The 72,089-nt window shown below is 38.5% G+C and overlaps 1 long non-coding RNA gene across 1 annotated transcript; it reads left to right on the top strand.

Annotated features, from left to right (window-relative positions):
- Positions 1-7,604: 7,604 nt before the first annotated feature.
- On the top strand, positions 7,605-44,452 carry LOC120755620 (uncharacterized). The gene is made up of 4 exons (XR_005701839.2): positions 7,605-7,739; positions 36,594-37,220; positions 37,401-37,503; positions 44,130-44,452. It is a non-coding gene; the product is annotated as an uncharacterized LOC120755620 (long non-coding RNA).
- Positions 44,453-72,089: the final 27,637 nt, after the last annotated feature.

A 72,089-nucleotide genomic window follows, 5' to 3' on the forward strand; every position in this document is an offset into this window, starting at 1 on the left:
TTAATGAAGAGGGAAATTTGGTCATATCTGCCTGGGTCAACAGCAGGGTGTGTAAGGAAGGAATCTCCTGTACTTTGGCAGCTATGTTTTCTTCACATGTAGGTGTAAAGGACATAAGACAAGAAGAATTCAAAAATACTCAACTTCTTATGTAAAAAAGCTCACAGCAGGGTTTTGTTTCAGGCAAGCCAGCTATATAGTCAGAGTGCTTTTAGGAAAAAAAAAAAAAATCCCAAATGGTATGAAAACATACTAAAAAAGCTCATGTTAATGGAAGAGAATGATTTTTTTTTAATGTTTTTCCCTCCCTGTGGAAGTGAATATGCATAAAAAACATTAATACTTGCTAATGGTGTAAAAAGATGCAAAGTCTTTCCTATTAAGTATTCATGAACGCTGACACTGAAAAAAGAAGGAAATGCTTCATTCCAAGTGTATCACATTTTGTATCTGATCAAAGGGCAGAGCCCCATGAGAACGGGAGCAAAGTCTGTCATGGTTGTTGCCTAGCTGCTTGTGTCCCTGAAGTAGAGCTGCTGTGATGTGGACTCTCCTAACCTACTTCAACACATAGTCCTTCCGCCTTGATTTGAATCATGGCTGGAGAGCGTGGATGGGATGTGAGGAGCAATCACAGGATTATTTTGAGGCACAGCTATAATGGAAGTGACAAACTGTTTCCAAAGTCCACACATAACCCTGACCTGTTAATATCGGTGACATAAAACTGATTTTCAGGTAGTCTTTCTACCTGAAGAATTCTGAAAGTCTCTAAAAGTGGGGGGGGGGGGGGGGGGGGGGGGGGGCGCGGGGGGGGTTTGCCTCTGGTGTTTTAAGGGAGGTGCAGGGATGTTAAACGATTTGTACAAGGTTATTTAAGTTTAGAAGCTAAGAACAGAATTTAGCTATTTCACTAAATCTACTTAGATAAAACTCTCTCATCTACCAAAACTGATTTTTGCATAAAACATGAACCAAGCAAGGCATTATTATTTTTGTCTCAAAGTGATGTATTCATATTTAGTGAGGGGAAAATATAAAAATCTGTCTTTTCCAGCTATTTGACTGACAGGCTTCTGTCAGGCTGTGCTTTTAAGAAGTTTTATAACCTTCATGTTTGATAAATTATAGTCGATGCATGTGTACACACACACACACATATATCTATATATACATATATCTATATATCTATATCTATATCTATATCTCTATATATCTCTATCTATATACACACACAGCTTTCTCTACATGCAGATTTTCTGCATATGGAGATACCTTAAAACCAAACAATTGAAATGCTGTAATAATGATAGTTAAATAATCCTGATGGGTCCCTCTCCCTGCCCAGGGAATAGAATGTCATTCAATGAAGAAATATTACAACAGGTATAGATTATATAAGATATATAAGATATTATATTCAGTCTTGAATTTATTATTGTCAGAAAGATCAGACCTTCTGCATCCCACTGGTGGCTTTTTTCCTGATGGCTTTGTGGTTTTGATTCAAGTTGGCAAGGAGAGTCCAAGACTAGGGCCATAAATTAGCTACAAATACCAAAATCTCATTGGTGACACTGGGGAAACACAAAGAAGACAGAGGCAATTTTTATACTGATTCTTTTAGTACCCCAATAACATTTTCCTTAATACTCTAGATCCATATGTAATGGTGACAACCTTACCTTTAAGAATAGTAGCAAAAGATATTCCACCCTCAAATCTATAGGAAAAAACTTCAGTAGTGTTAGTGCATTAAAGGATCAGGAGATGAATGAAAGGAATACTATTTTTCTGTGATAGAAGAATACAATTTTTAATCCTTGTACAGGGATCAGCATTGGAAATACTTTCCTAGGATATGATACTGATTCAGATGTTTTGCAAGGGGTTGTGGCAGGGGAGAAACATCTCTTATGTATGAGAACAGCAACAACATTACGGTCCAGGGAGAAACTACACTGTGAGCATGAATAGGTGAAAAGTTACCTAAAATGTGTAAATGCAGTGTCCTCCCTACATTACCAGAATAGACCACTAGTTTTAAAGCAAGATCTCAGCAGCTGGTATACATAGATCTAAATATTTCAAGAAATCAGACTTGGGTTGATTCCACAATATAAGTGATCAGAAACAGAGCCTCCTGTACTCTAAAAACCCATTAGTTTCACTTGGGTTTTAATGGGTGAAATGCACATGCACATAAAGTCCCCAAGCCCCAGGCTCAGAGATTAAACTGAATGATCAGAGTATAGTCTCTAAATAATAAAGATCAATTCAAGTAAATGTTCAGGCTCTATAAATAAAGGTGACAGGAAGGGGAGTGCACAATCTCCCTAGAGATCAGGACTTGTCAAGGTATGGAAAAGGTGACTGTCAGTTTTATGCAGTCTGTTTTTTCCCACCATCTTGCTGAATGAAATGATGCCCAAGTTTTTTCTGCAAGGTCTTTCTAGAGCAGCAAGCCCATCTTGCCTTGGTGCCTGCTGGCTGATGATTGCTGCACCTGTGTTTCCTTACATTACTCGCAGGTTGCCTGGTAGTGGTCTAATGGCATCCAGTTGAGAAGAAATAGTTTAGGGACTCATTCTCTGTCACAGAAATAAACTGGGATTATTGAACTATTATTTTTTTCCCCCAAGGTGATCACTTTCTTCATGGGCAGCAAGAGAAAAGATGAAAAAGCTAAACTAGATTAAGGGATTTCCTCTTATTCCCAGCTCTTATTTTCATTTGTTCTTGCTGTTTTCCCCCCTGCAGTGCTGTGGAACTGCAGCTGTACTTTACCTTGCAGTTAACCTTTGAAAGAGAAACACAGGAATGTGACTCCCTTCTCTTGCTCTGAGGGGAGACTGGAAATGCAAGGTTACAGAAATTAGAGGGAAATTAGGATGTTAAGGGATATTGTTAAGGAGTTTGCTACGTAGGTAATGGGCACAGAGGATACACAACTCTGGGTGTGTATAAACACATATTGCAGTGTGCCAGAATGCCATTCATATTCCTACATCTCAATCCCTCTATAAAAACCAGTGTGCTGGGTGAAGGGCTGCTTTAGAGGAGACAGCAGGAAAATGCAAATAAGGAAGTACCTTGGTTTGTCTTTCTTCTAACGTGTGGAAAATGAGGGAAAGATGCTGGTCATTGTCTGTACAAAGAATTTGAATATTTTGTCAAGGTGTAAAATATGTCAATTTGGTTTTCTTTCCTGTCTGAGAAAGCTGAAAACTACTTGTCTTGCTGAGCATGGCACTCCTCAGTTCTTTCAGTGCTCTGGTTATGTTGTTTTTATTAGAGTGGTGTTTCCAATCAGAAAAGATCCATGAGACTGAATAGAACGAAGGGAGGAGGCACCCTATGCCCTAGCAGCTAAGATATTTCCCTGGATGTGTTGGTATTCAGTTCCCACAAAAGATTAACTAATTTATCTTATGATTCATCATATCATAAAATGCAAGATTGTAATTTCATGATGGTGTAAGTAACCAAGGCAGAGATGAGCAGGGTTCTTCCTTTATCCTGAGTTGCAATTTTAGTGGAATATATCTGTTCTCTACTGAGGTCTTGCTTGCTGTAAAACCTATTCTGAGCCTGGTCCCAGATGATTTTTCTAGTCTAGAATGTGATGGCTTTGATGAAAAACTTGTATTTGTATGAAGTTTACACATAAAAATTAAAACCTGTATTCTCAGTCATTTGAAAGGGGCGAATGCTTCTTTTCCATTCCTGGAGGGAATGTGGTCTTGGATGACGAGATCTGCATGGAGTTTTCTGCATGTAGCTGAACTTGGCTTGTGTGAAGGCAGTACCCATCTGCTGGAAGAAGGAAAGGGAAAGAAAAGGATCCCTTATTTATCCTGCTGTCAGATAGTGAAACACAAGTCAGCAAAGGTGCCTGTGGTCATCACCTGTGGAAAAAGTGACCACTGAAATTGCTGCCAGAACATGGTTTCCAAAATATGCTTAGCTACCTCATTTAAATATAGTTCAACCTGTCGACATGTCAGCAGTCCCTGTACACATTAGCTGCAGAGCTGAGCTGTGGGACTTGTATTCTTAGAGGATTCCCATGCTTGCAGGAACTTTGTGGCTTTACTTTCACTAAATTCTGGTTGCCAAATTTAGTGTTTATTCTTTTTTCTGAGGGAGAGAGATTAGGAGAAAAAGGAAAGCAGGCTCAAGCTTAAAAATGAGCAAAATAGTTTTATTAACACACACTAAAAGAATGAGAGAAAAAAAGAAAGTTGGGAAAAAGAAAACCTAAATTAAAACAGAATGAAACTTCAAAACACTCTTCCCTCCCCCTACAAACTATTAACTTTCTTATAAAACAACATAGAAAGACACAACTTGTGGTTTTCAGTCAGTTTCACTATTTAAACATAATCATTCATTACTTTAGAAGAAGAGTTTCTCTAGAGTTTCATGGAGACATTTGCTACAAGACAAAATAGTCCAGTGTCTCCCAGTGTCACACATCTGCTGCTGCCCAGAGTTTTTGCAGATTGTGATGTTCTATCAGCAGCCTCTTTTCTTTGGCCACTTATAGGCCTCTCAGTGTATCTGGAGTACTGTTTACAAATACTTCTTCTAGTCTAAAATCATCTTTATGTCAAAGGCTGAGACCTCCTTTTAACCCAGGAATGGGGGCTTCAAAGTTCTCAATTAAATCTCAATTACATCAGTCCTCAATTTTAATCAGAATTAGCATTCTCCCTGTAATGGTCTTAATTTAATAAAACCGGGCAGAAACACTAATTAATGTAGAGGTTTTAGTTTTTATTATTTTTTTGTGGGAGGCAGAGATTAGGAGAAAAAAAGGCAAAACAAGTTTAAGCTTAAAAATTAACAAAAATAGTTTTATTAACATACACTAAAAGAATGAAAAAAAAAAAAGTCAAGAAAAAGAACACTTAAACTAAAACAGAATGACATTTTAAAATACTTTTCTCTTTCCTTACAAACTATTAACTTTCTCATTGAACAACATAGAAAGACACAACTTGTGATTTTCAGTCTGTTTCACTATTTAGACATAATCACTCATTACTTTAGGAGAAGAGTCTTTCTAAGGTTTTTTTTTCATGAAGATGTTTACCACAAGACAAAATAGTCCAGTGCTCCCAATGTCACACATCTGCTGCCGCCCGGAGTTTTTGCAGACTGTGATGTTCTATCAGCAAGGCCTCTCAGTGTATCTAGGGTATTATTTACGAATATTTCTTCTAGTCTAAAATCATCTTTGTCTCAAAAGGTTGAGACTTCTTTTTAACCCAGGAGTGGGGGCTCTAAAGTTCTCAAATCGCAGTTACATCAGCTCTCGATTTTGATTAGAATTAGCATTCTCCTTAACAACACTAAGATGCTACAAAGAACAGTCCATTTCTTCATAGTTTACCCTAGAGAGGTCCGGTTAAAAATGTCCACTTCTTCAATCCTATTCTAATATTAGTTCTTTTGCTTCTAATCCACTGACTTCATACAGTGTCTGTTCTACGTACCCTCAGTTTTCTTTCTTCTTTCTCTTAAGGAGTAGTTATGCTTTAAAAGCTCCATGTTGCTAGGAAAGGGTTAAATCCACCCAGGCCTGCAAGGCCCACGCACGCCTTGGGCTGCAGGGGCTGAAGGAAATGCAAAGCTGTGCTGATGGAGGAAGCTGGTAGATGCCCTTTTTTCCACCCCTCGGTCTCATCCAGGGCAGCCCGGTTCAGAGCTACCACAAAGCTGCAGAAGGGCTCAACCCGGGCTGCTCCCATGCGGGCAACCATTCTCGGAGGCCCAGCCAGGCCTGGCTCAGCCACCCAGAGGGCACTGGGGCCCGACGCGGGCTCCTCCCGCTCCCCACGTGGGCAGAAGCTTCCGGAGGCCTGGCTGGGCCCAGCCCGGCCACCCAGAGGGGCAGCAGGGCCCGACCCAGGCCCGCCCGCCGCCTACGATGTTACCTCATGGCTGATTCCGAAGTGAGAGAGCATGATCTGCTGCAGATTAGTTTTAAGTGTCCTTTCCAAAGTCACATTGACATACTTACTGGTCAAACTAGCTGCTAATATCTTGGCTAGCTTTCTGATAAGTCCTTGTCCTCCCCCCCTCCACAACCACTCTATGGTCCTGGCAGGGAAAAACATTCCACATTTCTCTAAAACTAGAAACAAAACTGTGCCAACCCATGATACCCGTGCATTCTTTTTCTGGCACCTAAATTTACATTTTGTTTTATGAAAGACAATAGATAGTCACTCCCTTAAAATATTAATTTCGTTACTCCTTTTTCTTCTGTTTCAGTATTTCAAAATTCCATCCAGGCTAATTTCCTCTTGTCCCTGCAAAAGCAAGTTGATATCTGTACTCTGTTATAGAATATACAAGAGATCAGCTGCCAGGCTCTTCCTGGTTTAAGGAATTTCTAGAGGAGTCTGAGAGGTTTGTGATACTGTTCTGTGGGGCAGTATTAGGTCCCAGCTGTTGTCAGATTTAAGATTTCCAGCCTTCCAAGAAGATCTAATGAAAAAACAGTAAATAAAGAGTTTTACAATGCAAGATGAGTCTATAAGCTTAAGAGTGGTCTATTAAAGAAAATTATTCTGAATGTGCATGTCCAGGTGGAGCACCACAAATTATGACGTTCCACTCTGGAAATAAATAGCAAAACAATAGGGAACTGAGAAAGCTTTACTGTCTCACAAAGCTTGGCATTTTTCATCTATCTTCCCACCTCCATTAGATGCAGCATTTAAAAAGTGGGCCATGGAACTGTTCAGATATAGAAAATCAAACAGAGCTTTAAAGCTCTAAGTGTCTGTGAACTGTCTGTTTTTTCTAACTAAAAGAAAATAAAATTGAAGGTGGCCATTTGGTATCTGGCCGCAGAGCAGGCAGAAGGTTCCTAGGGGGTGTGTTCCACCCTCCTGGGACCAAGTACTTTAATTTCTGTGCACTTTTCCTGTGCATTTAACCCTTTGACTGCTATGCTGCCAAGCATTTCCCACATAACTGCAGTACAGGTTCTCAACTCTCTTGTTCTGTATCCCAATCAGCACGAAGGCTGATGGGGCTTCAGGGCAAAACTAGCCTTAATCAGCAGACCTATGGCTGTAGCTACTGAACTGCTGCTTATTCTTTACTATATTCACTCAAATAGAAAAAGACTTTTCTGAGTCACTGTCACTAGGTTTTTTTCATAGTTAAAATGAACTCCCAAAATCTTCTTTTGTTCTGCCAGGCTCTTTTCATGCTGGGCTGTGGGTCTGAAGCATGTTTGGACTGCAAAGAAGGTTTGTGTTCACAAGGGCTGCAGACAAACCCTTCATCCTTCATGTAGTGGTGTCGGACTCAATGTGCATGCTCCAGTATTAGGCACTGGAGACCCTGAGTTTCTTTGCTGGAGTCAACTGTATCTTAATTTTACTGACTGACCAACATATGCCCAAGGCCTTTCTCTGAGCTGTGTGTTTACAGCTACTTTGGCCTTTTGTCCCATCATTGAGAGATCTGCCCAACACTTACAAGGCTATTGATTAATTTTATTTATCCCAAGCTTACTTGTCTCCACCAGTTCCTGGTTCTAATGGTCAGGCTGTGGCTGATGCAAGTACACCCTCCCCCAGGTTGAAATTAATTGGTCTGATTTAAAATCCTAACAGGTGGCTTTAAGCCATTGCCTGAAGCAGCTGGGGGAGTGTCTGGGTGCCTGACCTGCTAGCCAGGTCTGAGGGAACAGGGACTCCTTCAGCCTGGCAGAGGTGAGTTTGGCCACTTTCAGCTGAGGGATACCTCAATACACTGTCTTGTTTATGGCTCTCCTCTGGAAACCTCCCTCCTGATGGTAATTGATCTGCCTTTCTAATTGTCTGCAAAACTTTGTAAAGAAATCTGTCTGTGTTGTGGACCCACAGAGATTGCTAGTAAACAGGGGTAGGGAAAAGGCAAGGGAGTTAATCTTATAATGTTTTCTCCTGAATGGTAACCACTGAATTAACTTCTGATATGAAAATGAACAAAGTGGTATGTTTATAGCTATAAGACTCCTGATGCCAATGCCATCAAAATGGTTTTCCTTTTTTCCTCCTCCTCTGGATGCTTTGATACACCTGATGTGAGCTGCTCTGAATCCAGGCTCGTTTCAGCATGAGCTGGAATAATGTTACTGGGGGGAAAACCACAAGTAAGATATTTGTGCTGGTACACAAAAAGCCTCATTTGTAGACTTGTTCCAAATTCCGTCCTTGTTTCTTTTTATTGTTTGGCTTTTCTTTCTTACTTCTGAGATTTCTGTTGCTATTTCAAGGTTTTCTGCAATGTGGACTCTGTCTTTGATCTTGTTTTGTTTGTTCTCAGTGTTTTTGCAATCCAAGCAGAAGTAAATGGTATTTGGAAAACAGTAAGTTTAAACTTTTTGGTGATTGCTTGATTCTGAAAGAAATTCAGAACATAACTTTTTTATTTATTTTGATTTGGAATATTGCTGATTCTTTTACAGTCTATGAGACAGAACTAGTCTATTTTTTAAAAAAAAAATTGTGTGTGAAAAAAGCTACACTGTCAGTTGACAGACTCAGTCAAGCAGTTTCAGCTGGCAATGTTATGCAATGATTGTCATTTTTGTGCTCTTAATTCTGGGAGTCCAAAATAAGACCCCTAGTTCCAGACATGCACCTTTCAATATTTATTTGGGGGGGATGTTGTCACAGCAGTAAAGGCTTTTATTTCAGCTGTACTGCAGAGAATTTACTTTTTCTAACAGTGATATTAGAAAGTCAGTTCCTAAATACAGATGTAGGAACTTATCAGCAGCCACTTATTTTCTAATGTCTTGAACAGAATTATGTGTCTGAGTGTGTTTGCTAGTTATTTCCCTTTGGCTAAGAAAACTTTGGTGGCTTCTGAACCCAGTGTTTCCTTTTCTGTAAAGGTTGGCAACAATCCATAATTCCCTTTGAATGAAGCCTGGGAGATCTAGATTTGTTAACGTTCAGTGGCTGTGTTTGTTAACGTTCAGTGGCTGTGCATACTATGAAACTCTCCTGTCTGCAAGTTTGAAATTGCCTGGGACCCCAGCAAAGCTATGGTTCTACTCATATAAGGTCTTAACAACAGATGATGTGGTTATATTTATATCTTTTGGCTATATGTAGTTGTTTGTTATATCTTGCATATGTTGCAATATACAATGTTCCATATCATGGGCACGCTCCTGTAGTAATGGCTATGCTCCAGAGAAAGCTGGAATTAAACAGTCCTATGATTAAAAAGCAATTACATTTTTCTGTAAAAGGACTAAGCCTTTCAGTTATCTCCCCAGCCCCAATGATAAAGCTTGGAAGCATTTGAATTTTTTGCATTTTGGGTTTGTTTTTGTGTGTGTGGTGGTTTTTTTTGTTTGTTTGTTTTGTTTTGTTTTGTTTCGTTTTCCAGTTGTGCTTGTTTTATTTGTGAGGAGTTTTGGTCTTGGCATTTTTTTCTGGAAATTTCAGTGATAAGAACTGTTCATGATAGTTTATCTTGCAATAGTCTGAAGTAAAAAGGTAGCAGTATGCTCCTATTCTTTTAAGGAGCCATCAGCATGACATAAAAAGGTAGATAAAAGTGGCTCAGAGTGAAATGAGTTTCAAATTATTTATAATTTCCCCTTTAACCACTTTATCGTTGGCTTATGTTTGTTAAACCTTATTAAAAATTAGTGTTGAAATGTGGTACAAGATGCAATTTGAAATAGATAGATATCACTTTTTAAATTAAATTGCAAGAATTTACAGTGCAGTAAACAGATATAATTCATGTTATTTTTATTTTTTCAAGGTGAGAGACAAAAAGGTGTAGGAGAAGGGAGAGGAGAATAAACTCCCACAGCCCTATACCTTGAGGACAATTAGCTTAAGGGCTTCTTTCAGCTTTTAGTTAAGAAAGGATACTAATAAGAGTTATGACTGAAGATATTAAAAATCTTTGCAGGTCACTTTTAATAGCTTATTCAACAACAAAGAAAATATTCTTTCTGGAAATTGCTTCTTTTGCTGTCTTGTTGAGATACTGCACTGAAATTTTTTTTTTTTTTTTTTTTTTTTTTTTTTTTTTTTTTTTGTAGAGGAAAAAATATCATAGTGGAAAGGTAGAACTTCATCTTTGCAACACGTAAGCTAGCTTCCCAGGCTAGCCATCACAAAAGATTTAAGTTTATTTACAGTTAATTTAGGGAAAAAAATGTTGCCTGTTCTGTGCTCAGTATTGACAATGCCAGCAGAAAATCTGTGTTGTCAAAATGGATGGAAATCATGTAATCACAGAGCTGGGGCTGGCGATGGCTGCTGGGATTTGCAGAGCCATGGTGGGTATAGAGCTATGAAATAGGCTCAGCTGTGGCTTATATCCTTGAAAGCAGCAGCTTGTTGGCACCATGTCCAAATTCTGTCAAGCAAAATGTGCAGCTCCTTATGCATATTGCCTATAACTATTGCACCTTTCTGTGGACAAATTGCATGTAATGTCATAAATTGGTTTAAAGAAAATAGGCAAAGGTCTACTCCTTAATTGTCTCAGGCTGACATCTCCAATAACTGAAGCTTGACAGTCTCAGGGAGAAAAGTCAGGCAAGGTGAGTGTCTTATTTAAGATGTGATCCTGGGCAGCTTGGAGGTCTCTAAAAGAATAATCTGTGTTGGTTTGTAGGATTTGTGAGGAAGGTGGTGGAGTGAGACACAGGGACTTGAGATTACTTTGCAAAGGAGGAAAAATATAATGTGATATGGAGTAGATTTGGACTGATGATTAATGCCATTGAGATTGTAATTTGTTCCAGATGGGGGGAACATACCTTGCTGTCTCTGTCTCCAGTTAATTTGAAAAGCACTCCAGGTCTTTAACCACAACAGTGAAACCTCAGCACTTTGTAAAACAAGCCCTTAGCCATGTGTGCATTAGCCATAGGACTAAGCTGTTCTTTTTCGGCCAGCTCTCCACAGAGCTAGCGAACACACCAACATACAGTAGTAATACACTGCTTCAGAGCAGTCTCTGTTTCTTGAAGGAAAATGCTGTTCATATACAGACAAAACTATTTAAAAAATCAGATTTCAATTATTTTCTCTCATAATGGTTTCATAATGTCCTGTCCATTTTTCCCATCCATCAAAAACCTTAAGGTTATAAAAATGGTGCAAACTTTCCTCCCACATGTGTCTGGTTTACTAAATTACTATGGCTTGGGACCTTTCTTAAAACTATAATATCTCTTTGTATTGGGAAATCCAGTCAAGATCAAAGCTGCATAAAATGAACTGTTGAGAAAAGATGCAGTAAGATGATGTCCTGCTGTCCTTCTGTCACATGTGTTCTCCAGCAGTGTATGGGAATGATTTTTGTAATGAGTTACAGCTGGGTCTCCTCAGCTTATCCAGTGCTGGGAATGGATTATCTGTTTGAGTGAATGCTTTTTAGATTTTAGCAGGTAATTTACTGAGTTAGGCTGCCTTTCTGGTTGAAGTGTTTTTATTGGCAAACTTCTGAATATAGATATAAATGATATCTCATTGCTAGTTCCTCTTTTGTGGTAGAAAGGATACTAGCATACTCCTATGCTGGCATAACTGACTTGATTCAGACCTGTAACCTACAGTAAAGCAGCACTGTAGTTTGCCAGAAATCATGAGATATCCAAATAGCAGCAATTCTCTTGGTTCTGGCAGAGCTGGCTTTGAAAGCAAATTTTTATCCACCAGTTTTTATCCAAAACAGTGACAGTTCTAAACTGGAACAAGAAGCTGTCCCCCTCCTCCAGAACGTGCTATTAAAATACCACAATGTTTTGCTTATGAAACTGGTGCGCTCCCCAGGATTACTGCCTGCTGCTCTGTGAAGCTGACAGGGTTTGACTGTTTGCTGCTGTTAATCACTGGGGCTTGCTGGTGAAACAAAAAGGATTATAGCAGTTTTATTCAGCAGCCTGATGGGCTCCCTGGGTTCCCTGGTGAGTGGAAGGCTGTCCTGAGAGTCACAGGCTGGAGTCAGGCAGCTGGGAGCTCAGGTGTCTCTGAAACCTGCAAGTCTTAATATTGAGCTCCTTATTGCTGAGGAGACAGGTAAATAAACAGCTACAAAACCGCAGGTTTACAGCCTGCCTCTGCATTCTGTCAAAAGAAAGTCTTTCCATGAAATGTTAACATTTGACAAATTGAAGATTTATGATGGAATAAAAATCAGATAGAAAATCTGTTGCATCTGGATTTTGATCTTTCTGGCATCTCACTTGGGAACAATCTGCTCTTTGGATGTACAGGCAAAGCCTGGAAGATAATTTCTGCCTAGAAGCAGTCCATGGCAACGTGCTTTTAACTCATTAGTCCTTATTAGTTTGAGTTTTATGCTCTATTGACCACATATTTGCAGCTCCTCACTGTCACGGAAAGAAGACAAATCTCTTTGTGACTTACTGGGAGATCTTGGACAGGTGTAGTCAGTGGAGGTGTCCTCTCCCCTGTGGGTAAACTGTGACACCCAGTGCCTGTACAGCTGTGTGCCTCAGTGTGGTCAGGTGCACATGCTTGTGACTTCTGCATGTGTGGGGATAGGTGTAACATAACTGCTGCTTCCACAGGCTAAAAATGTGATTTAGTTTTTAATTATCCTTTTATCTTTGTTCTATAGAAGGTGGATATTTTAACATACATGCTGTTGTTAGGTCATATGCCTCTTTAAAACACTGACAGTATGTGTGACCAAATTCCAGTTGAACATTTCTTTAAGTCTGTAAGTGATTGTTATTTAATCGGCTTTTTTGTTTTGTCATTTTTTTTCTCTCCTCTATAACCTGACAGAGCCATGGTATCAATTTTGCACAAGATAGATCTGGCAGTATGCAAAGTACCTTTTAGAGGAAAGGAAAGGGAGGAAATGGAGGTAAGAAGAAACCTATCACTAATCAGGCTTAGGAATGTTTTGTTTTATCACTTAAACTAAGAAATGCAGGCAGTGGTAGTCCTTAGCAAATGATTCCTCCTGCTCCAGGAGACGAGATGTTGGCTATGAAGTATAGTTTTGGCTTGGTTTCTGACTCTGGTGATGCATCTAAACAAAACCAAGTTATTTTTCTTCTGTCCCTTTCCCTCTTTTCTATGGGTGGTTGTTACTGTGGGCTCTAAATGCAAGTGTGCAGCTTGGAAACAGAGTGGTTTTCCTGGTGCTTGGCACAGTGGAAATTGGTGCTGCTGGGAGCTAGAGGGCTCCATGTTATGCCTAGCGATTTCCAGCCAAGCAACCCTGCCCAATTAGTGTTCATAAGACACACACACACAGATTAAAATATTTTTTGTAGGAGCATACAGAGGATAAAAACATATAGAAGATGCAGAAAAGTTGTACTACCAACTTGCTATCTCATTGCAAGGAAGTGTCGTTCAATTAAAAAGAAATCCATTTGGAAATTTTGAGCTGGCTCAGAATACTATTCCAACTTCACAGCTTCTAGCCAACATAGCTTCTATAAATGCATCTCTTTGACACAAAACCGACCTGAAGCACATTGAACTCCTAGAAACTGGAGATTTTATTGTGTCCGTTACCCACTGTGTATATTGTGCTGAAAAAATCCAACACCTGACATGGAATGATTAAATCAACCTGGTTTTCTTAGAATATTCTCCAATCAGGCTCCTATTCAGCACATAATGCTGTTGCTGACATTGCTGAAGTTCATAATGACATCTTTTTCTTTCTGCAACAGAAGAAGTTTTTTTTTTAAAATTACTTGTACTATTTGTGGGCCTTAATTAGGCCTTAAATGTTGTGAATCATAAAATTTTTGCTCGGTGATTTCTTTGAAATAGCATGTAGCAATCTGGTTGTTTGTACAGAAATAGTTGGTAGTGGCAGGTTTGTAGCTGGTTCAGGTTGGATACTATTTTACTCAGGGCTGAGTATCTTAAGGACATGTTGTCTTTAAATTTGGACTGACTATTCAACTCAACTGGTATTAAATCTTTCCCTGGAAAATTGCTTGCTCAGGGATTTTTCTCCCCCCATACTTTTTATTACATGTGTAATTCCAATGATTCCTGATTTATGAGAGGCAATCCTAGAGAAAGAAATAAATTGGCTTGGCATTTGCAAAAATGGATCTTGGTGTGCAGGTGCAGTTCCATTGGGGGACAAGTCTAATGAGGAGAGTTCCAAAGTAAGACAAGGGAGTCAAATTAATATTCACTGAAATAAAGAATAAGGGATTTTCTTGGTTGTAAGGCACTGTTTGATTGCGACTGTAGGTTGGTTATTTGGTCACTATCCAGCTTTAGCCTGTTCATTTCAAGATCCAAACTTTCTTGTGAATTATCTAAATAATAATGTTTTAGTTAGATTTGTGACTGCTGAATGTCTCAAATCCTTGGTCTTTTCTAGTATTAAAAGAGAAGACCTGTAGATGCATCTCAGCCCCATTTTTGCAAATTACTTGAGTCCAAATGTTCTTGAAAATCAATGAGGCTGCATAACTCATCTCTGAAAATAAGTAGTACAATTTTAGATCTCTGGGATGGTTTTGGAAATATTACATCAGAATATTTATTTTGAGGTGTTTTGTGGGCATAAGGATGAGTATCCCAAAAGGAGAGTGCATGAAATAAAATTGGTAGCTTTTGCTTATATTTTATATATAATTTTTTTTTGGTGTTTAGGTAACTGGATTTCTTGAGTTAATTTTTCATAAATGTATAAGAATCCATTTCATCATTGAACTTAAAGCTTCAGGTTTCTGAAGTCAAAGGTCAGGTTCTAGGAAACAACAGAGTTGTGGTAGAGATGGAATCAATCACCCTGAAGTGAAATCAATAACAGCTCAGCTATTGTCAAATGTGAAGATAGTGCTTCAAATGCTTTTTTTTGGGGGGGGGATGGTGGAGGTGGTCTCTTCAAGACTGATTTCCTTCCTTTGAGGGGGAGGTGATAGTTTTTCCCCAAGAAACGTGTATGTTGTGGAATGGCCGAATGCAGAGACTCCTTTTGTAGGAAATGCCTTAAGTGTGATGTACTTTCACAACCATGGGACACTCTTTGAAGACCAAGGATTGCTATGAGAGCAAAGAGACTGGCTGATCTAGTAAAAGGAGAGCTTAAACTAGGAATGACAGATTAGTGAGAAGTCAACCCATGTACAAGTGAGGACAAAAGTGACCTTCTAATCAAAAAACAGGGGGCTCATTTCTGGTGTGCACACAAATAAGGGATTAGTGAGATTACAGCAAGATGGAAGAAATGTTAATCCATTTACTGGGAAATCAGCACAAGTGGGCACCTCTATCAAGTGCCTGTACACTAATGTTTGGTGCAGAGGATATAGTGTCCTGCTGTGTTTGTAGGGCTATAATCTCAGGGGTATTAGAGACATGGTGGGATAGCTCAAAAGGAGATGCGTTTCTGTGTATGGAAACAGGACCTTTAGGAAGAATACACCAGGACAGTGAGGTGGGGGAGCTGGCCTTTATGTGAGGAGGTAGAAGGAACACACAGAGATGTCTTGTTATGGATGAGCCAGCTAAATGCTTATGAGTTGGATTAGAAGATGCACCAATGTGGATGATATGGTGGGTGTTTGATTGAGAAAAAGATGTAGTTAAGGCCTTCAGACACCTGGAAGAAACCTCATGTTCACAGGCTGTGGGACTTTAAAACACGCCTATCTGTGCTGGATAGGCAACCGAGCAGGGCACAAGCAATCTAGGAGGATTCTTTTCAGTGTTTAACAATGACAGCTTCCTGACACATGTGATTGAGAATCTGCTGTGCAGGATCCCTTACAAGCAAGGAAGAACTGGTGAGGAGTGACAGTGACCTTGAAATGTTGGAATTCAGGATCCTGAGAGGAAAGATTGAAGCAAATAACAGGGTCACACTCTTGGAATTCAGGGGAGCTGACTTCTGTTCTGTTTAGGAACCTACTTGAAAGAATACCATGGGTTAACAGAGAAGAGGGATCTAGAAGTCTCAATGATTTTTCAGGAATGACTGGCTCCAATCTCTAGAATGATCTATTATAATTTTTAGAAAACAGGCAATGGTGTCAGGAGGTCTGCATAGATCAACAAGATTCTCCTGACAGAACTCAAATATAAAATGTAAAAATACATTTAGCCAGTTGACCTAGGAGGAATACAAAAGTAACTGAGTGCAGAAACGGCATTATGAGACCCAAAATGTACATGCAGTTTAATCTGGCAAATGATATGAGAGGGACTGAGGAGGACTTCTACAACAGAAAAACTATGGAAAATGTGGGTCTGGTATTCAATGTGGTGTCCTGATGACAAAGAAGGCCAAGGTTATTGGTGCCTTTTCTGCCTTGGTCTTTACTGGGAAGGTCTGCTTTCAGAAGTCCCAGTCCCCTGAGAATACTGGGAAAGCCTGGGGCAAGGAATACTTAGGGGGAGGAGGCTCAGGTTAGGGGACTCTTCAACTGAACGTACACTAGCAGATGGGACCTGATGGGAATGCACCCGTGAGTACTGAGGGAGCTGGCTTGTATCATGAGGCTACATTTGGTGGCCTTTGAAAGATTGTGGAATTTGAGATGAAGTTTCTGTGAACTCCCATCTTCAAGAAGGGCAAGCAGGAGGATTAGGGAAACTAGAGGCCAGTCCCCTTCACCTTGATCCCTGGGAAAGAGAGCAAACTCTCCTGGAAGTCACTTCTAAATACAGGAAAGAGAAGATACAAGCTGGGTGGGGTGACTTAGATGGACCCTCCAGGGAGGGAGTCTGTAGCATCTCCATCCTTAGAGTTGCTAAAAAATCCAGATAGGCCAGAGCAGCTTGTCTTTGACCCTTCTAAGCTGGAGAGGTTTGACTAGAACACCTCTGGAGGTCCCTTCCTACCATCACAGTTCCATGATTCTGTTTTTTAAATAGTGAAATAGTTGAAGGATTTGATCTGCTCATGGCAATTTTGTGCACACAGAATGATCTCCAGTCAGCGAACAGGATTTTTTTACAGTTTAATTTGTCTACTTCAAAACTGAATATGCTGAATTTTATTTCTGTTGACTAATTTGTGCCATCCTGGATAGAAAGCTGATAAATTTGGTTTCTTTATAGATCTAGAAAATTTTGTCAGTTATTATTCCAAATGTAGTTTGACTTATTTCACTATTTTTAACAGCTCTTGTGCTTAATATCTGAGCTCAAGAGCTGCTATCTTCTAAAAAGACTGTATGAGCAGTCTACAGTTTTGTTTTCTTGAACTAATTCTGAAAAGTTCCTACCCTGCATTTGAGCATCTAAATGCATTTACTCCTATAAATGTAAAAAAAATATTTTGGGGTTTTTTCAGTATGAATAAAGATGGCAGTTAGTAATGACACAGAGTACTTCTTATTCTCAAAGTGCTCTAAATTTGTTGTCTAATTACTATCCACAATACTCTTGGGAGGTTCATGTATTTAATTATCTTCATTTTATAAGCTCTGGGAATATGAAACAGTGGCACATGGGACCCAACAAGCCTTTGCTTTTTGTATTTCTGCCCCAGTACAAAAAAATTGATTTCCTGCATCAGAAAGTACAAGAGGAAAGAAAAGTGACCTTGAAACAAGTCAAGGTCTGTGTTAGGATTTAGGCTGCTCCCAACCAGAAAGCCGTTTTCAGTCATGAACTTCCTTGCTCTCATTTCATGACACCAACACAAATAAAATTTGACTTGGAAATGAATAGGACTTAACTTCCATTGTCCCTTTTCTCTTGACAGTTGTTGCAAGATTTAATGTTTTATGGTCTGCTTTGTATAAGCTTTGCTCATGAATGTGTTGCCGAGAGTGACAAATGCATAGCCTAAAATAACATTTTAAATTATATTTTGTAAAAAAAATTAGAACCTGACATTTCAGTAGCATTACCATTGTGTATCCCTTCCCAATCAATCATTATTTTTACAGAGAAGGGAAAAATCAGAGTAAGCACTCACTTTTTAAAGACTTTTTATTTAAAGGTTGATTAGCTGTGCTTGAATGATGGGAGGAGTAAACTGTTACTCTTCTGGAAAATTATGCCAAAAATTGAGAGCAAAGGTATTTGAACTACTTTGCTCCCACATGGCAGTTTTGTACTTAATTATTTTATAGGCATCCTTATTTAAAAAGTAGCAGGAATCCTTATAGTGATCCTTGATGATCCACTCAGCCTAATAATGCAGGAGTGTGTTGCTAGCAGACACAAGTAAATACTTACAGATTTGACTCCGCACAAAATGAAGGCTGAAGAAGGAAAGACCTTTATTGTTTACGAAGACCTCACTTTATAGGTTTTGAAGAATGATCAGGGATTGGAGAACAAGGTTACCACCTCTCTATCCCACTGGCCAGGCTAGAAGACTATCAGTTGGCTATCATCAGAAAGGAATGTGGAAAAACAAGATGTTTACATCAGGTAACTGTGAGAAAATTCAGTCAGAGCTGTATACATCTCACAGAAGCTCACATAATATGGCAACACAGGAGAGGAAGTATTTTACAGGTGTTAATGCAAATATACATTGAGTAGTTAAACTGACTTGGTTTGTCCCATGTAGTGAAGCAAGTCCCTTGTCTCCATTTGAAAGACAGGTATCTGCTAGGGAGGGGCAGGGCCTCTCTAGGAATGGGGAATTCCAATCCCCTTCCTCCAAGTTATTATAATTTAGAAAATGAAAGGGGCTTTTCAGGCAAAGCTATGGGGAAAGGAATAACAGTTCTTTGCTAGTAAGTATAACAAGGCAAACAAACAACAACTACAGCATTAATAATAAACAGAACCAGGAACCTCGAGGGGTTTTGTTTCACAAAGCCCAGGGCAGTCTGGTCTCTTGGGACTCCGAGAGCACCAAGCTGGAATGGTGGAAACACCCGGGCTGGTGGATGGAACGGCAGGGTGGCCCCAGCAGGCAGGGGGGGGAATGTCCCAGCAGGCAAGGGGGTGGTGTCCCAGCAAAGTGAGCAGTGCTGAAGATGGCTGGACAGGGCTGGCCCAGCTCCAGCAGGGCAGGGGAAGGGGGCTCCGAATTCCTGGGCACACAAGCAGTTGATAGTAAATTTCCCAGGACAGACTTTCTGTTGACCGTGGACTCCTCCCGCAGCAAGCAGCAGCCTGACTGTCCTCTCCAATGCTGGGAGCAGGAAGAGCAGCATGCTCAGCTCCCCCAGCCCTGCTCTCTTCCCTCCCCCAAACTCATGTGATCTTCCCCCTCCCTCGGCCTCTTCTTTTGTGTGGGTCAAGCACCCTCTAAGCATCAGTATTTAGTTTCTTAGCAACTTATGGTGGAAAAATTCCATAGGAAAAAAAAAAAATCAACCAAAAAACAAGCAAAACCGAACCCCCAACATCCCCGTCTTGTCTTTTGCATTTCAAGAAAGCCCAAGTATCCAAATTTGCTTCACTCTGTTTCTCTAGATAATCTCATGACTAGACAATGGAGGGGATGAGTGGTTGTTTTGTGGTCAGATAGTCTCTGCTTGTGAGGAGAATGCAAATAACATGTTCTTTACTAGGGACTGTTGTTTGATTCTATCAAAAAATGTATACTTTCTGGCTTTGAACAAGTGGCACATGACCATTCCCCCAGACTCCCTGCCACTGTGTTTCTTCAGTGCCATTCAGGGCTGGGATATGCTCCTGCACGGTAGCCCACATGCCAGTGTTCACTTATGAAAGTGTTCACTTATGAAAGTGTTCACTTATGAAAGTGTTCACTTATGAAAGTGTTCACTTATGAAAGTGTTCACTTATGAAAGTGTTCACTTATGAAAGTGTTCACTTATGAAAGTGTTCACTTATGAAAGTGTTCACTTATACTGTGGCAAAAATATATATTTTCTGAGGAAAAATTAGGCTGTGTTGCAAAGCCTATATTATGTGGGTTGTAACTCCAGAACTCTTAATGTCTCTTTCGGACAAGTGCTGTTATTCTTGAGTGGTGTCTTGAATACAGCTGACATATCAAATGCTATTTTATGTCTTTATGTCTGTGGATTAGCTACTGATGGACTTTCACCTGTTAGTGATAAATTTGTTATATTTAGAATAACGGTGTCAAGGTCAAGGCTGGAGTCTCAACTAGAAGCAGGACTGTCTTTTGTTTTTAGTCATGTGAGGACTAAAAGATGTGAATGACGTCCATGCACTCCAACTTATTTCTGAAGTGTCCAAGATGGTTTTAGGCAATCACTGCAATTAAAACAATAGTCTGTAACTAAGATTTAAATTTGTTTTGCTTTAGCCTTTTAGATGTTCTTTCCAGTGTAATTTAATGGATTTGGTCCTCGACAATTTTGTGAATTACAACTTCCACTGGAAAATGACAACTGTTGAAGTATTTTGATGAGTCTTGCGGGGAAATGTCAGGTTTTTTGAGCCAAAGTGACAATGAGGAAAAGGCAGAGAAGACAATAAACCCAGTTATTTAACACACTCTTCTAGCCTTACCTAGGGCACCAGTTGGAACAGTTACCATTCACAACTGAGACAAGTTCTCCTGGCTGTTCAGCTGTGGGTCTGCTTTACACATCATGTGAAGAGATAAATATCCTCAGAGTTATTTCCTATCAGTCCCTTACCTGGTAGTTAGGATGCTTCCTTGAACACTGAGCTTCTGCTCAGTCAGGTAATGCAGGGATTACAGAATGGCTGGCCCACATCATGAGTGAATGTGGCAACAGTGAGCAAATCAAGTCTTCTCTTCTGAAAGGAGAAATGGGCTGTTCAGGTTTTTGTTTTATTTCTCCTCTTCATTATTTGATTGTTTGGACACAAATCTGTTTCTGAAACGCTTGATTTCATACAAATCCTAAGCAATGGGATTTTTTTAATCTGCAGGGTGGAAAACCTCTTTTGGTCTCAGGTTCTGTTTGTTTTTTCATTTTCAGTCAAGCAGAGGGGGCTTGTGAAATGTGTGTAGGAATTACATTGTTGGAGCATTGCATGCTTCTAGTTTAGGACTGAGCAAATTCATTGTGCTGATGACAGCCATACTATGTGTTAATACAGATATTGGTGTGCAGAGAGGAGTCACAGCCAGCTGCACTGACACAGACTAAACTTTATCTCTTCTCTGTTTTTTAGATGTCATTGTGGGGAAAAAATTAAAAGAGTAAGACTCAGTAGAACAGCAACAATAACAATAGAATATTTACAGTGGGGTTAAGTAAATAATTTTTAGTGTTATTTTTGAGTGATTGATACTGTGGTTTAATACATAAAGTTAGTTTTTGGTGAGTGAATTAAAAATGTAAATAATACGGGGCCAAAATGATAAATCATCCCAAAATTATAAAAAAAAAAATCCATCAACACCTTTTCCCCTGCAAACTGAATGCTGTACCTATCAAGGTTGCCCATAAATGTCAGAGGTAATAATGATTTTAAACCATCTGGTTTTTCACAGTAAGCTATGAGCTCTTCTAGCTTTAAATACAATATTGGTTCATGCAAATGACAATATAACAGACTTTGACATCCCAAAATATCCCTTCCCACCCTGCTTCAGCCTTCTCCCTCTCTTTCCTCCCATTCCTTCATTGACTTACCTGAAGTAAAATAACAAACTACTACATCTTGCCATCCCCTTTGAGCTAAAACTTCTGTTTAGACTTCTGAGCGGACAGATAGTAAAGCTAATAAACTAGCTCTATATTCCAGCATCAATTGAGCTTGTGATCAACCTGAGAGCTGGTTGAGGCTGTTGTAAGCAAATTTTGAGCATGTCCTTATTGGACAAGGAGGGAATTAAGCTGGTCTGTGAAGCTACACAGAGATGTAAGTAAAGAGCTAAAGGCAGCCATGGTCTAGGAATGTTTATGCAGGTAAAATATCCTGTATCTTCAATTCTAGTTGCACATTATCCTTTAGGGCCTGGATTTGAAAGTGATGATTTTGAAACATGCTGGGTGTAAATGTGCATCTCGTTCTTCTGCCTTGCACTGGAGATGACCAAGTCGATATTGAGGACTTTTATAAAGGGGAAAAAAAAAAAAAAGGAGGTAGCAAAAAGAGCTTACTGGGTTATCAAGCTTGCTACTTTCAGATAGTGCCAATATCCATATTGTAGATCCCATAAATAGAACTGTCTCTAGATTTTTCTCCTCATGCATACAAGTCTAGTCACAAATGTTATGCCTTTCGTGATCTGAAGCTTTTATGAATTCCGGAGAGAATATGTCCATGGGAATTTTTATCACTGTTCTATTGCTTTTAAACAGTTTTTCTCTCTATCTTTGGCATTTACTAGTGAGATGATGTGGTGGGTTGACCATGTCTGGATGTCAGTTGCTGACCACAGTTGCTCTGTCTCTCTCCATCATCAACTGGACAAGGGACAGAAAATATAATGAAAGGATTCGAGTTAAAGACAGGGAGAGATCATTCATTGATTGCCACTGTGGACAGAACAGACTTGAATTGTGGAAATTAGTTCAATTTATTACCAATCAAATCAGTGTAGGATGACAAGGAAAGAAAACTAAATCCTGAAGTGTCATTCCTCCATACTTCTTTCTGTGCTTAACTTTTACTCTTGATTTTTAATAACTCCTCCCTGTCAGAAGGGCAGGGGGATAGAGAATGAGGATTGAGGTCCATCCGTCACATGTTGTCTCTGCTGTTTCTTTCTCCTCAGGGACAGGATTCCTCACACTCTTCTGCTCCTGCATGGAGTCCCTCCCATGGGAGACGGTTTTTCATTAATTTCTCCAATGTGAGTCCTTCCTATGGGTAGCAGTTTTTCAGGAACTGCTCCTGCATGGGTCCCTCTCACAGGGTGGAGGAGCATTCAGGAGCAAACTGTTCCAGCATGGGTCTCCCCATGAGTTCACAGGTCCTGACAGAAAACCTGTTCTAGCATGGGCTCCTTTCTCAAAGGGCCCACAAGTCCTGCCAGGAGTCTACCACAGCACAGGCTCCCTACTGGGTCACACCTGCTCCAGTGTGGGGTCTTCTATGGACTTCAGGAGGCTATTTGCTGCATTTTTAACCTCCATGTGCTGCAGAGGCACAGCTACTTTACCATGGTCTGCAGCACAGGCTGTAGAAGAATGTCTGCTCTGTGTGTGGAGTGCCTCTTTCTCCTTCATTGACCTTGGTATCTGTATAATTGTTGCTCTCACATTCTCACTTCCCTCTCCAGCTGCAGTTGTGCAGGTTTGGGTTTTTTTTTTTCCCCTTCTTAAATATGTTATCCCCATGGTGCTACTGCCACCACTAAAGAGCTTGGCCTTCTCACAGAAGCCACCCCTGTAGTCCCCTTGATACCCAGACCTTGCCACACAGACCAAACCCTTTTTCTAACCTACAAAAGTAGGCCCTTCTATTTGGCTTCCACGAGTGACTTTTTAATCATTCTGCTTCAAGGATTTTTTTTTTTTTTTTTAAATTGTTAAATGCAAAAGTTATGCATAATCTTCCAGATAAGGTCCCATCAGAGCCATATATGATGGCTTTTTAATTTTCTCCCTGACAACACCTCTTGCAATGTGCCCTCTGTCTCTCTCATAGCCATGTCAGTCGCCTTGAGAGCAAAAGAAAAGATTGAATCTGCCCCAACCCCAGCAGAGCACTCCATATGGTGCTGTGTGGGAAAAATGCTATCTGAACTGGAGGAGATGGTTGTTAGTACAAATGCTTTGGGAATGACTGAAGGAGATAACAAGAAACTGTTTTGAAAGAAGCTATAAGGCTGGAGGGAGGTTATTAGTGGAGTTCCTCAGGGACTGGCTTTGACATTGCTCTTATTTATTATTTTCACTAATTACCAAAAAGTAGGATAAAAACAAGAATGTGCTAATGAAATTTGCTAATGGCTTGAAGTTGAAACTACATAGGAGACCAGGATTGACCTTGAATAGTGATGAATTGGAAATGGAAAGGAATTAGTATTAAAATCACAAGAAGTTGCATGTTTGGAGGAAAAATAACATGTATTTCTGGGATTCCTCATTCAGTGGAGCAACAAAAAGTTTGAGGAAGTCTTAACTGTATAATATAGTCAAAGGGTGACCATGTAGCCTGTTTGAAGTCTAGAGAGGTCTGATCCTCCCACCACTGGAGGGAGACAAGGACCAACAAGAACAAACACTGATAAATGTCAAGATGATGTGTGCATGCATGTATAAGAGGAGAAAGCAAGTATGACCCTTGTGAAGGATCGCGTAGATCTGTCTGTCTTCAACTGCACCACCTCAGAAAACACAGTTGTATAGGAAGGGAGGATGCAAGAGGTCTGTGCAAAGCTGCTGTTTTATTTGGGGCACATGTGTTGTTTTGAGGTAGTTACTTTAAGAAAAAGAAAAGGAGAAAACCCAAATACAAACCCAAGCAAACTAATTGGGAAATGCAGTTGTCCTGAATCAGAGTAGTCCCGAGTATGATGATGGAAGCTCCTCTTAAAAAGCTACTCTTAATCTGTGCTTCCTGGAAAGCTACAATCTGTTTATTTTAAATATATTTCTTTAACTGTAGTAGAATTGTTCCATATTAATTGTTCTGTATTGCTGTTTACTGCAATAAACTGTATTACTGTTTACAGAATTGGATCTATTGCATTTCTGCTAGTAGGCCAATTTCTTTTTACATGTTTTTAATAGAAGATAAAGGAACAGCAGGCAAGCCAACAAGCGTCCATGAAAGACAAAGCACATGTACAGTCCTGAATAGAGAGAGATGTTAACAATGACATCAAAATTGAAGGAGAGGCAATATTTGCAAAGAAAAGATGATAATCACTTAATCCTGTTCTTTGCTCCAAACCAATATGGACCATTGGGCAGTAACAAGACTGGGAAATTGCAGCTTCAGTGATTGTTTTCTAAATGTGGGAAACACCACAAGGAATAAGAATAGATTAGACAGGTCCTAATGTAATGATGACTCACTGTTCTTTCCCATGCTCTCAATCTGGATGTCCTGTCTCCACTGCAGGAAATGTTGTACAGGCAGCACTGCTTTTCTAGCTAGCATGTACTTGGTCGCATATATCTGTGGTGTGTGAATTTCATAATCTATTTTAAAAGGTAAGATTGGAGGCAATTGCATCAAATCAAGAAGTTTTCATGCAGTTTATAAACCAACTTTTCCCTCTTGTTTGCCAGATCATTACTTTCTGAGTGGAAATATCCCTGTTGCTTACCCCGCCCCCTCCCCGGCCCTGTATTTCTTTCTCAGGTGTGGGGTTTGTTTGTTTTTTGTTTGTGTGTGGGTTTTTTGTGTGTGTGTTTTGTTTTGGTTTTTTTTTTTTTTTTTCCTTGTTATGGTGGCTTCTCTGTGCCAGTGTCCTTATTTAAACCAGATTTCTTCTTTTTGTTGCAAATCTCCTGGGAATTTACATGAGCACTTGGCTGTTTTGGTGGAAGCCTCAGTGGTGCTGTATCAAGCACGTTCACAGGATTTAGCACCTTCTGATGCAATTTAGCTCTGGTGATACTTAAACTACTGTTTCACCTGAAGTCTGCAGTTCTTTTCCTCCCTTATGAATATGTTAATGAATTATTTCACACTCTTTAAAAAATATATCTTTGCAGTTACAAAGCCAACTTGGCATCATGTGGTGGTATTTAAATAACTTCATGGAAAATGTATCAGCCTAGTTTTTGTGGGGGCTTTTTTTTTTTTTTTTTTTTTTTTTTTTTAAAGGGTAGTGAATAAATTCAGTGTGGCATGAATCTGGCAGCTGAATTGCAAAAAAATATTCAGTGCAAGTAAATTATGCATTTATTTTGTTGTTGAAATAGTTCAGAAAATATACTTTCAAATGTTATTTTAATTACTACTTTTATTCTACTGTTTCTAAATAAGCCTTCTACTTGGCAATTTACTACCTGAAATCTGATATTCTAAATGATTCCTTGTTTCCTAATGTAAAATGTATCTTTTATGCTCTCTCCTAAATTCTGTTCTTTGTCAATCAAATTGGTATTTCAGCCTATTTTTTTCTTTATACCTGTAAAGGCACAGGTGCATAATATTACTATATTTTTTTTCATGTTGAATCTTTTCTCAGAATTTTTCATATATGGACATGGCTGTAGTGATTATTTGCCCTCCACTTTATGATTTGAATTATTTTTATTCAGCGTAATTTCTGGACGTGCTCTCAGACTAATAAGCACTGCATTGTTCTAAAGTTCATTTTAAAAAAAAATCCTCTATATAAATGGTGGCATATTAGTACTGAATGTACTAAGAGTTACAAGTGTTTTTTGTATTTGTAGTTTCTGCTATTTTTGTGAACTATTAGAAACCTCTCATTAAAAAGCTTGACAATAACAGCCATACAACCTACTTTCCAGATCAAAGTAGTTCAAAGAAATCTAGATATGCATATATATTTTCATTAATATTGTATTTTTTACCAAAGCCTGCTCTGGTTATTAGGAATTTTTTGAATTTCCATCAGTGAGTTTGAACAAGTGTTTTGAATTTTACAATACTTGTAGCATGCTGGGGTTATTCTGATAAACAAATACAAGTCCATAATTTGATTTGAGGGTACTTATTTCAACTCCTATGACCACTTAATACTTCAGTATTACACATTGTGTATTACACAGAACCTGTGGGGGAAAGAACAACAGTTCTATCAGATGGTACTAGAGGATACTGGAGAAATGGATAGTGGAGAAACAGGCAGTCTGGGGAGCCTGGTTTCAGAGAAATGCTGTGATTCACCAAGAACTGACTTGGAAGTCCTTGGCAGAACAGACTCCCAGGTACTGGGATAATGCACTGACTCCTCTTTTTCTTCAGTTTCTGTGCCCTAAATGCTTCCTATCTCTTCCTATCAGCACCTTGATAACAAGATTTTAAATGATTTCTTTTACTGCAGCTGTTGTTGGCTGTGTATTTTTTTAGCTCCATGGAAGCACAAGATGTGCAAAAGGAGTATATTCCCTCCTATTCCAGATTACATAGTGGACCTGTGGGTAATGGAAGGAAAAGTACTGTAATGCAGACTGAAAAGAATTGAAGTCTAAACTGTAATATTCAAGTGTCAGGAGAAAGTACTCCATCCTGAAAATAAAGAAGATTAGCATAAAAACAAAAAGAACTTTGTTCTCTTTTCATGAAAGAAATAATAGGTTTTAGGTCGCAATCATAAAGTGGATGACGAGTATTCAGAAGCATCTGTTACTCCTTTTCCTGTGTGCATGCTCAGTGGTGCAAAAGATTTGGTTCACTTGGGTGAAAATGCACTCAAGGGTTTCAAAATTTCAAGAAAATAATTTATAATGTGCCTTTGCACTGCAGCAAACTGTGTTGGGGTCTCTTAATATTTGTATTTTAGATGCTTGGAACACCAAGGGAAGAGGGTTGAGTAGGGCACCAGAGAGTTTGCTGTTGACTTGCGCTGGCCCAATAAGTCATTTTGACAAAGGGGATGTGGGACTCAGGTTAACTTAAATGAACTTAAATGTGGGATTATAACTGAGCCCTCCAGGGACCCTGGAAGTGTTTTTCTTATGATTGTAAGGGTGGTAGATGTTCTTTGGTGAGCTGTTTAGGGTTTAAGCTCTTCCTAAAACAGGCTGGGACAGAAACTGGCATTGTGACTTCATGATGTGAATCCCTCGTGTCTCTCAGTTATGAGCAGGCTTCTGGTGAGCACATTTCCTTGGGGTATCTTCAGCACTGAAGGGAAGGGTAAAACACAGATGACAATTACTCCATGATTTTTTCCTTAATATTGGGAGTGAACACTTTCCTTCTCTTCAAGATGGGCAATGTTTTAAACATGTTAGCAGGTGCACTTGGGTTAATTGTGATTTTTTTTTTTTTTTTTTTTTTTTTGGTCATTCTAAACTGTAAGAGTCTCCTTCACATCAGATGCCAAGTTGTTATCCCCCCATCCATCCATTGTCATCTCTTGCCCCAGATTGTAGACAAGCCTTGGAGGGGTGGGCTTGAACCTTCAACCCTCAGCTACCTGTGGAATGAGGATTCTTTTTTTAATGCGTGGAACATGTTAATTTTAAAAGGAGTTTTGCTTGAATATAGATTCCAGAGAAAACCTGATCGCCTAGAATTTAAAGAGAACTTAATTTTCAAGTGCAATAAGAAGTATAGTCTTAGACTGTAGAATGAATAGCTTTATATTTAGATGCTTGGGGGGAAAAAAAAGAATCATGCTATTATTTGCTTATTTTGCATTAGTGACACAACACTTTAATTCTGTTGTTATTGAGTTGAAAATTGCCGCCATGAAAGAGTCATGAGAGATCTGGATGTTTTGGATCTTGATGGGTCCTACCATATTCTTTATATACTTAAACAAGAGCTCAGCCCATCCATGATTCAAAATAACAGTTTGTGAGTCAGCCCCAATCAGATATTCACTGTGTCAGTGAGGTGTTGTGGCTGAGGGACTGATTCTTTGTTTGAAAAATTAACACTGTATTCTTAGAATGTGCAGAGAGACAATGTATGTGAACAGCAATTTCATATTTAATTCCTTTGTTCCTAATACTTTATCTTTGCTGAATAATGATCATAATTACAATATTTCTGTAGTGTAGTTTAGCTTTTGTAAGCCATATTGTTGCAGGGAAGGATATTCTGCTGGGTTGAGATGGAATCTGTTGTATGTGGGAGAAGATACCAGATACATTGGCCCAGCCTGAAGGGATGGTGAATATTTGCATGCTGCAGAAAGTCTCAGTTCATTTTGAGAGCTCCACAGTTCAAGAATCAATTGAATTTGCATATCCCAAAAGTTCAGGAATTGATTTCCTAAATGGTGATATTGAGGGCATAATGATCATGTCTGCCTGTTATTATATGATCAAATATATTCCATGGAGGGTGAATTATTTAATCTCTGTGGAAACATGAAATTTTGATGATGCATTAGGACTGCAATGGACATTTTTTTTTGCAAAGGAATGAAATTGTTCTGTCTTCTAAACATATGATCTGTGATGCCTTGAAGGCTGCTTGGAGAGGTAGATAATTAGCTACCACACTGCCTAGAGAAATAGCTTGGAGATTTTTAGAAGGCTTATGCAAATGGTTTGGGATATTATACAAAATTAGTTTCAGTTAAGCTCAAATTTATCTAATTTAATTTAATTATTGGGAAAAGTAAACCTTTGACTGAGAAAAAGAAGGAAGGAGAAGACAGGGAGAGAAAATACATTGGCAAATGAACTGCAACAATTAGATAGTGATGGATTTATAGTTGCCATTCACTTTGTAGGTGTTCACCTTTAAGGCATCTGTAATGACTTTCTTTTATAAGACTCTATCAAAATTAATACCCTAGACCGCAGGTGAAATAATTACTTAACGGAATTAAACCCTGTTGCTGACTATGGCTGTATCCTATTTTAGTGAACTGTGAACTCAGCTGGTAAATCTACAGCCTCCAGGGAAGTTGAAGTCCCAGCTCATTCTGCTCATTTTGCTTGAAGTGTCAGGGAATCTCTGGCATGGAGAGGACAGTTTTCTGAAGAGGAAACTTGACAGTTTTACCAGGTCTGCTTTCATTTATGCATGAACTGTGGTGGTCTGTTTTATGCCTGTGTGATGTCTCCAGCAGCCTTTCATTCTCTGTTTTGCTTATGGGTGAATCAAATTTCTACTTAACCCAGGGAAGATGGTCAGGAGATTAGAAGAACAGGTGGTGCACAGCTGATTGCTGGTGGCTAGCTGTTAGCTACCTCTTCAACATGCAGGGCCCAGGCAGAGAGCAACGAGGAAAAGGAAATATATTGGAAGCTGCTCAGGCCTGTTGTTCCGTGGCTGAGCTGAGACTAGAGAAATGGTGTACTGGCAGTTGTATGGCCTGAGGTAGGAGGGAAGGCTGCCAAAGCCTACAAACAGGGACGAGTTTTCTTCCATGGAGAATAATAGGAGGTACGCAGCATGTTGGGATGGTGTGGTTAAGTCAGTGGCGCCTATGAATGAAGAAAGAAATGAGGACAAGTGGGTCTATCACAGACAGACCTCTGATGAATCCATCAGAGTATGTAAGATTTATACCCACTCTTCATGAACAATATTTCTGCAATTTCAGTGAGCTCTTGTTCTATTTCAACATGCAGAATGATTTTGCAGAGTTATTTGAACAAATTCTACTGTGATTTGACCACTCCAAGAACAAATTCTTTGGGCAGCCTTGAATACGTGTTTTTGTAAAAAGCCTCCTCAGGCAATGCTAGCTTCACTTACTGTCTTTGGAACATATGCTGAAGTTCGCATCTAGGATGTTTCCTTGTGAGCTCTTAATTTGCTTCTTGAGCAGTACTTCGTGTGCAATTTCAAGAATATAATTTGGAGTTGGATTAACTACAGTAAAAGGTTTTCAGTGAAAGCTATTCTGTGTATTTATCAGTAAAAGAGACTTGTTACTTTGCAGGATGAATACAGTTTCAGGGAAACTCAAAAGTAGATTGAAATATCTTAGATAATCACCACAGCTTTAGGAGTATATATAGAAAGTACACTGTTACTATAAGATACATTGAGAATATAGTACTGAAGATAATAGGCACTATTTGTGATCATTTGTTATAGAGCTCTGAATGTAGGGTGCTGTTGACCTGCAGTTAAATCACTTTTGAAAAGCAAGCCTGAAATGCTGTCCTGGAATTCCCCCTGGGGCCTTGCAGCTTGGTGAAAGAAATTGAGGAAGATATACTGTTGGGACTGAGAACTGTGGTGGTGTGTTTTGGACATATTGGTATATGCTCAAACATTGATCCTAAAAGAAAAAGGTTCTGTACAACTGTATTTTAAAGCATTTACTTGCTGCTTTTTTTTTTTTTTCCTGCATCTTCAGGGTGTTGTATCGCATTTACGTATAGCAGTTTCTTGATGAGGACTCTCTTGTTTTCAGTTCTGTCACTTGGAGAACCAGGCCAAATGTGAGTCAGCTAGAGAGAACAGCCAGGAAAAGACAGAAACCTGGTTAGAAGCTAAATGACTGGCTAACAATCTGTTATAAACCAAACCAGAGAAACTAACACAAGAAGTTAGCCAATCCCTTCTGGGGCAGCAGAGCTGTCTTTTTCTGCCCCAGACAATATTTCACAGGACAGGAAGATTGTTTGTATCTTGCCCATGAATACTGGATTTCTCTACACTTCTCTGAGATCTATTCTGGTATTGTAAAAATAATGACTGAAAACATCAAAGAGCACTTTAAACTTTTTTGTTGCTGTTGAACTTCTAGTGGGAGAAAGACTATTTAAAAAAATATTTTGTTTATATTATTTTAAAATATATACTTGTTGCTCTTTGCTCACAATAAGCTGTTGAAGCTTGAGGCTATATTTTTTTTATGAGAAATTAATTTTTCTATTTTACAGCATTTTATTGTTGCTGTGACATTCCTCAGGAATGGCTCAAGAATTCCTTTTAGGAATGGCAGCTCCCCATAATGAATGCTGTTCTTAGCCACAGCCTGTGATGTTGAGCAGAAGTTACAGGTTAGGTCACACATTGGTGTTATCTTCCTTGGAGTTCCATTTGAACACCACAGACATAATTTCAAAGCATAGCTTTCTAAACATGAGGAAGAACTTCTTTACAGTGTGAGTGACCATCCACCAGAACAGATTGCTCCTAGAAGTTCTGAAGTCTCCCTCAGTGGAGATATTCTGGAACTGTCTTGACAGAATCCTGTACCACGTGCTCTAGGATGGCCTTGCTTGAGCAGGGAGGTTGGACTGGATGGCCTGCTGTGGTCCCTTCCAACCTGACCCATTCTGTGATTCTGTGACTTAGGTTTCATACATGCTGATCTGACCTCATCTCTGATAATCTGACTCATTTGCGTCATGTAGCGGTATCTTGATGACAAGATATTTTGAAACCTCTGAATATCTGTCATGTAATAAGACACCATTTTTTTAGTCTTCAAATATGCAAATGTTCATAAATTTTCCTTTCTATATTTTATTATGTTTGCAGGGTAGTTTTAAAACTGGAAATCAAATGAAACACTTAATGTGAAGCTGCAACTTTTTGATCTGGTTTTGGCCATTATTAGTACTCATAGTACTCTAACTTTTTAAACCCAGTCTTAAATTGTTAAATAAAGCATGAAAAATGGTTTCAAGTTAAAAACTTGACATTGCTTGTAAACTTGGACCTGAAAATGAATCTAGTTACTTGCAAGACCTTCGCTGAAAGAAATGGAGAGAAACATGGCTTTTTTCCCCGCAAAACCATATTTTTTATGATTTTTATCGCCCGGTTTAGTATGGTAAATAAATCTTCTTTCAGCAATGAATGAAAATATTATTCTTGCATGCAGCTATGTTCTGAAATGCTTTGCTAGTTGTGTACAGGCCTCATGTGCTCAAACTCTAAGAGAAATTTCTTAGTATTTGTGATAGCAACAGTGCCAGTAAAAATACAGACACAGGAACACATGCTTTTTGGCTCAAAGGCAAGAAGGAAATAGTGTTCTGCAAGCATCCAGAGGGAGAATATTTGGGTTTTTTCAAAGCACAGAAAAACACTAGTTAAAGTCAAATGAGCTGCTAGATAGCAATGAATGGTCCTTTGCAAGCCAACATTCTTTGCCTTTAAAAAAGCAAAGGAAGATCTCTAGTTAATACACCGTGACTTTAATAAATATCAAGTGTTCTCTTCCTTCAAGGCACATATTGACTTGCTAACCTTCTTCTAATCTGTCTTAATCATTGTCAATATTTACCTCTTCACGCAATAAATACTGAGAAGTCAACTTCATCTCTGTTTTTGAACTTGTGCCATTTCTTTGCCCATTTCAGTGAAATTTGTATTTAGCTTGAGAAGAAAAATTAAACTTGTTATGCAACGGCTGCTATGCAGTTTATAGCAATAATCTTGAACTGTTTAGACCTCTGGCTGTAAGTAGAACTCACATTTCTATAGACCTAAAGTAATATTAGATATTTTTGACTCCTTATAAGTAGTTCTTGGCAAACTGAATATAGTATTGTTATACTGCTAACCAGTTGAATTCCTTATCAAATTAGGTGTATTATACAATTTATAATAAGGTTCCTTAGATGGCTGGTTCGTGAAATCATCGCAAAGTATCCTGTTTAAGCATGTACTTCTCTAAAGACTAAATGATTATGAGAATATTTTTTAAAAGAAAGTGTTGGTATCTTTTCAGACTACTGATGTTAGGATGCATTCTGCAGTAGTTGTCTGTTTTGGAACTCCTGGGGAAACTACTGCTTTTGTTTGTCATTGACTTCAGTGTCCCATTATGTTGTTGACTGAGGTGACAGGTCCTTCATGGGGTGAAAACCCAGCCTAAGCCCCTTGAACCCAATGCAGATACTGAATCAAGCAGAGCTGAGCTGCAGTATGGTGCTGAGGACAGTATTTTTCATGCCTGTCTTCTGGCACTGAGAACTCTTGAGTCAGATCTGTCTAATGCCTTCTCCCCATGCAGTCTGAATATTTAGAGCTGCTACTGCTGCCTCTTGAAATTTAGAGGGCACGGGAGCTGTTGAGGCATGTGCTGCCTGCAGCAGGTAGTCTTCCCAGACAAACTTCTCTGTACTCATTGCATCCTTAAACTTACTTAAACTTACTTAACTAAGCTTCCAAAGGTCTTGTGAAAATTGTGAAAATCTTAATTATTATGGCATTGTTGCTCAAGGTGAAACATTCACTCCTTGAAAAATGCCTGCTTGATTGCAAGCAATTTGGTTTTGAGCTCAGATATAGTATGTGTGCATGGAGAGGAATGTGCAGTTTAAAAGTACTTCCAGAAATAGAAGTACTGATACAACTTTGTGCCGACTTTGGGAAAGCAGAATGTGAGAGGGAGGGAAAAGAGTTGAAGCACGCAAGAATAACTGTGGGGGGAAAAGGGGAGCTTGAGTTGTGATCTACATTCCATCTCAAATCCCTCAGACACTGTGTGTATGTCTGATATCATACAGTTGTAGTTCATTGTCATTGCTGGGTCACCCAGAATGTGTCTTTTGTGCCAGTTAGTAAACTGCTGCAGACAGGAATTAGCAATATTTTAATGGTTTTCATGGTATTTAATAGAGCTGGTTGCATATTTTCCAGATGAATGTTTTTTTCACTTCAGAAAATCAAAACATTTCCTGGGAAATTGCCTATTTCATTGAAAATTTTGGGCAGCAGATTAATGGAACCCCTTGTTTCCATTGCATGTTTTCAGGGCACAAAACTCAAAAGAGTAGCTTCCTTTCTTCCCATTTTGAGCCAGGAGGGATTTCCCACTCTACAAATTTTATGTGACCAAGGAATTGAGGGGAAAAATTGGGATTATCTGAAGATGTACAGAGCCATCATGAGTTTGAGAACTGAATAATGTCTTGGGAGAAAACCAAGATGTGTTTTAGATCCAGACCAAATTTGACTGTATAAGTAGCGCTGATAATCAGCACTATCTGGTCAGTGCTGCATTCCTTGATACTCATTAGTAGAAAATTGTAAAATAAATTATAAAACCCAAAGGGCATTAAATGTCTCTTACCTCAGATACTGAAAACAAGTACTGCAGAAGGAATAGGAACAGGCCATTCATGCTACTGCTTTCTCTTCCTCTGAAATTTCATGTCTTATTAAAAACCTTCCCTGTAGGATTATTGGGCTGGAATTATACATTAAAATGAAAACACAGTAGTTATTCTCTTGCCTACAAAATGAAATGGTTAGCATAACTGTATATTGTTTAGAAAAGTCAATTATGCCTCAAATAAGGAGGAGAAAAAATTTTAGCAGTGTCTTTTGAGATTAAGCCTCTGCTGAAATGTGTTAGATAAAAAAGCAGTGATGTAGCTATGGGTGAACAGTATTTTGGTGTCTGCCTTTGTGAAGATCTGGGACTGATTGAATCAAACACCCTGTGAGAGTGGCAGTCCCATTATGTTTGTTGCAAGTTGACTGGTGCAGTGTTTGTTTCTGAGGTTATCAGCATGTTCAATCAAAAAACTAATATGTGCATTATTGCTTTTCTAGGTTTTAAGCCCTTTTCTCATTATAAGTATCGATCTTGATTAAAAGCTGTTCTCCAAATGTTTAGTTCCACTGACATGAAATGATTCACATCATCTCTTCTACCAGAAGGAAGGTATCTTCATTCAGGTTAATTGCTGGTGCCTGATGCTAAATGTGAACTCCAGACCACTGCTCAAAGTGAAAATTTAAAATTCAAAACTGGGGGAAAAACACAAAAGCAAAATTGAGCTTTTAAAATGTCTTTTCCTTCTGTATTTACCAGAACAGTGAGCTTTCCTTTGGCATTGCATCATGTTAAAGAAAATCACATTAATACTGTTTTGAAGACATAAAATTTTCAATTCTTTGTCAGTGAATGTGTATTGTTCTCCCTTTCTATCAGAAGGAGGGGGAGGGCAAGATAGTAGCAAGCACGAGTGGGTATAGAAATGCACAACAATAAAAACACTATAACCCAGTGCCAGAAGGAGGAGTGATGTAGAGTCATGTTCAATTTAGACAAAACCAGAAATCCTGCTATGGTAATCTGAAATATGCGGGTGGACACTAGTGTCAATGATTGTGATGATGTGCCCAGGCATAAAACTCCAACCAGAATTTGCAGAAAGATTTTTTCTACAGATAACTTGCTCAAAAATACTTAGAAAGGCATGTATATGCAAATGTATTCTCTATCCAAAGCTATATTTATGATGAAGTTTTGTTTATTGTAATTTTGTTGTGATAAAAGGAAACCTCTGCTAGGCTCAAGAGGTCCTGATGTTTAACTGTCTACACATTGCACCCTGCAGTTGTCCAGGCAAGATTCAAAAAAGCCTAGAAACTGCATAACAGTAGGACAGGAGGAAGATTTTTAAGGTTAGCAGGGATGTGTGACCCAAAAATTTCCAATTTTCTTTGGTTGAAAGTGTTCATAAACTTTACTAAACTGTCTCAATGTCAAATTATCCTCATTTAACATTTGGGTTTTATTCTTTTTCTGAAATGGTTTCAACTCTGTTTCTTGTTCTTAGATTTTGCTATGTGCTTGTTTGCTGGATTGAGATTCTCCAACTGTAGGTTTCTTGGAGGTAGTTAGAAGTTAAGTTACTCTTCTCAGTTAAATAACTGATTTTCATTTTTAAAAGATCAAATATTTTTTAATACTTTTCTTTGCTCTTCACTGAATTTTTCCACAGTATTTCACTAGCTCCAAAGTAAAACCTGGAATTTTTATGAAAAAAATTTAAAACTTCATTAACTCAGTTTCAAAAGAACCCTAAATTAAGTGGTTTGGTTTGTTGGTTGCCTGTGTGGAGGAGCCTCTTGTCAATATTTCCTCTCAGCAGGCAAAGTTCAGAAAAAATATGGAGGCTCAGTCATTGTGGAGGCTAAAAGCCTTGGCCATCTGTGCTCTGTTAATGTTGAATCTGTGTATCTGCCACCAAACCAGGCATAGTCCAATGGTTGCCCACAAGCCCCTTGTCAGATGGAAATTGGCCACAACTGCCCCAACAGGAGGACAAGAGCCCATCACTTCAGTATTCATGATGAATTGCTTTTTTCTTCTATTAAATTCAACATGTCATGACAAATAGATTTTTGAGAGGTGAGGGAGGAATGGAGAAAATTATTCCAGCAGAGAACCTAAAGGGGGTTTACTGAAAAATGTATCTCTCTTTTCAGGGTTTTTATTTCTCCTTGCACTTATGAGAACGTGGATTCAAGCCAAATAAATACGGCATCAGAAAAAGCTTCAGTCCCAGCTATTTTCATGACTGAATTCCCCTTCTGTCTTATCACAGACTTGAGCTTTACTGCTGCCACTCCAACTGAGAAACACCTTGTCCCAGAAGAGCTATATTTTGTTGCCCTTGGGAGGGAGTGTTCATCATGCAACCACTCAAGCAAGTGTGGGGACTTACATTCGATCAGAAAAGAGTTTGGGTCCTACAAAATGAAGCAAGAACTCCAAAGTCCTTTGCTGATTTCTGTGTCTTGTCATCATAGATGTCCCTGGACATCTATTTCTTGTGGTGTTAGGTGTCCAATTCATTACCTGGCTACTGTGATAGTTGGAAGAGGAATCTGCAAAAAGCTAAAAGAACAATCCTTCTTAATAATAGGAACTCATTTCAGTCTAGCTTATTTATTTATGTTTTTTAAAATATGAATAAAATTCCCAAGTTGCATATGCATAATTTCAACTGCCTTCCATTGTTTATCCTTTGTTTGAGAAGCAGAAATTCTACAGCATGCATCTCAAACCTGCATGAATTTATCTACCTTACTTCACCAAAAATTTAGATAAAAGTAAGATAAACTAATGCTGTCTTAAACTGACATATTTTCTTTTTATACTGATATTCCAAATGAATTTAAACTGTCATCCTTGATTTGCTTTGTTCAACTCTAAATGGAGTTGGATCTGTAGTAATAATGTGGGAAGATAATAAAGTCACTCATTCTTTAGGGATTTTTATTTCTTTTTAGGAACTCTCATATATTACTGAAGCAGATGGCCACTTTCAAGAGCCAGAATGTAATTGAATGGCATGGATACTCTAAGTTTGGTTAAGTCAGAAACTAAATAGAGGTATGATTGTGTGCTGATTCTGGCTGGGGTAGAGTTAATTTTCTTCACAGTGGCTGGTGTGGGGCTGTGTTTTGGATTTGTGTTGAACACATTGGTTGATAATATAGAAAGATTTTGTTATTGCTGACCTGGGCTCACACAGAGCCGAGACCTTTTCTGCTTTTCCTACTGCCACACTGGTGAGGAAGTTTGGGGTGCATGGGAGATTGGGAGGAGAAAGCCGGGCAGGTGACCCAAACTAACCAAAGGGACATTCCAGACCATGTGACATCATGCTCAGTATGTAAACTGGGGGTGTTTGGAGTGATGGTCTGTGTGATGGAGCTCTGCTCTGCTGGAGATGGCTGAACACCTGCCTGCCCATGGGAAGCACTGAATCAATTCCTTGCTGTGCTTTGTTTATGTGCATGGCTTTTTCTTTCTCTATTAATTGTTTGTATCTTTTACACTTCTGATTCTCTCCCCAGTTCTGCTGGTGGTAGGGTGAGGAAGTGGTTGTGTGGGGCTTGGTTGCATGCTGGGGTTAAAACACTACAGCATGGAACACAAATAATGATATAAAAATGCACTTAAAATCTTCTGTTCTGAAAGAAGTTCAGAGATATCCACTACTCCTACTATCTTAAATCCTCCTGGAGATAAACTCTAACAAGACAGGTTAAACTTTTTTAGGGAAGCACCTCCTTCTTCAGTCTCAGTTGTCATTTATCTTGTCATTTGAAATGCTGCATGATAAATCACCTCATGAAGATGCAATATTTGATACTCTGCACCTCTCTGTTATTATGACATTATTAAAATTTGAGGTTTTGCTAGGAATTGCTTTTCTTTAGTGAATTTCCTGATGTGTTTGGATTTCAAATGTTTTCATTTTGTCTAGTTATATGTGACATTTTGGTTCTTGTATATGACATTAAAATGATCGTTCTTAGGTAACAAATATAATTCTATTCAAAGAATTAATTTTGGACAAGGTTTAAAAAAAAAAAAAAAAAAAAAAAAAAAAGAGGGGAAAAATCCCAACCCAAAGCATACAATAATTGAAGAAGGATTTGGCCTTTTTGGTTATAATTTCCACTATGGAGCATCAGAGGAATACTGAAGTGATCAGTTGTCAGTCATTATATCAGTGACACTGTTTCTAATTTGATTTAGTTTCAGATTAATTGAAACAGGCAGTATTGATTGCCACTAAAAGAACTGGAGGTTATTTCATATGACAGAAGTCAAATGGGATGGTTTGGAAGATGAGTCCGACTCCTACAAAGACATGCCTATTTTCTGTTTTGTATTTGCCCTTGAAGGAAAGAGCCCTATTTGCATTTGTAAAGAGATGCTTGTTCATAGTTGAGCGTGTTATGCATGATCCAATCTATTGCAGTTTATGGAGGCTTTCTAGTTCTTGGATGCCATCTTGAAAGATCATATATTTCAGCTATAATTTTTCTCTTCTCTCAGAATTTCTCCTTTAGCTATAAAGCCTTCCTACTTTCACTGGAATTGATCACCTTGTATTATGTCACTTGCTGCATGCCAGAAATTTCAGTCAGAAATAATCAAGAACTGGTTTCTGGATCTCATTTAATAGATTGGGCAAAAAAGCATATAGTGTTAATACAGGTCAATGAATTGATATTGAAAACATAGGAACATCACCTAATAACATCATTAATTTTATTTAGTTCGATGAATAGTTTTTTTCATTTCTGGTTTAAGCCTAAACTTCACGTATGGCAGCCAGGCCACTGGCTTTTCACTGATGCTGTTATCGGGCTAATCCTGAATGATGCTTTTCACTAGTTTTGTTTAGTGCTTGAACCTAAATTAATAAGAAAAGGCTGAACTGGATTTCACTTACTTCCTGGAAATAAGGTCAAGGCATGTGTAGATGCAGGAAATTGAGCTACAGGATTTTAATGAAAAACTTTACCTGCAAAGAAAAACTTTACCGTGCTAAGAAAATTAAAGTTGGAAGGAGGCTTTCATTTATTTGCCATACCAGTCTCTGAAGAAATAACAACATAGATCAGTGCAGTAGCACTGCTTTTTTTCCCAGAGCACTGCTCAGGTTCTCAGGAAGAATCCTTGTAAACCTGTGCATAATGCCACACGGTGACTTCCAGTGGAAAGAAGGACGCTGCCATGTGTGCACACAATCTGCCAGCTTACTTGTTCCACCGGTCTTCCACCAAATTTTGCTTCTGGTTCCTACAGTACTGTGAGAGTCGGAGGAATGGCTCAAAATCCCATATTAATTTATGTGAAGATATTTCATATTTAACTTCATATGCTGCAGTTGACAAGTAGTCTGAACACTCTGAGTTTCAGTTAAGATGCCTACAGGGATGGTTTTTCCCAGATTGAAGTATGGCCTAAAGCACTGTAATGTCCACACAGAAGGAGCTTTTGTGCTTTTTATTTATGAAAAATAAATCAATATGAATTGATATATATTCTGTAGCTGCTTCAAACTATCCATCAGTGCTGGAAAAAGATATCCTGGGTTTTGGAAGGATCCTGAGGGTTTGCCAAGCACTGGTCCCCTAAGGAGGAAGTTTTCATTTCTACTAATGTGCTTTGTGGGGCTTGATACAGGTTTTTTCCACTTCCATTGTCTCTGAATGTTACGTACATCTTCTAGGTTTATTTCAAGGACTCATCACAGTGATGTTCAAGACTGGTTAGCCTATACAGATGGACATGTAACTTCCTACTGTATGCCAGATTTTAAGTAAAGTTTTTGCCAAGCATCAGAGTTTACTAGCCCCCTAGGTTGAGAAGGACTGAGTCACTATGGTTCTCGAGCTGGCTGCAATGTGACAACCTCACTTAAATTTGGAAGGGTGTTTTTTTGAAAACAAATGTTACCAATATTTTAAAAGCAGGTTAAATTCTGCTCTGGAATGTTTTCTGTAATCTCTGGCCTAGTAGTAAGCCACTCACTCTGCTTTTCTCCCAATCATTCTTGAATCTGTCTCAAAGTAGAATGTTTTTCTGTATAATTTTTTTTTATTTGAGTACATTAACAATCAAGTTGGATAATTAAAACAAGCATCCTACTAAAGTTGCAGACTTATACTCTTAACCCATCCTTATTTCAAAGTAGAATAATCATGCATGTCTTCCCACCAAGGTGTTGACAGATGAGCTGTAGCAGTTGAAGTTACTTCTCCCAGGTGTCCATTCTTCCCGTGAGGAGAGTTGCAGAGACAGAAAGTGAGCCTCAGGCTGTTCAGCACGAATCTGGCAGCCCTGCTCCAACCCCTCAGAAGTGTAAAGCAAGCCGTCAGGTTTTGCACTGAAGTGGGAGAATTGAGAATACATTCCCTCTTGCTGACTATGCAGGTCGGGTGGCAGCCTTCCTACAGCCATAGTTAACTGCTCTAGTGTCTTGCACTGCCACGGACAAGTATGGATCTGAGACCTAGATTCTTTTCATGTATTTGAAGTTCCACCTGTCTTGAGAGGCTGCTCTGCCAGGACTTGGACCAAGATCTCTGACATTCTCTCTTAGGTGAGAGTGTTTCATTCATGACAGTTTTCATGGACACTTACACAATATTAAACTGGAAGCTCCTATTAATGTGCAGTGAGTTTCATAAGTGAGTAGAAGTTGGTGGAGAAACATAACTCTCTTAGTATAATATCAATTTACCTACTTTTATAATTTCTCTAGATTACTGGGAAAAACTGTTGAGGGTAGGAATGTACAAGATGTGACAAATGTCAAGGGTATTAATGTCATACATTGAGTTAATGAAATAATGAAGCCTTATTTTTTTATTTACTTATTTCTGTGTAGCTAAAACTTTCTGCCTTTAAAGGTGATTTCAAGGCTTTTTGCTTTTCTAAATTTGTTTTGGATATATTATTAAAGAATACCTACTTATGTTTACTGAAATGTGGATGCTTTCTGCTTGAAAAATTAGGCTGAAATACAAAGGTGTGGTGCTCCGAGTAGGCAATTAGTTGTCTAAAGGAAGCAAACTGTCTTAAAAAACCACTAAAGTTGGAACTTTAAAACGAGAGATTAAAAAATAAAGCCCAAACCAAACCCTTCTATGGCTTCCCAAACAAGCCTTATTTTTTTCCTTCCCAAAGAATCTCTCATCTTTAGTACCTGTTACTGCCTATTACTTTACTGTTAACAAGCTGTCAGTTATCAGGGAGTCTTTCCCCCTGCCTCTCACTAGTATATTTGGAAAAATGATCAAGATAATGTACTTAAAGGACTGCAAAGAATTCTAATATAGAAACTAGACAAACTTTCCTGATTGAAGCTGCACATCACATTTCCAGAGCTGGATAGATCAGTTTTACTTTGAAAGACTGTTTTGCTGCAACCCCCTCTTTTTGCTTTTCAGGTTATGTGCTTATTGTGACTCATGTCACAGCTCCTCCTGATTGAGAGGTCTGTTTTGGTGATTATGTGAGAGAAATAGTCTAGAGCTCCTAATCTATTTAAATTGCTTGTAAATGACTCACCTATTTTGTCTCTTGCTTCTACATTGTGTGGTACTTTCTTACTCATATGTCAAGGTGAGTTATTTCCTTATGTATTAAGAATGGGCTCACATGATGCTACAAGGTATGAGGAGAGCATGGCACTTAAGTAGCTACTGAAACTTTATTCTAGGATGCATATAGATTTCCATCAGACAAATATCTCAATTACTAAGTTGAACATTTTTTCTTAATTCTCTTCCTCTGTGTTATCACACAATTGTACCAGATTTGGAGGACAGCTGTTGACAAGGAAGTATGGGGCTGTCTTGATCTTCACAGTAGAACCTTCTGCATTGAGTCTCTTGTCAAATTTTGTTTTCTGGTCCCTGTCGTGTCTGGGCTGGTTGTTGGACTCCACAATATTTTTTGTGTTCTCCTATGGCATTAAGTCTTTTTGAGACTAAGCTGATCTTCTTTCTCTGTGCTTGCTGAATGTGAAATTTTAGCAGTGATAAAACAGTTTAGCTGAGATGATGCAGTAGGTTGAAGCCACTGAAGTGAGGCAGACTATTCCTTTTTTAATCCTTTTCTACCCTTCCTCTGTCCTTGGGCCCTGCTCTGGGCTGGTGTGGTCTTGGATATTCCTTGTAACAGGAATTTTACCTGGCTATTTTACAGCTTTACTATAAGCTAATTGAACACAATAAGTCAGGAGAAATATGGTCATTGCATGTGTTGGGTCAGTTTCCTGTTGGATTGATGAAGTGAATTCTTTTCCCACACAGCCATAAAAGCATTAAGATTTGTGAATAATTGTCCAGCAGGAGAAGTAGTAGAGGTATACTCCTTCCAAATCTCTTTCATCTCTCTCTGCGTAAGTAACATAGATAATGACGCTTTTTCTATTAACAACAGTGGCCTGGTTTAACCCTAGCTGCCACGTTAGCCACACACAGCTGCTTGTTCTTTTTCTCCAGTGGGATGGGGGAGAGAACTGAAAGGGTGAAAGTGAGATATCTTTGAGATAAAGACAGTTCAACCAGTAAAGAAAAAGCTGTGCGTGCAAACAGAGTAAAACAAGGGATCCATTCACTACTTCAGCCATCCTCAGGATAGCAGGGCTCCATCACAGGTTACTTGGGAACAAATCACTCCAAATATGTCTCTCAGTTCCTTTTCCTCCAGCTTTGTATGCTGAGCACAATGCCAGTTGGGGTCAGCTGTCCTGGCTGTGTCCCCTCCCGGTTCCCTGTGTATCCCCCAGCCCACTCAGTGGCAGGGATGTGTGGGAAGCAGAAAGGGCCTTGGCCCTCTGTAAGCCCTGGTCATCAATAACAAAATGATTCTTGTGTTATCAACACTGTTTATGGCCCAAAAGCAAAACAAAGCTTAACTCCATACTATCTACTGTGGAGAAAATTACCTCTATCCCAGCCAAAAACAGCACAAAAACTAAGGTGCTCTCTTTTTGATTGTTTTGGTGGGGTTTTTTGGGTGGGTTTGTTTTGGTTTTTTTTGCTTTATTGTTGTCAGTGTCCTTCTTTTTTAAACCAGTTTGTTAGTATCTAATCAGAGATGGGGTTTTACTTTCCTCTTTATGAGTGACATGCCTTACCTTAGATAATTGCTTGTGCCTGTTATTAGCTGAGTAATAGAAGACTGTAACATTGATTTCTATAGTTCATTATACCTTGTGTGGACCTTGGGAGACTAAAAAGGCTATGCTACTTGAGCATAAAAAAGAAAAAAAATATAAGTCAATTCCATTGTATTGGATGAAAACTGCAAAGTATAGAACAAAATCAATCTTTGCAGCATTAGGTAGGTCTTAATGTAGCTTAAATTTATCTTATGAATAGTTCCCTGTATTAAGATTAAAATTTTATTTTGGAAATGTTTTTATTGTTTTGATAACTTTGTTTTTATACCTTTGTTTTGAACTGATAATAAGGAAGATCAGAGTTTCCTAAAGGGAAATCTAAAACACCCTAACTGCATCTGAGTTAGCAGAACCATTCGGTTTCTCATTTGCTTTTTCATGTGTTATAATGTAAACATTGATTCCAAAGAAAAATAGAAACACAGTTCTTCAACTGTTAAAACAAATTGTTAAATCTGTACGTAGTTCTAGTGGCTCAGTCCTCTGATCTCTGGAACAGGCCTATTCTCCCCTTTTCTAGTGTCATTTGAGGCAACACTGGAGATGCTTGAGAATTATCAGGACTTGGCTCACCTCAGCTGGAAAGGAGCTTGGAGCTGGCAAGCAGGAATATGACTCCATGTGTTAAGGCAACTGCTCTCAGGAACAGATGCAGCCCCTGCAGGAATGGGCAGCCTGACCAGCCCTAATCACATCAGCTGGCATGGGCATAGGATGCCTGTCTCTCTTACCTCCCTCCTCTGCCAAGTCCTGGCCAGTAGTATCCCTGAGGCCTTGGGATAAGTCTTGCACTTGTTTAATAGTATTGTCAATTTAATCCAAATTTAGGAACTGCTGCAACACTCTAAAATTTGATATCTCTGCTCCAGGCTTATTCAGGTAGGTTATAACTAGATTTGTTAATCAGTGACAAAACATATACTCTTTTCTTTTCTGCGCTTTTTTTTTTTTTTTTGAGTTTTTTTTTACTTAGAAATCAATAAATAAAATTCACATCTTGATAGTACCTCGATTTCTGTTGACAAGTATACTTGTTAATGTATGCTTTAAAGACCTTTCCTTATTTAAAGCACTAAAAGGTTAATAACTGAACCCAGAGTGTCTCCAGTGAATCAAGCTCTATTTTCGTGAGCCTGTTGAAAGAAATCTGCTCCAAAGAAGCTAATTAGACAGAAGTATGTGGATTGCCTGGGTGTTACTGTTATATGTTGTCATACGTACTATGTAATTCCTCTTGCAGTTTTGGAAAATGATTTAGTCGTGTCTAGCTCACTCTCCCTTTTGCTGATGGTGGAAATCAAAATACATCCCCCCTCAAAATGTCTAGTTGGACCTGATGTGATTCAACAACAAGGATGGTCTGATTACCGGTATCTAAGTGACTTTGCTAATAAAAATAGTACTGTCAGTTTCACCAGCTTCCTGTGGTTGAATTGATGACTATTGGCTGGATTGGATGGCACAGAGTATGAGAAAACCACATTTATTTATTTAAGGGTACTTACTGATGCTGGTAATGTTCAGGCAAGCATGTTTCCATCTGTGTTTTTATTTATGTTTAAAGTCACATTTGTCTTACTCTGGTGGATTGTTCATTTTGAACTTGAGAGTGGTAGTTGAGGAGCCATTGTTATGTTTTATTCCATGTAGGATGGAAATGTTTCTTCATTATATAGGCAATGACACCTGGACCTTGGACCCAGATGTAAATTACCTTGAATTTAGAAACAGTTGAGTAGAAAGGTCTGATTTCTAGACTCAGTCTGTGTTGCGTAGGCCATGGATTTGTAGGTCTCAGTTCTGACAGCAATTTCAAATTAGCTTACATACTGAAAACCTTATTTTGTGGAAACTATGATAGAACATGTTACAATTTTGAACTTGCTTGATATCACTTGGATGATGGGGCTGGTGAACCCATGGTGGATCAGATGTGATGTGGAGTTCCCTGGAATCTGAGCCCTTTAAGGACGCCATTTAAGTCTTTGGCTTCGGGGAAAGCGTGCCAGTATAAATGCTTATCACCTACTCCTCATACTCTTGGCCTGAGACCTGAAAAACAGCTACTTCTGAGAAGAATATTAAGGCTGTTGGCAATAGTGTCTACACATCCCTGCTAGATAAGGAGGTGGTTTTCTTTCAACAACTGCTTGACTGTTTCGGAAGCTTTTCTAATTTTTTTTTTTTTGCCTTCCTTGGAGCTATGTTTTAAGATAATCCAATTCTTCTAAGCCCCAAAATGTTAAAGCTAAAAATAGATGCTGAGAAACAGGGTTTTATTGTTTGTTGGCTTCTTAAAAAAAAAAAAAAAAAAAAAGTAGCACAAAATATCCAGGGGGTTAAGGGAGAAATATTTCCAACATCATCATCCACCTTCCCTTTGTATGAGGTGGTTAATGTGAAAATCAGAGTAATTAATCAATGTGAACTTTTCAGATTCATCATTGTTAATGTGCACCTGTGCCAAGCAACATTGTGCTGATTCTGGGCAGAAAATAATGCATCATATTCATTAACTACCTCTGGGGTTTGTGCCTCATTTGCAGAGCAGTGTCCAGGGAGAGGTGGGATTTTAGTTTGTGCTGAGCCAGTGTTGTACAAATTGAGGACAGACTTTGGCTAAAGATCTAAGCTCTGGGCTTTTATCCCTTTTCTTCTTAAACCTTTGACATGAATAGAAGCTGTACCTGACCGCTGATGGTCATTTACCCAGTCCTATGTACTGCACTGTTCTTGTGAATGTGTTTTTAAACAAGTTGAGCAGGTGTCAGCTTGCATTTAACTAAAAAGATATTTAGTGGCATGTAGTTTCAGTGTTTATCTTTCTTTAGTATTTTGGAGAAAAATTGCTCTGGCTGCACAAGTGGTTACTGGAAGGAGGGGAGATCTTGGAACATGCATGGGGTGTTGGTGTCTTCCCCCTGATCTGTAAAGTGCCTGAGAATTCCTTCTGCCCTGTGGTTATTAGCATCTCCTGAGATGTCTCACTTGTGTTCGCTGTGATTGCATCTCTGCTTTCATTGCTGACTGGTGTTGGATTTATTTAGGTATCAGCCTTGTCTAAGTAAAGTTTATTTATTGGTATTAATTTTCCTGACAATATTTTGCATGTGAAATTATGGATTAGAGAAGAAAACAAACCCATGAAACTTCCTAAACAAAAATTGACAAACTTCTGAAACACGTTCATTTTTTGTCATTATTGTTCTTAATGTATTGTCTGCTGCTCCAAATATGGGAATATTCTTTTTACATGCTTTTGTGTCAAACAATTTAATAGGGGGGGAAAAAAAAAAAGGATTCTTCAAACAGTACTAATTACAAATTTCCCTAGAGAATGTTGAAAATAATGGAACATCCATGTACTGATATCAGTAATAGTAATATGTAATTATACAGTGCTAGTTATTTGTTGTGGAATAATGGGAATCCCTGCCAAATGTGGAAGAAATTATTGGAGGTTCTGAAAGATCAGCACAGTTTTCTGTTCAGAACTGCCATTTCATGCATTCATACAAATGATTTTTTTTGTTTGTTTTGAAGTTTCCCACAAGTAGAAATTCAGCATTTTGGTCAGCTTTTATACTCTGATAGTTGAAGCAACATTTTATAGAATAAGACAGATGTTCACGTTCTGTATAGTCTTATGTTTGGATTATTAGACTTCTGCCTAGATAACACAGTCAAGGATTTTTAGGAGCTCTTATTCCAACAGTATGTATGACTACCAATTAACATTCAAATTCTCTGACTGTATGATAGAATGTTTATTCACTTCATTTTTTGCCATTAGAATTTAGACTAACTCAGGTATCTATTCACAACTGTGTTTAAAAATAGGAGAGAGATACTGGGGTGTGACTGCCTGATAGAATTCACAAACTGCACCTGGATTGTAAATAAATAATACAGATTAGGATTTAATAAATCCTGCAGAGAATCAAAGAAAACCCCTGTCTCCTGTAGTTCCCTGCTTTTTAGTTGTCCACTTTGTAAGTTGTCCGTAGAGACTTTCATACTCCTTTTCCCTACCTCGTATGTTGCAGCTGGCTTTTAACTACAGGCATTTGCAATGTCAGCAGCTCTGTAAACATAGCCAAATGGAATATCTCGAGTGCTCAGTGTTTATAGGCAGGCTTGATTGTTACTGGTCAGCTGCAGTGATGCACACCAAATGAAATTAAAGGAATCATTCTGGAACTTTAGTCCTCTCCCTAAGCACGAAGTTCCACATCCCAACCATAGTCAAAGCCATCAAAAAGCAGCATAATAAGTATAATTTCACATCTGGATTGGTAATATCAGCTATTGCTCTTGGTAGAACTGATAATTAATTGGAATGGCAATTTATGGTCTTGCAGACCTCATTTGTGAAGTGCTGCTTGCCATTAAAATTAATAGGAGCTGAGGGGAATTGATGAATGTCAGAAAGTTCAGATGAATCTGAAACACCTTGTGCTGATATAGTACCACCCGAAGTATTTTACTTAACTTGTCAGTCATCACCATGTCAATCATACATGGATATGCATTTTTTTGGCACTCTTGCCACCTCACTGCAGCTATGGCAGGGTAAGAGATAGCTGTCACACAGTCATAGGGTGAAAGATTACTGTGTTGACATGAACTTTGTCATGAGGCATGCAGAAGAATAAATTATTTAATGATGTGTAATGTGTTTCAGCCTCTGGTGTTTTTTTTTTTTTTTTTTTTTTAAGGACATCAAGCACTACCTCTGATTGACTCCATTGGTTAGAACAGGGTGCTAATAACACCAAGGTTGTGGGTTTGATCCCCTTATAGACCATTCATTTAAGAGCTGGACATGAAGGTCCTTGTAGGTCCCTTCCAATGCAGAACATTCTGTGATTCTGGGATCATTGTTCCTTGGAGCATTCTTCCTCACAGAGGAAGGAAGGGAGAAGATAGAAGCCTCTGTGTTGGCAGATAGAACTAATGCACTTGTGTTGGAAAATGCCATCAGATTGGTGTCAAATTTGGGTTCTCCCACTTCATGCTGTTCTTTGTTTGACCCTGCTATAGACTTCAGCTGAATAGGGAATAAACAGAACTGACCCAAGACAATGTCGTAGCTTGGGAAACTGAATGTGGAAGCTGAGAGAAACAGGGTCTTGATGAAGCAGTGTAGTACTGACAATACCTGTTTCCGGGGGCTTCAGGACCCACTGGGCTTTGGCAGAGTTTTTACTTCTTTCCAGCTCTGAGATTTCCAGCTCTTAAACTGTCCAGCTGCCTCTCCTGTTGGACTAGACCTCTCAACCACATTCTGTCATGCATGTGCACTAAGCCCAAATACTCAGTCTGTCATAATAAATTATTTGGGTTAATGCCCGCTGAGTTTTGAGAGCTACTTCCTTTTCCTCTTCACCTTCTCCCCCAAGACATTTACATTCCATTCTCCTGTGGTGTCCTAGGATTTAGCCACTGGGAATCAAAGTAAATTAACATAGTGCAAAGGAATTGAGTACTGCAGTTTTAGAAAGAGTATCTTACCATAGGAACTCAAATCGCACCTTTTCAATGTCCTTGAAGTTCTTAATTTATGTGAATGTGACCCTTTTAATGTGTTCCAGCAGTGCTTGGTCACTTTTCTTGAAATTTTTCCTGCTAGTTGTTCTTGCAAATCTTTGCTTGTGGTTTTGACTGATTTTCCTAGTCAGAACAAAATGTTGCTCTCAAACACAGACTGACTTTCTATGCAAGGTGACAAACTCCAAAACTGCCACCATAGTTTTTCCCACCCATGTCCCTTGCAGGTCCTTGTGGTACTTATTCATGAGATCACTCTTTGAGCTGCAGTCAGAATTCCAGATTTGAAGCCTTGATGGCTGTCAGATTGAGTTTTCAGATTTGGGTGTCTGAAAACCAGGCAGCTGGCTGGAATTCTGTGTAGCAGAGGAGTCTTAGAGCTAGTATTCAGTACAAAGAATAAAGCAATATCATTTTTTTATTAACTCCACACTTCCTTCCTACCCTGTGCAAAGGCAACAGTTTGTTTCTTTTGTGTTGCTTAGTGTCCTTCCCTAGGATGCCTGACAACAACCCTCTGCATCTCTACTACCCAGCAGCTTTTTCTTGGCTCTGAAGAAAACTAAGTGTACATATCATTAGACATCACTTTGTGAAATGGCTTTCAGAATTGTTGTCTAAAAGCTGAGGTTTTAACTAGTGCTCTTACTTCACAGCTAAAAATGCCTTAATGGAAATAAAAAGTTACTGTATTAAAAATATTTTTTTCCTAAAGAAAGAGGAATTGAGATGCCATCTGTACTACTTCTGGCTCCCATTCGGCTCCTTCAAATGAATGCCAAATTAACAGCAGCACTTCTTCCTCCCTGCTTCCTTCTCATCTCAATGTACTCTTTCTAAGGTTCATCCAGAATCCTTGAGTAGGCAGGGAGTATTACCTCTGCAAAAACTTCAGTAGGAATTTTTCATTTATTTTGTGTTTATTCTCTGTGGCTGTTACAGCCCTAGTGTTTTGTTCCCTGGTCTGACCTCCCTTCCCTGAAGGGTGGGCACAACTTACCTGAGAAGACTGGACAGAAAACTGTCTTCTGCTATGATGATTTTGTAGTTACTGGTCTTGGTTACCATTGTCCCAGGTTTATGGGTACCCCCTGGCACTGATCTCCATGTTTTTGTTTTTGTTTTTTCCAGCATCTACTTTTTTTTTTTTTTTTTTCTCCCCTTCCCTGTAGACTTCTCCTTGGGCCAGTGTCTTCAGTTTCCTGATGCCATGTTTTCATTTCAAGGCCTCACATCTTTGCATGACATCTTTTTTGCTGGGAATAACCTCCCAGTTTCTCCATTCTAAATGGAGTATGTGCAGAAGCACAGAAGAGGAGCAGCCTCTTAATTGGTGGGTTGATCTCTTATTTCTTTATTAGCTGTCCATACTCATTGTAGCTAGTAAGTATTAGACTCCTACTTGAGAGTTCAGGAGGTTAGTTTTGGGCATTCACCCATGCACTGACACACAGTCTTCTGCTTGTTCATGCTCATTATTTCAGCTCATTTTTACAATTACTGCAGCTGTTAAACTTTCTGGGCCCTGTTGGATGTACCTCTATTGGACTGTGTATCAAAAGAAACAGAACCTAATATTTTAAAGGTATATTTTTGCATGTTTAATAATTTTGATTATGTATGTGAGTTTGACATAGGACAGAAGATATTTTTGAGGTGATGATTGAGTGGCCATATAGAGTATGTTATTTCTGCTGAGGTAGGCTGCATCTGTTTTGAAGAGAAAATTTACAGCATGTTTGTTTCATGATTTGACTTTGTGCAGTGTTTTCCAAACTGTGACTTGCAAGGCTAACACAAAGCTACTGGCTCATGTGAGTGCATACAAACAATCCTACCTAGCTCACATTGTTGCCTCTGCCTTTTCCTATAAAAATAACATTAGCTGAAACTCTCCTGATACTTTAAAAATTCTCTGCTCTTCTTCCATTTGACTAAAACACTGTGTTTTGTTTTCTTTCTTTTTCCCCCAATTAATTTGGAGATAGGCTAGGGAAAATATTTTGATATTTCTGTAGCAAAAGGCTTAAAGTGGTACAAAGGAGAGCAGAGTGAAGCTCTGAATTCTCCCATGGAAACTTTTTTGGTAGTCTATTCCTATGACAGAAAATGTTTTGCTCCAGCTCTTGTGAAGCTTGGTCTGGGTTTTGTGATCAGCATTGTCCCAAAGAAGCGCAACTGTTTAGGAAATGTATAGATGGCAATTTGGTCTCCAGTGTAGCAGAGGCTCATCTGTTAATTGCTTTGAAGATTAAAGTCAAGACCTCGAACTGGCATCTGAAACTGCCTTTAGAGATAAGCCCCAGCTGTGAACTTCCGTCATCTCCTTCCCAAAGCCTTTGGTATTTAGAGGATAATAGATAAGCAGGATATCGAGGACAGCATCTAACTGATGTAAAATATTTGTATCATGGAGAGCTGAATTGTTAAGGGGGCAAAGCCAGTTGTCCCTGGATAACAGGTCTAGAGAGCCCTCCAGAGAAGATGTCAGCTAAGAAAAAATGTGTGAATGTAAGACCAGATAGCCACATGGAAGTGACAAATCAATCGTTATAACATCCACTACATTTAAAACAGCCACTCCAGCTTACTGATTGAATTGATATGATGATTTTTTTTTCCCTTGTAAATTAACAATAATCTAAAAGAATGTCTTCTTTTGGTGGACATCTCACTTTCTTTCACTTGGTATTGCACCACTCTGCTCACTTTCCTGACTTTCTGTCTCCTCCCTCCAACCCAGTGTGGACTGAGTTGAAATTCTTTGCCTAATGAAGTAAAACATTTTATTATTTTATTCTACAGTTGTTTAACCATTTCGTCATAACTTTTTTTTTTTTTTTTTTTTTTTTCCCTTTAAGACAGTTTCATTTCAAAATGTTTCTTTTTTTCACGTTAAAAGAAAAATGCTTCTGGCAAGTTAAACAATTTGTTTAGGGATATTTAGAAATAACTAAATTCCCTGATAGTTTTGGTTCCATCACTCAAAATGTCATTCTTCATCAAGAGCAGCTACATTAGTCAAGTATGATGCAATAGGGATGTTTTCAGAGATACTCTACGGCCAGCATGTCAAAGGCTGTTCTGAATACAATGCTCATTAAGAGCCCTGTGGATGGCATTTGTTTTTATGGTGTTTAAGAGCGGTGCCTAAGGAACAGTTGCTTCACTTGGCCATCTAAAAAGCTGCAGACACTTCATGCACTATGGAGTCTGTAGCATGTTGCTAAATGGTAGAAAATTAAGGTGCTCTGAGAAAAATAGTAATAACAAATTTCATTAGAAGGGGCTATATTTCAGAGGAAAAAATAGTGAAGGGTGAGGGAGATGGAGGTGAGCAGTAGAGAATGAGCAAGTTATTGGCAAAATTTATAATAATAATTAATTAAGATGCTGCATAACTGGTAAATGAAGATGCACAAATAATCATCATTGAGAAGTCTGATGAAAAACTAGGAAATATAATTTAAAAAAAACCCTACCAAAACAAAACCAAAAGCCTCAATCTATTTTGGTTGTTTCTACTCCTTTCTAGTTCTTCCCTAGAATTCTTTTTCTAGGATTGCCTTTCTTGAAGTTCACTTTTCCTTTTAGTGATAGTGGAGTAATCCAGCGTGGGATATGATCTGCCTGCCTCATGGGTTTGGGTAATGGAGTCTGTCCTCTTTGCACTGCCTGGCCTGGGACTTCAAACAGTGGAGTCATTCTTCTTGAGGCTTCCTTGCTTGGTTTTATGTCCTAATGTACCTACCAGCACTGCTCAGCTTGGAGAAGCGCAGGAGCCCAAGGGAAAACCTTTCAGACAGCCATAGGTCCTTCCAATTTGCAACCAAGGGTGAAGGTACCAAGGAGATGTGGAAATAGCTTTGGAGTCCTGAGTTCTGTATGAGGAGATCATTTGGGCACCTGGCGAGTGTAAAGTGAGCCTTTCCACCCTTCCATATTATAGGAGGGAAAGAAGGGAGGAGTAAGAAAAAGAAAGGGCTTGAGTTTCAGAGCTCTTAGCCAGCTGCTGGGGAGCTTTCTGAAAATGATACTGGGAAAGTGTTCCCCTTTTGCTCAATGAGCAAATCCTTCTGTTCTCTCTCTCTCTCTCACTCTCTCTCTTCCCTGCCCCCTCATTCTCCCCACTTATTGTGCTATAGTGCTATATAAAGTAGATATAGTTCTCCCTGCTGCATCCTAGCCCTGCAGCTGGCACTCTATTTTGAGAAATGAGATGAGAAAAAGAGTGAAAAGAAGATACTATGATTTAGTTCAATTTGCGGCCCCTCTTACCAGCTCAACTGGGGTTCTCCAAATCAGGAATGGGGCCTTCCTTCTCTTTTGTTAATTTTTTATTAATTTATTTGTGTGGGTGTTTGTGTGGCTATAAATAGAAATTATTTTTTTATTTTATTAGATGTAAACATACTGATCCTGTAGGTAATGGCAATCCTGTGACATGAGCCAAGCACAAACGGAATTCTGATTAACTTTAGGAAGGTACAGGTAACATAATGCTTGGTTTTTGTTATCTTTCTAGCGAAGACTGACTACCAAGCCCTTGTGCAAATTGTTTATGTGAAGAGGAGTATAGCACAACCTTATAGAGCATGATATTGCTTCTTTGCCCAGTTTTTATCATGAAAATATCCTAAAAAATAAGTTTCAATAAACACTGCTTGCGTTTAGGAGAGGTATAAGATTGGCCTTTCACAAAGGGATCTGCTGGGTATGTTAAAATTGTCACTTCTGCAGAAGCAATTGGTATTCCCTTGTTTATCGGCAAAAATAAGTCTCCTCAGCTTTAGACATGGGTAATATCTAATTTATGTTCTGAACTAATGGCCTGATGAGAGAGATACTCACAGATGTCTTAGTTACCATGCTATTAGTGTTTATTTTAGTTTTTGTTTTAATTCTTATCTTCATCTTATTTTTGAAAGGTAAAATGAGCTTTCTTTGTATGTGTGAAGAAAAATACTGTTTCTGCCTGAGCCCATGCCAATCAAATGTGTTTTTATCTCTACACAAAATTATGATACACAAAAGATCTTGAATGCTACAGCTCCAAATGCCACGTATCATAATCTTACAATAATCTCCCCATAGGACCTGTAAAAGCAAGGCATCCTGGGGCAAATACACATAATATGATAGCCTCTCTGCATTTCAGATGCACTTGAATAAGGAAAATCTTTATAGATGCCATGAATGTGCTTCTGCAATGAATATATATGTATCATTAACAAATCTGTTACAGAAGTCAGATGCTGAAAAAAAATTTCCCAATATTTCAGACAACAGCAGGTTTAAAGAAATATTAACAGCATGATGATTTTTTGAGGGGTGTGATGGGTGTCTGAGCTAAATTTGGACCATATCAGTTTACAGATTATCATAATTAAGTGATACTTTTACAGTCATCTTTGAAAGTTGCAGCTTCAAAATTCAGTGCATGGTGTCACAATTCCTTTAGTACAAAAGTAACTGTGGGCACAAGGTTAATCATATGTTTTCAATTAGGCAAACATATTTGTGACTTCTTTTAATCAAAAATGTATTTCTAAATAGCAGTGTTGTATTTTAAAAATCAAAATCGAATACCAAGTTATTGACTCTGTAGATACTCAGAGGTTTGACATTGATCATTGAGGTATACAAACCAACAACTTCTTTCTAGTTTGAGCAAAACTGTGATGTCAGTTGAAGTTCTCCCTCACTGTGGGAAAGCAATGGGTGGTGGTGGTGATCTTTTAACCACGTATCCTTTGCTGGGCCAGGTCTTGAGGTGTTTTTGGCACCTGCATCTCTCATTGACTTTAGAGAGGGCAGTAGGTAATACAGTAGCCTGCAGTATCATCCTGTTGGAACTGTGCAGAGTTTAGTGAAATATCACTTGAAATCCCTTCTGAAAGCAACTGTTTTTTTAGAAAGCTTAAAATTCTTGTTATAGATAGCTTGTGACATTCCCATCCATCCTGTGTGTGATCAAAATAAATTAAGAACTGTAAACAAAGCAAGAGCATTCAAAGATAATGACTCAATAATACTGCACTGATTTTTCTCTTTTATTCCTTTCTGTCTTCAGGCTACGAAGCTGAAATTTGCTTAAAATTGAGTAAGCCCTTAAAAATGAAATAAATTTTAACAAAAGTATTTTTGGTTTGGAAACAACAATGACAGTATATTGAAGGGAAATAGCTTTATTCTGCACTGATTAGAGAGAACGTTAAGTTTATCTCACTCTATATAAATCCTAGAGGTTAATTACAGGTGTAAATGTTGCATTAATTTTGCCCTCCCCAAAGATACTTGAAAGTGTGCTTCTGACTAATGCTTATCTACAATCTTGAGCCAGTTTCTACCAACATAAATTTGTACAGATGCATTGATTACAGGAGTGTCAGCAACATAAAGAGTGCCCAAAGAGTGTTGGCCATTATGAATGATATTGCTAAGACATGGATTATCTATTTCTTAACAACTTATTAACTCTAAATCCTAAAATAAAAAAAAAATATTACTTAATCAAAGCAAAGAAAAACGATCATTCTGTCTCAACTTGTTAGAAACTTGCAGTGTAGTAGTCATCCAAGTCAACCTCCAGCTTTCTTAGTTTGGTAAGCAAAAGTTTGGATGCTCTCCAAACATTTTTGGAAGTTGTTTGATCCACTGAATTGAAAGATCTGAATCTTTTAAAAGTCTGTTTTTATTGCGTGATGAGTCTAAGCACTAAAATGAGAAGGTAAAAAAATCAATATGAAAGGCAAGAGAGGTTTGGTGCTCTTAGATATCAAATAAGCTTTTCTTGGGTTAGAATGTGAGTGATCTCTCATCTGAAGGAGCAGACCAGATCTAAAAAAGGGTTGCCCTGCACTGTTTCTGAGTTGATGACAACATTAGACTTTGTTTTGGAGGAGAGAGGACAAAAATTTTGATAATTGGTTACTTGCTTAAAATATGGGTTGGCCATGTCAATTCATACCAGAAATTCCAATTCATCAACTACCACCAGGTGTTTAAACATTTATCTATTATCTGTTACCCTTTCCTATAATGATGCTCACTATTTCAATCTAGTTCTTTAAGTAATCACTTTTTATAGTGCCTTAAATTAACTGTCATTTTGTGATTTTGATTATCCATATCTGATTTCATGTAAAAGTTTTTATTCTCTCTCATTCTCCCCAGAAATTAGCCCTAGACTGTTTTACTCAGTAGTCAGAATTGAGAGGGCTGATTTGCACACCTTGCTGAATATCGTGCTTGATCCTCTGTCTGAAAATCTATCTTGTGCTACTTGTATAAGGCTGAAAAGGAGTTATTATGAATTGCTTTGTCAAAGAGTATTTTAGTAGGCTCAGATTAATTTTACAGAATGTTTTCTGAATATTATATGGGACTCTTGGTGAGAACAAGAGAAAATCTCAAAATGAGTCTTCCCAGATCAAGTCAAGCAGTAGTACTCTGGCTACCTTACAAGATGACATTTGAGACCTGTTGTGGAGAGGACAAGCCCTCAAGAGATCAGCAGTGCTGGAATTGTAGGACTTAAACATGGGCAGCATGATATAATCTGAGCATATTGCTGCAGCAGGAGAAGGGAGAGTTTATGTTTTTTATACATTACACTTTTTAGGTCCCCATCCAGTTGTTCAGTACTTTTGGTGGTGGGTTGAGAAGCAAGGTTTTCCTGTATTTCTTTCAGTTTGGAGTGGAGAAAACTCAGTGCCTTGTAAAGACCCTAAAAAGGACCAGCTAGGTATGTGTGAGGAAAGGAGGCATTTTCAACAAAACTCCCTTTGGAAATGCAAGCTGCACACAGGGCAGTTTGACAGATGAGTAGGGGACAGAGCTGGAACACTTTCTTGCTGATTGGATTGCCAGAGTTTATCACATGTATCTGCCAAATTTCTCCTTTGTTTAATGACCCAGTAGACATCAAGCAGCAGTGAATCTGTGGCTCTCGCTCAATGTTTCACTCAGCTCTGCATAAGAGATTCTTGACATTAGAACTACGACTTGTCATTTGCCCCCTAATTGTAATTGGTGTGGGATGTTAGTTTGCCCCTTTTGAGGTTGGCTTTAATTTCCTGAATAAAAAGTTCTCTCACAAATGGGCATGTAATAGTAAATCAAAAAAAGTATTTACAATATGTCTTTCTTGAACTTAATGCATTAATAAAGATGAAGAATAAATGCAAATACAAAACTGAGATGACTATTATTTTGCAGTGTGAAAAGGGTCATTTGAGACCATGAGGAAAGTGACCAACCCCATGGGAACAAACTGTCAAATAAATGAAGATGAGTAAGGGGTAGACAGGAGGGGATCAAGGAAGTTAAGTGGATTTGTCTTCTCTTTCTTTTTTTTTTTTTTAAATTTGCATTTTCTTCGGTAAACATTTTGAACACTGCATTCAAACGTATTTGGACTTTCTTTGGCTAGTTTCCTATACATCCCTTCATTTCCCTGTTCATGATGAAAAAAATATTTACCTGCAATAGATGCATATTTTTCCTGCCATCATCCTCTGATTACAAGAGAGAACACATGGGTGTTTTCTCAGCATGGCTTTGTTTACCATGGCTTGCTCTTTCCAATGTCTTCTTGGAGGTGCCAATCTTAGTAAGAGTACAGTTGATTTGTGCTCCCTGCTTTTCCTATTTCCTATGGGTTTTTTTGTCTTCTTGACGTATTGTAATCCTTTCCCAGTGCTCAAACACTCCAGTTTAAATCTCACCAACAGGAAGTAAATTTTGATTACTTTTTTTTTTTTTTTTTAATGTCTAATTTAGCATAAGTTAAAAATTCCCAGTTATTTTGATATCTTTGTTTTTTAATCAGGTATATTTATTTTGTTCACTGTTTGGAACTTTAATTCCTAATTGCCTTGAAAATTTAGGCTGGTGTGGTGTTACCTGGACACGCAAAGCAATCACACGTAGATGAGAAATTTCGAAGGACAGAGACTTCTCCGATCCAGCTCAAGCTGAGTCAGGGCGGAGAGAGAGCCTCCTTGTTTATTTCTTACTTTTTATACATTTGTGGGTCTGGCTGAAGATTGGCTTTTAGAGTTTTCACCTCTCAAGCCAACTGGCCAGACCAGCCATCAGTTACAATTGTTTTCAGGTTAGAAATATGCAAACAAAGGACAGAGAATGAAAAACAAAGGATTTGTTTATGTTACATCTGTGAGAAAAAGGAAGAAACTGCTTCTAATATTGTACAGTAGCTAAAAGGTCTGACTCCATTTTATGAAAATTCAAAAGGCTTTAAAAAACTCAGAAAAACCAGGGTAAAAGTGTGGTGTTGGTTTACAGTTGCCTTTCCTGGATTTCATAATGAATTCCTTTTTAACAATGGTTTTCCCTGTATTTCTGTGAGAAGGTTACCTTTTGTTGCTCAGATTCTGGGAATAATTCAACTTGTGTTTTCCCCCAGTCTCCTGCACTGTTAATTGAATTACCTGTGAGCATCTTGTGTTTTGTTTCTCGGGGGGATGATCTGAGCTGTTTTGTTGTTGTTGTTGTTTTCTTCTCAAATAACTACAGTCTGGAATCAGTCTTAAAACATGTTTTCCAGGAAGCCTGTGAGTGTTTCTTAAGCCTCCATAAAATTAATTCTGATTTAAATGATGAAAGAACATCTTACTCTTCTCAGAGATTAGACCTTTATCTTCTTATGCTGTTTGTTTTGGATGTAAACTTATGTTGCCTGCTTTAGGTTTCACATTTCTAGGGGCAGGCGCAGACTGCATTCTAACAGTCATACACTGTTACGCTTATAAGTGTCACTATACAACTATTTTTTCTACACAGAGGTCTACTCCTATACAATTTTTTTTTTCCTCTCAAATTTTAGCATGAAATAAAACCACCATTGTATTTAGTATCTGTTCATATTTGACCTGGATGAACTCTACTGTTCTAGCGATCATCCTGAGCTTGCAAATGCTTTCCTAAATGTATAAAATTAGAAACTTGGAAGAGATAGTTCTTGCATAGTCACAACCAAGAACAGAAATAATGAGGCAAAGTAATGAGCAGAATTTTTACCTCTGTAAAGGTCTGGAGACAGAGCTTTGGGCAGCAATTATCCAAAATGTCAGTTCTATATACAGAACAGGTTCATCTTAACACCTGCCCAGAGGATCCAGCTGGACACAACAATGAGAGTACAGCAAGTGAGGTAAAGTGTGGCTCCTTGCAGCCTTAGTTGTCTCCTCCTTTCCTCCTGGAATCTTGAAAAACAGAGAGAAAGTCTAGCAGGGAAATGAAAGGCCACTCTGAACAACTGTGAACCATAAGACTTGTCCGGAGCTTCCTGTTCTGTTTTTTCACCCAAGTTTACAAAATTATTGTGGCTGTTAAGATTGAATTTGAAGGCCTTTGTGAAAATGTTACTACTTCCCACAAATTTCTCTGGATACGGGATTTGAAGGAAAGATGAAATGATGAATTCAAAATGATGCTCTTGGTGGAGCTGGAAGTGTTGGTGATATACCATCCCAACATTTTATTTTATTGCATATAAGAAGACTATTTCCTAAAAACAAATGAACAAGTTTATTGTGACACAACAGATCTATTAAAAATCAGTCTTTGGGCTCTGATATTATAGCTGTGTCCTGAAGTTTCCTTCTCTAGTAGGCATCTTTTTATGCTGGCTTATAGCATTCAAATTGACTTAATTGAGCTGGGAGAAACTTGTGAGAACTAATTGAAACAGTCTGAAAGGGAAATTGGATATTTCCTTTAGAAATTCAAAACAGAAAGAGTAGCCAATTATTAAATGGGGAAATAATAAAACTCTTCCCTCTAGGAAGTCTTGATCTAACCTGAATTTTTAGTTTATTGTTTTGTTTTACAACCTTGTTGTAATAAATTTTAAAGTTTCCATTTTAATGGAAAATGCTTAAAAACTAACAATGCTTCTCCAGCTTACATAACTGAAATAAAACTTCTGGGATAGAGAACTAAATGTTTTACTTTAAAATGGTGGGTTGTTTTTTTTTTTTTGGGGGGGGGGGGTGGTGTGTGCACACGTGAAGGCATGTTTTGGTTTGGGTTGTGCTTGTTTTCAGAACTGACACTGCTGTGCAACAATACTAATTTAGAGAGCACTGTCCCTTACGCAGTGCTCTCATTAAGTGTAATGAGGCTCATCTAAAAGTCTTAATAATCCGTCAAAATATTAATAAATCCTAATTATTTATGAACAATGCTAGTGTATGTGCTTGAGGTCAATGTAGCATGCAAGTTATTTAATTAGTGCATCATGTCCAGTTGTGTTCACTTATATCGTTTTAATTAGAATGGTAATTGAGAACTGAGTATGTATGTTTTTTTCTTGCAGTTGCAGTGCCTAAACCTACTTGTTGCTGCTGTAATTGCTACTTGCCCTACTCTTGGGGGTTATGTTTGTTCCTTTTTTTTGTCTTAGAGAATTTTACCCCGTAAATTGCTAAGAGACTAAGTACCGGTGTTTAGATGGTGCTTGACCCACACAAAGGAAGTGGCCTGGGAGGGGGAAGATCACATAAGTTTGGGGGAGGGAAAAGGACAGGACTGGGGGAGCTGAGCATGCTCTTCCTGCTCCCAGCATTGGAGAGGACAGTCAGGCTGCTGCTTGCTGTGGGAGGAGTCCACGGTCGACAGAAAGTCTGGTCCTGGGATATCTACCATCATCTGTTCGTGTGCCCAGGAATTCGGAGCCCCTTCCCCTGCCCTGCTGGAGCTGGGCCAGCCCTGTCTGGCCATTGCAGCTCCTTCAGCACTGCTCACTTTGCTGGGACACCACTCCGTTGCCTGCTGGGACATTCCCCCCCTTCCTGCTGGGGACATCCTGCCGCTCCATCCACCAGCCCGGGAGCTTCCACCATTCCAGCTTGGTGCTCTCGGAGTCCCAAGAGACCAGACTGCCCCGGGCTTTGTGAAACAAAACCCCTTGAGGTTCCTGGTTCTGTTTATTATTAATGCTGTAGTTGTTGTTTGTTTGCCTTGTTATACTTACTAGCAAAGAACTGTTATTCCTTTCCCCATAGCTTTGCCTGAAAAGCCCCTTTCATTTTCTAAATTATAATAACTTGGAGGGAGGGGATTGGAATTCCCCATTCCTAGAGAGGCCCCACCCCTCCCTAGCAGATACCTCTCTTCCAAACCAAAACACCTACATCTTCTACCCACCCCTCCTTTATTAATTTATTATTAAATAAGAATCTTTAAAGAGGAGACACAGCTGTTGCACAAAACTTTTTTCAGTGTGACTAGATCACTTAACAGTGTAACTGAATGATTATCAGAAATGAGTGTGAGATGAAGTCTTACCTGTAATCCTCATGTCTTCCCTGCCTAGTTGCATCTTTGGTCCTGATTACACCATGCAAAACCACTGGAAAAGTAAGGAGGTGTCTTTTGTGTCTTCCAGACACATTTTCCAACACTCAATGGATCATGTACTCTACATGCTAGCTGTGGTCTTATCAGCTGTGTTAACTGCAGTATCTTGGGGAGCTTTGCCATTGCCAAAATGGCTTGAATGTTCTGAGAGAGAAAGGAATGGAGAATAAAAATGTAATTTTTATTGAAGTGAGGTTTGCAAATAGCTGCAGTCTGACTTGGAGTTTTCATTTAACATTTGAACACATAAGAGCTAATAATAACTTTTGTTGCAGTGGAACATCTGTTAGTTAATCAGAACTTGAATTAATGGAGAACTGAAAGCAATTAGCTAAAGGTTACAAGCTAATTAGTGTAATAATATTATTAAACTAGCCCTTCCATAGCTAATATTGCAGCCAAATTCCATAATTTAAAACCTTTACTTTAAGGGACCCCAAAATCTTGGTTTGGAGAACAAAATTAGTCAATGGAAAACAATTTTTGCAAAGTTCGAGATATGAAATTGAATTGGTCTAAGAACATACTTTAAATTATAACTAAAACCAAACAACCCCCTTTTCATTTTAGATTTTAATCTTTTTTGCTATACATAGGGTAAAAAAATGTTTTCACACTTGGTACCCACCCATATACTGAAATCTCCCTGGAAACAAGTGCAGCAGTTTTCACTGAAGAAGGTTCATTATAACTGAAATAAATTGTTAATTTTGTTGAGAATAATATTGAGAGGGATCAGCCCATATCCTTGACTACACAGGCTGTTTACCGACATGTTCTTGTTTTCACTCAGGCAAAACAATGGTTTGGAAGATTTTTGCCATTTGAGAATATGCTGTGGCAAGTGATTTCAAGAGGGGACAGTTTTGTGTGGTGTTTTTTTTTTTTTTTTTTTTTTTTTTTTTTTTTTTTTTTTTTTTTTTTTTTTTTTTTTTTTTTTTTCCCTAAGATGTTCAGCATGTAGATACTGGTTGAAAATTCAGAAGCCTTTCTGTGAGCTGATGGGATTTTTTTTTGTGGGTGGGTGAAAAAATGATGGGCAAGTTGACAAGCTCCTTCACTATTATGAGTGTATTGCTCCTTCAAGGGCTGTGCTACATGGTAATGAACCTTTTGCTAAGAAAGCAAACTAAGAAAGTCAAAATTCTTATGGATTTCCTTTTTGGGTTGTGATTGGAGTCTCTCTGTAGTTTAACAGAAAGGGAACTTGCAGCTTTCCTGGAGCTAGGTGACTCCTGATCTTTCTTGTGAGAGTTGTCCAGTGGAAAATAAGTTGCACTCACGCTTCAGTCTTACCTTGGACATGGGTAGTAATAATGTTTGTCATTTATCTGCTTGCTTGTTTTCAATAACTGTGAAGAAACTCCATATCTTTAAGACAATTACTGCTTTATTAAAAATATGGGGTCAGGGGCTCCAAAGTCAGTGACAAAGGGAGAGAAAGACACTAAAACCTCAGTGTTATTTTGAGTAATAGTGTCAGTAAGAGCTAATACATCTCTTCTTTGAATTGCTGTGCTGTTAGACTAGTTGTATGTTTTTAGACTCGTTGTGTGTTGTTAAACTCGTTACTCTTCAGTGCAGGTGGATACATGTGTTTTAGTAACGAATAAGCTCATCTTCACCTGATAGGAGTTGCAAGGTCCCAGTAAAAGTCTGCCTCTGTTTTTGTGCATTTGAAGTAGATGAAGTGATATTTAATGGATAAAACATCTAATAATGTTGAGCATTTTGAAATAGAAGTACCAAGTGTTTGTCAGCAGGTTTAGCTATAAATTACTGTGGTTTGTGGGGGGGGTGTGTGTGTGTGTTTATTTTTGGGGGGAGTTTGGTGGTTTTTTTGTTGGTTGTTTTTTGTGTATATTTTTGTTCATTCAATTTTTCTGGAGGGGCCACTCTGAATGCTTTCAGCTATAAAGGAAACACATGTAAGAAAATGGACAACTGTACTTTATGCACATTGCTATATTTATTTCTTTGTCATCAGGTTTCATTCCTTCATCTGTCCTACTCTTAAACCCACAGCTATGCATTGTATCCTTGTGCTTGGTGCAAATCTCTCATTGGTGACTTTGCAAGGTTTGCTGAAGTAAGTTATTTGATACAGGCTACAGAACTGACTGGACTGTTTGATTAATCAACTCTTGAAATACCTGCTAACTCTCTAACCAGAACTTAAAAAACAGTTAATTTAATTTTTCTGGGAAAATAAAAAGCAAGCAAGCAAAAAAACCCCAACAAAACAACAGAAACAAAGTAGATTTGGCACCTTTGTAAAGAGCGATATGTTTTATTAATATTCTCCATCTTGATTTTTTGTTTGTCTTTTTTCATGGAGAAATGTCCCATCTGAGTAGCAGTTACCACTGCATTAACTCTCTCACTTTTAACAAAGTTCTGTTACATCACTAACAACCTGAAAGGACACACACCCTTGAGAAAAGGGGAAGGATCAAGGATCAGGATACTTTCATAAGCTTTCTTACAAAGTTTGGTCAATGTAAAACACTAAGTCATTTGGGATGTAGCCTGTTGGAAACTTGGAGGTACCTTTCCCATCTCTCCAGCAATCAGAAAAAGAGCCTTTTTTCTTTTTCAGTGGAGGCTGCTAAATCTTTATTGAGCTGTGGATAGAAGTTCTTCATGATCAAGGCTGATGCACACTGGTGGTGCTACTGGCTTTGGCTACCCCTCTCCTGTCATGGACCACCTCCTCAGTTGGACTTTGCCTTTCCCCTTTGGAGGGACTGAGCTGCTTAGTGCTGGAAGCTGTCATTCTGGCATATGGCATACATGTAAAAAAGTAGTTCAACCAATCCTTAAAGCAGAAGACAATTATTCTGGTTTTATTCCTTAGAGCACTTCATTACACATGCACGCTCACGTACACATGGAATTTTGCATTTTCTCACTGCCCCAGGCCCCCCATATGTGTTTGCTGCCTGCCTCACTGACACCCTCTCCTGTGAGTCAGCAGTCTGGAAGGGAAGGACAGGCATTACAGCCATTTTTTTTGCTCCTGTTCAGAAAAGAAGCCTGCTGCTCTGACACAGAGAATAAAGCTGCATTCCCCAGCCCTTTCTAAAACATACACGTTGCACTCAGTGTGATATTTGCTACTTATTGGCAGTATTCAGTGTTTTGTTCCAGTGCCCTTCCAATTATTACTGTATATTAACTTTGATTAGACAGGAGGCTGCTTTGTGTGTCTTGACTTCCTGCCAGTACAATCAAGTGTGAACCATGGGAATGAGAAGCAAATGTTGCTTTCAAAACCTTGTGAAGAATATATTACTTCCAAGTCACAGTAAATATATATATAATTTTAAAAAGAATAAGCATCTTTGTTGGTAGACCAGGAATTGAGATCAGGCATGAACTCTACCCTGAAAAAAGGAAGAATATATGAAAATGAAGCATCTGTATAAACTATTTTTTTGTGTGTTTTCAGTACTCAAACTTTATATTTTCAAAATTTTTATTAGCTGTTCGCTTAATCTGTCAAGCACTGTGCTATAAATTAGATGAATAGAAGCAATGTTAGGCAGAAAAAAAAAAAAAAAAAAAAAAAAGAATGCCACAAGTTCCTAAACGCTTTATTGTGAAATATGGTACAAGGAATTCAGGTAGAAATGTTTATTCAGGTAAGTTCTGTGGTTTGTGCTGTTGGAAATGGGTAAGCTCAGTGTCATCCCTCTCCTGTTGTTTCTTCCCCTACACCCTCCCTCCCCTCCCCAACATCTTTGGTTTCATCTATGGATTTACAAAGTCTGCAAGTTTAACTCTCAGAGCTCAAAAAAAAAAAAAAAAAAGCGATTGCAGTAGTCGCAGAGTTTTTGTGGGGCCCAAAAAACCAAATTTTGGATCTTTCTTTTTTTCTTGCTCTGCTTATATTTCTGTCTGAAGTAATTGTCCTTCTTAGTCCCCTCACTCCTTTCTTTGGCTGGTGAGTGCTGAGTTGTCATCATACATTACTTACTCTTGAGAGGGTAACTCCTGTGGCTCTGCTTGTACATAGCTCAGTCAGCAGCAGGTGCTGGAGGAGCAAAGCGTGTCAATATTTCATGCAGTTAAAATCAAACATGTTCACTCACATATGGCTGCTGCAAGTAGCGCTGTATGTAAGTGTGCTTTCTCTGTGTAGGTGTGCTGAACTGCTATCCCTAATGCACCTCCAGTCTGGCAATGGAAATCTGATTGTGAGCAAGCAGCATGATAAAGAAGCCTTATCTGGGTTATGAAACTAAGTATCAGAAAATTAAAAAATATCAGATTCATGGTTGGGGGCTGAACAGGGGTTTTGTATGAACCTATTACTATGACAGAAAAATGGCATGTGATCATGGAACTACAGAATGAATCATAAGGGGGCAAAGGTTTAGCATGGACAGTTCTTAATTTTTTACCCCTGATTTCACAGCTGCAATATTATTTTAACTTAGCTTTCAGATATAATTTATGCCTACAGGAGTTAGAACATCATATACTTGTTTTCAGCTTTTTCACTGCGCAATCAGTGTCCATTCCTTGTAATCTTCCTTCAGAAGATGATCTTGAGCTCTGAATTTTTAATATTGCAGCATGGATCTCCACAGGTTGAGCTGCAGAATTAACTACTCTAACTCTGGGAGGTAAGTAGGCGTGCAGGTCAGATGGGGGCTGTTGAGTTACTGGCTATGTTTAATCAAGAAGGAGCAGCTGAGAGGTCTCATTGAAGTCTTCCATACCTTGCACACATTTCAAGTATAGATCTCTCTTGCCATTCAGACCTTGGCTTAGCAGATTTCTGTACCTTTGCTCTTCTTTAAGTTGCTATGAGGAAGAGGCCTGCTCAAATGGAAATGAAGGAATGCCTCACTTGCCAAACTGCATATCAAGAAAATGTGCATCTGGCTAATGACTTCCATATTTTCAAGTATTTGGCATTAAAGCTTAACCAAAAAACAAAGCTATCACTTTAGAGGAAACATTAGGCTGACTGATTAAAAACTTGGTGTGTAGGACATTAACAGTTTTTGCAAAAAGCAGGCATCCCTCCCCCAAACCAACCAGCCAATGACCAGCACCACAAAGAAGAAGAATCACAAAATACCCCCCAAAGCCTTTTTTATTAATCATGCAGCAAAGACTAGCCTGCTGCTGGGAAAAACAAACAAACAAAAACAAACAACCCCCCAAAACCGAAACCAGACTTTGGAGCTTCGAAGACAGTTTATAGTTTTTAATTTTGTACTCTGAGGCTGAGGCAGCTACTGAAAAAAATCTATGAATGTTTAGCTACCCTGGGGAGAAATCAAAACATAGTGCATTGACATTTGTTGTCCTCAAATTATTCTAGCTGATTTCTTGTACCATTGATGGGCATGTAGTTGAGATTTTTCTGGGCTGGAATTTTACTTTAGTGTTTCTGTGTTTATACAGATTGAGAAGAATTAAACTTTATTTCCTACCTAATGGGAGGATATGTTATTGCCTTTTTATAAAAAAAAAAAAAAACCTCCCAATTTGTTTTTAAGTTACAATATACTAACTGTATTTCCTACATGCAAACCAGAATAGGGGTTTTTAATTGTTATTTCCATTATCTGTTGTAAAACTGCTGAAATCTTGAAACAGTCTTGCTTACAAAATAACTCTGCCAGCTAATGTTGCAGTTGTAAAGTAAAAGATATATCAAACCTGACACTTTTTTTTTTCTTCATTTTTTTCCAAATTTTGAACAAAATTACTGACTTTTCTCATACCTTGCCCCCTCTTGCCATTCCCCCTTTTGATCTGCCTGGCTGCAGAAGGTTTGGTAGTCTGAATAGCTATCTTGAGGGACACATACTGCAGCATAAATCACATTGATGCAGTTGAAACAAAGTGCCTCTGCTTTGATTATATTTCAAAACTACAGAAGATAAAAACAGAAACCAAGTAATCCTCAGTATCATGGATGGAGAGAAGGCAGCAAAGGAGAATTAATGTAACAAGCAGAAAGCAGACAGAAAGGAACAAGGTGATAGAGGCCTTATAGGAATGATGTGGTTTTGGAAAAAGAATTAAAAGTATATTTTAAGGAGTTTTATTTATCTCAGCTCTCCTCTGTTTCCTGAACAAAAGGTGTCAGTCTTTGCCTAGATACACTGTCATGTGAAAGCTCCCATCTGTAGATTCAGCTCCACTTCAAAACCTACAAATATATCTAGCCTCTCAAAATCCTTTCACAGAACCAGGAAACAGCAGCTCTCTGTCACCAGCCTGCTCTTGACTTTAAAAAGAGATTTATTTTACCACCATGGATAGGAGCAGTGGGTCTGATGGATGTTTGCAGGTACATTAAACAAACTCTGCAGCATATAAGATTTCCTTTTAATTTCCTCTAAGTAACAATTGCCTGTGTAGTGGGAATAAGCAAAGAAATGCCTGGCTTTGTTGCTAATCCTTTGTTTTATTAGCAGTTGCCAAGGAGTAGCAAAGATTCCCTCCCTCCTACAACGCCCTTCATGCATTTTGCTAATTTGCTGACTTGTGGTCTTTTAATTTATAAGCAGGATTTTCAAAAGTAAATGCTTGATATACCATTGAGAGGTGTTTGCGCAACTTTGTGTACATTGTCATACATGCAGAGGCCCAGAAATTTAATGTGGTTTCTTTGGGTGTATGACAGTATTGATCTCGTGACTTTCACAACTAACTCGCCAGTTTTGGCTGCAGGAACAAATCTCTGGGAAAATAATCAAATAGGTGATAAATATGTAAAGAGTTTACAATGTAGGTGGAGTGACAGATTATGGGCCTGACCTGCATTTTACTCATTCACTGTACTTAGGTTTTTTCTTCCTTGGGAGAAAACCCTGATTGTTTTTTATCATTAAGTGATTGTCTGTCCTGCAAAACAAGCAAACAAACCCCAAATGCAAAAGAAATTTTATAGCAATAAAACAATGGTATTGTCCTCCCATTGTAGCTTTCTGAGACCAACCTTATGTGTTGCCATACTCTTCTTGCCCTATTTTTCTCAGGGTGGACTAGCAGAAGGTAACAACACCTTTCTGGTTGTTTTTCATGGAAATTTTCAACTAGTGTTTGCCTAACACAGCTGAGGTAACTTAACAGAATAATACATTCATTTATTAACTGTTTTCACTGAGACCATGTACTCTGGAAATTAGATATTCTGAAGTTTTATCAAACACAAGGGTGGTGGTACCTGTTTGTCTATGCTCTGTAGAACAAGGAATGAATGTTTTGAACTTTGAATCTCTGTGTACAGCACCCTTGAGCAAGATCCGTAAAGTATATCATAGAAAAGGTGTGGGATTTAAAATATACAATAGGATTGAGCCATTCATTTAAAACATTCCTGAAGGTAGGTTTGTACTTTACTATACCATAATGCAGTGGTTACAGTGCATTTTCAAAATTTGGGATGTGTGGTTTGTAGATGTCTGCTGGCTTTGAGGTGCCCCCAGCAGGTTCCTGATAGCCTACACTTGGGTTTTGGAAAAGGCCAGCTTCTAAGATGTCTCCTTCTTGATAACGTGTCACAGTAAATTCCAGCATGGCAATCTTTCTGAGACAGGCTGCTGTCTTGTGTGTTGCATAATCTGAGGTTAGAGCTTTCCCTGAAGTTTCTGCTGGAAAGTTAGAAGCTGTAATGCTGTCCTTTTGTGCAGATGGTCTGTTGAGACTCCATTTCATCATGTTGCTAAAAATAAAGGATTTTAAAATCAGAATTGGTAACTGCTCAGCACAAGGGAGTATAAGTAAATCTTTAATGAAAATTACAATTGGTTTGCTTTACGAGTGGACAGGAATTTTATCACTGAAGGATACACTGAAAGCTTCTTGAAAACCATGTGATTAAATGAGAAAGACTTTTAGAACAACTAAATATTAATTTAACAAACAGCCTAGAGCTTGACCTCAGTTCACAGCCAATCTCATCCAGCCTACTGACCTTCTGACTTCCAGTCAGTCTGTCTCTTTCAGCTGCCACCAAGTTCTTTCCAAAAGGTGGATGCCTTTGTAAGAAGTGGTCTCAAACTAACCAGTTAGGATCCTGTTTAGGCTTGAAATCTGCACCTAGCAGTCAGCTCAGTTCTGTGAGCTTAAATTCTTTCAGTGTCCTACGCAGTGGCTTTTTTTCAGAATGTCTGCACTGTGCAAGTGAGGATCATGCAGAAGTACATGAGATGGATCAAACCAAAGCAGCAAAATCCTTGTGCATCCAAGCAGTGATCTTCCGGGTTCCAAAGTGATCCTGAAATAGGTGTATCTATCTTTTCATGTTACCTTTTAGCAGTACATCTTTCCCTGGACATTGTACCACAAGCCTATGATTGCACTGTTTTAGGAACTAGAGTGGTCTGAAGTAGCTCCACTGTCCATGTTATGATGATGATTTGCAGTTTAAGTGCGTTCTGTGCTCAGGATAAAATCATCTGTTAATGACAGACCTATGGGCTGGTCCTCTTAATTATACTTTAAAAGGAGCAGTAGTCTACTTCAAGCCATGATTTCTCATAAACTTCCACAGCTGAATCTAGAACTACCCATGACAGTGCCTGCAAACAAATACATGGGGAAAAGTTTTCAAGTCCCTTCTAAGAACCAGGGTTTACTGGGGCAACACTGTAGCTGTGGAACTATGGGACAGGCCAAGGATCAGGCTGTTCTGACTGCTGGGTGCGTGAGGGCCAATCTCATTTTTGGCTCTCAGAATACTGCAATGAAAAGTTTATCCTTGAAATGACAGATCCCTAAAATATTAAAATCCTTGTATGTTCCCTGCTGTCCTCAGCTCACCCAGCCAGCTGGCAGAGAAAAACTGAAGGAAAATTTTTAGACACTCTCCCTCTTCACTGAGGAAGAATTTATGTAAGTGTATATTGGCACATATTCATGTATGAGCACATATACTAGGAGTTACTGAAAATACAATTGCAGTATTAGTTGACAGAAGCTCCTGGGAGTTTAGATTTGGTTTTCTGCCTCTGCATGAATATTAGAAATACTGGCTTTTGGGTGCTATAGACAGTTAGGTGTCTGTGATGCTATCCTTTTTGTGCAACTACACTTAACTGAAAAAGATTCAATAATTTCATTTTTTTAACAGACGGTGATTGAAGGAAGGACTATAAATTACTTAAAAAGATGATGTTCATGAAGTTGGTGCTTTTCAGTATGATGCTTCATAGATCTCAATAGTTACAGAAGTGTTATACTGCTTGCAGTAGGGTGGCTAGCATGCATGTTTAAAATATTTTCAGAGAGCTCAAGTATTGTTTTCCAAATTGATTTTAATTAGATGCATTGGGTGCTTAATCTCATTGTTTTTTATGAGATCGGATTCTAAGTTACTGATAGCAAAGCAAAACATGAAGAGAAGTGTTTATCTGGGTATATGAGAGATTGGGAAAATACAGAGCGGAGAATCCTGATGTGGAAAGGAGCAATGAATTTGGGAACAAAATTGGAAAGTGTCAGATGCTCCACGTGGTACCCTCATGCATGACTGCACAAGGGATGACAGGACATTATGGAATATGCTGTGTAAGTTGTACAGACGTGATGTAGAGACAGATGGAACTATTGGTATACAATTAAAACTGAGATTAGGAAACAGTGAAGTAGAAAATTAGATTGTTAAAAGACCTTAAAGGCAGCACAGTAAATTCTGCTTTATATGATATTCTAAGGAAATGGGGTTGCGTTGATATCAGAAATAGGAATAAAGAACAGATTTATAAAAGTCTTGACCAGTTTTCATGTAAGAAATTCAGAGAGGTTGTCTAAGGATAGGGGGCTGTATTCACACTTAGTACAGGTCATCATTACTAAAAACAAGGAGGTGTTTGTGATATATGCATGTGTAATGTTTTGATGTTTATGATTCTTATAAATTTAAGTTTTACTTTGTGCCTAATATTTTTTATGCTGTCTATTAATAACACAATAATGAGCTTTCTAGATTTTGAAAGATTCTGGGAGAAAAATTTCCCTAGATATATGTACATTATTTCACTGTTACTCTTGGTCTTTCTCTTGTGAATGTGAAGAATATTCTCCTCCTCATGGGTTAGAACCTTTCCTTCTATAAGTTTCAATATTTTTTCTTTGTCATACCTTCTGGCAAATTTAAAGAGGGACAAATTGGATATAATAGAGATTGAGCTCTTTTTATAACCGCTTAAATAATTAAGTCCCCTCTACATCTGCACTGTCCAACACAGCCTAGTCCTCTCTCAGTTAATGAACCTTATAATTTCCCTGTGTGTCAAGTTATTCCTTCAAGAGTTTTCCCTCATAACAGATTTGGCAGTAGACTTGTAATCTTTCCTGAATTGTATTTTCATAGGTTATACTAGGTAATTGTCTAATTAGTATAATTTAAGATTACATGGTGAGAGGTTTATTTGAATTTTTCTTTCCATAGAAAGGATCCACCCAGAAATAATTTTCCTTGTTTGCTTAGTTTGAAACCCATTTAAAAAATCAGTTCCAATTACTGACTTTATTTCAGTGGCACATAATAAATATGTTTAGCTGCTGACCA

Source organism: Hirundo rustica, chromosome 1 (assembly GCF_015227805.2).
Source record: "Hirundo rustica isolate bHirRus1 chromosome 1, bHirRus1.pri.v3, whole genome shotgun sequence".
In the NCBI taxonomy this organism is placed as follows: Eukaryota; Metazoa; Chordata; class Aves; order Passeriformes; family Hirundinidae; genus Hirundo; species Hirundo rustica.